The sequence below is a fragment of the Esox lucius genome, chromosome 6, assembly GCF_011004845.1.
Source record: "Esox lucius isolate fEsoLuc1 chromosome 6, fEsoLuc1.pri, whole genome shotgun sequence".
NCBI classification, from domain to species: Eukaryota; Metazoa; Chordata; class Actinopteri; order Esociformes; family Esocidae; genus Esox; species Esox lucius.
The window spans coordinates 21,114,179-21,182,433 of NC_047574.1; the positions used below are offsets into that span (position 1 = coordinate 21,114,179).

At 43.6% G+C, this 68,255-nt stretch overlaps 1 protein-coding gene across 19 annotated transcripts; it reads left to right on the top strand.

The window, feature by feature from the left end:
* The first annotated feature begins 730 nt into the window (after positions 1-730).
* LOC105010640 (regulating synaptic membrane exocytosis protein 3) lies at positions 731-60,448 on the top strand. Of its 19 annotated transcripts, none has more exons than XM_034292648.1 (34): positions 731-1,131; positions 6,545-6,619; positions 22,905-23,124; positions 23,895-23,906; positions 35,332-35,579; positions 37,542-38,242; positions 39,876-39,916; positions 40,368-40,478; positions 40,616-40,715; positions 40,878-41,001; positions 42,041-42,087; positions 42,229-42,347; positions 42,574-42,594; positions 42,739-42,869; positions 42,983-43,154; positions 43,280-43,433; positions 43,776-43,829; positions 44,829-45,000; positions 45,175-45,279; positions 46,119-46,181; positions 47,980-48,057; positions 51,560-51,658; positions 52,281-52,358; positions 52,915-52,980; positions 53,297-53,362; positions 54,981-55,093; positions 55,192-55,340; positions 55,586-55,749; positions 55,890-56,101; positions 56,209-56,377; positions 56,514-56,626; positions 57,133-57,234; positions 58,073-58,212; positions 58,423-60,448. In XM_034292648.1, the coding sequence occupies exons 1-34, from the start codon at positions 968-970 to the stop codon at positions 58,636-58,638; spliced, it is 4,599 nt and encodes a 1,532-aa protein (XP_034148539.1). In that variant the 5' UTR covers positions 731-967; the 3' UTR covers positions 58,639-60,448. The 19 variants fall into 19 exon arrangements, with proteins under 19 accessions (XP_034148539.1, XP_034148540.1, XP_034148544.1 ...); XM_034292649.1 differs by having other exon boundaries at positions 56,212-56,377; XM_034292653.1 differs by having other exon boundaries at positions 55,192-55,319.
* Positions 60,449-68,255: the final 7,807 nt, after the last annotated feature.

Sequence of the window (68,255 nt, forward strand, 5' to 3'; positions counted from 1 at the left end):
TTTGAATTGATGATTGAAGCCCTCCATTCCTATTTACATGCATTTATGTTGCAATATAAATAGACTACGATATTTGTTTTTGAGTTCTGGTTTTATGTGTTTTTATAACATATTTTGTGCCTGCCTATGCAATAGCTGGGTTATATTATTATGTTTTTTCTGTATTCAAATTACTAAGTTGGACCAACAAAGTTTCCAGAATTACTGAAAATGTTTTAAACCCAACAACCATGACGCTAGGGTTGTTTTGCCAGAGTTAGAACTCTAACAAGATTCACCTGCACTACAACCAGACACACGCACGCGTCCCCGAGGGAGAGGGAACAAGAGTAGGTTTGTGCCGGGCGATTGTGAAAGGAAATAATTGGAACGGAGAAATGAGCGCGTCACTAGCACACTACGATTGGTGAAGTGAGAGATAAAATTTAGCACGCGCCTCGTACGCTGAGCCCCCATTCTCAAATGAGAATGCGCGCTCCCGGCGTGAGAAGGTTCGCGCGCTTCAGGGGCTGCGGTCCCATTGAAGGTTCCACATCTCCCTGACAGCGGTAGCATCAGTAGTTGAGCACCGCAGCATTGGAAAACCAGGAGCCCAGCAGCCAGCAGACAAGCCTAAGTATTGGCAGAGAAACATCTCACCGCGGTGAACGAAGCGAAGCTTTCCGAATATAATTTTCCGCCGGAGATATGGGTTCCCCGTAACTGGAAGTGGAGGGGAGAGGCGGGCGGGCGGGGGGTGGGGGGGAGAAGAGAAAAGACCGAGAGAGCGAAAGAGAGGCAGAGGAAGAGGGAGAGAAAAGGCGACTTGGAACCAAAGAAGCACTACCACCGTGGGTGCTCGCCACCATGGGAGCCTTGCATCACTTGCCAGAGCCGTTGCTTCGTCCGTGGGCCATGTCGTGATCCGTGGGCTCCGCCAGCGGGATTTCTGTCCGTGATCCGAGCCGCGGAGGAGAGAGGGGAGAAGATGTCCGCCTCGGTGGGCCCTCGGGGCGGCCCGCGCCCACCCGTCGTGCCGGCGTCCATGCCCGAGCCGGACCTGAGCCATCTGACGGAGGAGGAGAGGAAGATCATCATGGCCGTGCTAGCTCGTCAAAAAGAGGAGGAGGAGAAGGAACAGGCCATGTTAAAGTAAGGGAGACACTGGGGCTATTTCCGCTCCGGAGATGCTGGGGAGATGTAGTGGAGAGATGGTACACATACCACCGCTCATCGGCCGCTATAGGCTACCAGTGGGCTATGCCACCTATAGCCTACATATCGACCTAACCTACTCAATGCACTTAAGTGTAGGATATTATAGCCTATGGTGTGAGTGTGTGTGTGCTGCTTCTCAATGTGTAGGGTAATCCCTCTGTGCATCATTGTTATATGAGCTACGATATCAGGTACTCTTGATTGTGATTATGACAGTGGGCATTCTCTCCATGCACGCGAGATTGCCCAGCTTAGTGTTCACTCATCGGATGCACTCCCCTATTAGGAGATGGTAGCGCCTATATTATATTCACAGCTCCACTCATGGCAGTGTAGCCTACTCGCGACCTCACTCTTAGCCATTTATAGTCCTATTATTTAGTTTGACAAGGATGACCAAACAAGATGCCCAAACATGCCGTGTACGTGTGTGTTTGTGTCTGTGTGTGTGAGAGTCTGCTGAGTAAGAGTGTGTTGGGTCAGCGCCGTCACAGGTGTAAGAGAGGGAGAGAGATAATGCGAGAGAAAGAGGTGTGTCGTCCCTGAGACACGCAGCAGCACACTCCACCGTCTTCTAATGCCAAATAACGGGAAATCTTACTCATTTCTCAACCGCACCCATTTCCCCCAATGCATTTCTGTGTACTCTCATTTCCGAACACTTCTAAACCGCGGGATATACATATATCATAGTCCAAGGCTGTAGTCAGGACCACTAGTCCAGGCTGTAGTCAGTCCTCAACCCCGGCATCTGGCTCTAGGCTTACCCCGGGCTGCAAGTGCACAACGTAATTCTACCGAGATAGGCTAGTGTGATTGGTGTTCGTAAAATCCGGGGAACAGGATATCTTCTTTCGCTGTGTATCCACCCCATATCTCAACAGCTGTCTGTGTGTTCTTTCGCTGCTTTGACAACGGGGTGCGGTTAAGTATCACAGCTAAATGTAGGCCAGCGCTAGCACTCACGAATCAAGCTACAACAGCCTGTTTCAACAGAAAGGCTAGCTGTATGCATGTATCTCTTGTCCATGCCCTGGTGCTGTTTTATATAGGCTTGTAGATGATGCTGATCATGCCTGTGCTATTTCAGTATTTTCACACAAGGAGCACGAGTCGTTGTGGAGGATGAGCTCGCCTGCTGTAGCCTTTTCGTCACGACGAAAATCCGGTTTATCATAGTGAACCCAAACTGAGTAGCGTTTTACTACCCCGATATTTTGAGAAACTGCAGCGAGGTTATATGACGTCAAACAACCGTCACCGCTATCGCATAGTCTTAGGCCCTATTCAGAGAATTAATAACAATGATCCTACGCGAATAATCCCTCCTCAGCATTCTATTTTAGGCGCATTGTGTAGTGTAGTGATAGCCCTGCACTGAAACACCAGATCGATTCATTGCATCTAAAGAAAGAACTGTCCATTGTGTAAGTGGTCATGTATCATTTTCATAATTGTTATATTAGTGTTGCAATGCATCAACACAATTTTTCAGCACAGGCTTAATTGACAGTGAGAGCATACATGCTACTGTAGTGTGTGTGCGCGTGCTTGCGCGACGCTTTTGGTGTCGTTTGGGATTTCACTGGCAACCTATGCTAAAGTAGTGTGCCCACACCAGCATTAAAGGGATATTTCAGTTTTTTTGCGTGTTAGACCTCATCTTCCACTTTTAGCGTTGCACTATCACTCAGACAGTTTTTATGTCAAAGGTTCTTAAGCTGGTTTAGTCACTTGCATGAGTCACACTTCTGGTAGTGTATGGAGGCACCAAAAAAAATTCCACACTGTGCACCAAAACCTCTTTATTTGAAACTCCACAGCCGTCTCATGTCTTTAAGCAAACATATCAATATCATGCCTTCACGTGTGCATTTAACCAAAACATATAATAGAAAAGAGCTGGCTGTAGAGTTTTGGGTAGATATGTTTTGAAGCACGCTGCTGTTTTTTGTTTTTGGTGAGTCTTTCCACTACCACAAGTCAAGTCAGCCAAAGAAGTCTGTGTATTTAAATTTGACTGTAAACTGTCTAAGGAATGCCACAGTAATGAAGCTAAGTAGAATATAAGGTGTAACATACAAAAAAATAACAATATTTTTAAGGTAAGGCTGAAAATAACTGTGTTTAAGTGAAACCTGGACAGAGCTCAGCTGTATCCTATAGTATCATATACTCCAATGACAACATCAGATTACTGAATTTGTATCTCATCTCATCAGCATAGTTTTTGCTGCATAGTTCAATAAACCCGCTGTTGTAATAAGCACTGATGTAGCCTGCGCACAGAAGTACCTGGCACTGACTTTGCCAACTAATGGCTTGAATGAAGGAAAGTGTACTTATTGTGATTGTCAGATGTTAGTTTTCCAAGACACCTTAAGAGGAATGCTCCTATTGAAAGTCACTTTGGATAAGAGCGTCTGCTAAATGACAAAAATCTAAATGTAAATAGTATAGTCACACAGTTATGCTGGAATTCAATCAAACTCGGCATGTTAATGTTCACAGAGTTGCATTTACAAAGTGTACACCTATGTTCTGTTTATACAAACACCTTTGCTAAGCTGATACATACACCTTGTATTCTGTTTATATGTACACCTTACCCTCTGTCTATACATACAACTTACATTCTGTTTGTACATACACCTTATGTTCTGTTTATACATACACTTTACATTCTGTTTGTACATACACCTTATTTTCTGTTTATACATACACTTTACATTCTGTTTGTACATACACCTTATGTTCTGTTTGTACATACACTTTACATTCTGTTTGTACATACACCTTATGTTCTGTTTATGCATATAATTTACATTGTGTTCATACATGCACCTTATGTAATGTTTATAAATGCAAGTTATTTTCTGTTTGTACATACACTTTACGTTCTGTTTATACATATACTTTATGTTCCTTTTAAAAATAAAACTTGTGATCTCTTTGTACATACTCTATGTTCTATTTTTACATGCACTTTATGTTTGGCTTAGAGATGCATGTCATGTTCTGTTTATACATTAATGTAAAATTCAGTTCATAATGTACATTCACTTCTTTCTGTTCATGCACTCACCTGCTGTCCTGGTTATAAATACACCTTTTCACACAATCAGTGTAATTTAAGTTGGGAGGTTTTCACAGAAGAAATACTTCAATATGACACACATTCATTTCTCAAGACCCATCCAATGACAGCTGAAACACAATGAGTTGTCAGAGATAAGTCACACCTTTCAGGTTTTGACGGAACATCTCCATGATTTGGGGTTTCTTTATCCTGTTTTTTTCTGTGATCAAAACAATCAGAGGGCCCACTGATGTTTATAGATTTATTTGGAGAAAAATTTTTACAAAACAATATACTTTTGAAAGTAAAAGTTCAAGACATGCTGTTGTTTAACCCTTTTATTAGTGATATATGAATTTTCTATGTCAAAGTGGTATTTTCCCGACCGTGTAAGTGGAGCTGGCCTAGAAGAGTGAATGTCTCTTACTGAGTCAGTCCCTGACTGACTGACTCACTGACTGACTGACTGTCTCTTATTAAATAGCATAATGGTTATAGACGCGGACTCCGGAACCATAGGTCCCCCGTTCGCTTCCTGTAACAATCTAAACGCATTATGCCTGAGGTTCAGGTGATACAACATTACGTAATAGGAAGCCTAAAATAAAATATTTCTGATGGATATTAGGATTTGTTCAGGATAGATAAACACTTCACTGGCTATACAATTCTCTTGTCTTTTCACTTGACAAAAAATTCAGTTATCGTTAGTGATGGCCATTCGAGGCTTAATTTCCATTCTTCTAGCAGCAGGATATTATGCTAGCAGTGCTAAATCAGATTTTCTTTTTCAAAATAAAAGCCATCATTGAACTATATAAGCTAATATAGTTACCAATCTTGTCTGTACATTTTATGTTTAATGTCCGTTCCAATGTTATTCTTGTCTGTTCTTTTTCACAGACTAGATTGTTAACTATATTGCCTTATACAATTCAATTATGGCTTTTATTGTGATAAAGAAAATCTGTGCTGCCAGCATATTATCCTGCTGCTAAAATAACGCTAATGAAGCCTCGAATAGCCATCACTAGTTATCGTCACCTATGTTGATAGTTCTATGTCATTCACAAATGGCTAAATAGCTGTTAAAATGGCCAGTGGCAAAAGAGGATTTGTTCAGGATAGACAAAAACCTCGCTGGCTACAACCTTGAGTAGATATGTTATGGGAAGCCTAAAATGAAACTGTTTACTATATTGACACTATTTCTGGTGGATTTTCGAATTATGTCTTGTAATTGTTCAGGATAGTCAAACACTTCGCTGGCTACACGATTGTCTTTTCTTTTCACTTGACGAAAAAGTCAGTTATCGTCACTTATATTGATAGTTATTGTATCAGTGTCATTCACGAATGGCTAATAATCTGTTAAAACAGCCAGTGGCAAAAGTTCAAAGATACTATTTGTGGTGGATGTAAACTTAATAAGAAACATTACTCAGTTTAACACTAGATAATTGTGTCTAACAAAATATTCAAACTTGGTGTGATGTTAATAAGTGAAAATAATATAATGTGAAGAGGATATACTAATGCCTGGCATGTGTGCAGTTCCATGGCATAGTGAAAAATGACAATTGCTTTCACTTGGGCGACCTGGGTTCGATTCCCGAGAGGGCATCCACAATTAACATGTTTTATTGCGGGCTGGCTGAACTAGGCTTGCCTGGTTTCTTGTTTCCTCAAATATGGTGAATATTTTTTTTATACCTGTTATTGTGTATTAATCAAAAATCTTGCTCTATTCTTACTGGTTAGGTGTAGGTACTGTTAGGTGAACAGGAAGTAGTGGAGTTGATTGTGGCATTTCCCTGCTCAGATGTTGCATGTGCCAACCAATGGTGGCAGGCCACATTATGTTTTATGCCATCAAAAGGCAGATCGTTATAATATATGTCATGCATAGCCTATCAGTAAAATGATGTGTCCATGCATTGTGAGATCCGTCAGGGATAAACAACGTCCAAGCAGAAGAATGTGCCCGATGTGTGGCTGTAAATGGCTATGTTTGTTTTGTGTGGCAAAGGTTGGCAGAGGATTCACATTTTAGACCATCATATTGGTTTTTTAGTGAATTCTTCACTCACCGGCAAACGAGGTCATGTTAAACGAACTTGCCCATAATAGACAGTTCCTTCATTGAGTGTTTGTCTAGAGAGTCATACATTTACCTTGTCAAGAAGCCAGAATCCACACCATTTTATTTCCTTTTACCTACATTTTCTGATGGCATTCCAGTAAAATGGTCCCTCTTTTTTGTTCCAGAGACGAGAAGCCCATCCAAGCCAGAATTGTGCACCTGGTTGGGCAGAAGAAGCCTCCCCAGCAAAATGATGTCAGGTAAAAAACCCCCACATACATTCTGTATTTTGCTGTCTGCTTCCTTTTCATGTTCAGTTGGTTGTTGCAAAACAGTACTGCGGTCAGAAAACCTGGGTCAAACTCAGCCGGTCTCATTGGTCCCTGAACGCGGATGGGTCTCAGAGGACACAGCTGTCAAAGGGGCGTGTAATGGATGTGGTTAGGTGAACTACGCTCGAGTGATGAGTACCCTTGCCTGAAACCTGAAGACGTATTAACAATTAAGATGGTATTTTAGTGGGCTAGCACTTTTGGTCAGACTGTAGAAACATAGGGAACCTTAGGAATCAGGACCTCCATTCCTATCTGTGTCTTCCATGTCCCAGTGAGATATTCGTCATGACCCGCCGATTAACTATTATGTGCTATGAGCCATCACTATATTTTGACAAGGGTTTGATTTCTGGATATGTGGTTTCTTCATATCACTCTGTCTCTGAAGAGAAAAAACAACCACTATGCCCCTGGCTGGATAAGTTTGTCGTATTTAAATACCAGTATGCTAACTATCAGTGAAGCATCCAGGCCCCTTTGACTAAAGCTAGTTTGAGGATGCAGTTGAGATTTATTTGTGTGACCGTTTTTAAACCTCCTTGGGATGGGAGAGGTGGTCAGAACTCAACACATTTGTCTGTCACGGAGATTGTCTCTGCAGTGCAAAAATCGTATGTATAAGTACTTACATCTGTGTGGTCATGCACGTCAACAGTTTCTATATGACGTGTGTGTATGTGTGTGTGTGAAAGAGAGAGGTTGTATCGGAGAGCTCTGGGATTAAGAGGTAAGTCAACTGAATCACTTCTGCTTCCCTGAGGAATCCCAAAATGTGGGCCAGCATGACATCGTATTGCGGAAACCCTGTCAGTATTGAGACACGATGCAATTCACAAATACAAAGTCAAGAAAACCTGACATAAAATAAAGCAAGATGCAAAGTGACCAGTGTTTTCAATGTGGGTTACACAACAGTGTGGAGGTATTTTATGTATGCGTTTGAGGGAATGTGTGTGTGCTTTGAGTGGGAGCAAGCTGAGCACAGATGTTATATGCTATTATTGTAGAGCTCAATAAATGCAAAGCAGATTTTTGTAAAGGTCAAGTGATGTGAACTCAGAATGCATTAATGATGGACCTAGTAATCCTTTTGATAAAGGGGAAGATACAAAATTATGTTAAATACCAGACCTCAAAATCTGACTCCTTCTGCCCACCTGGAAACATAGTCTATGTACATATGTCTAACTTGCCTTTCTCTAACTTTATAGTTTTATAGTCTGATGGAGCACTCTCCAAAGTATATGACAGTGATGTTCTCAATGCAACATATAATATATTATAGGGATGTATTGTATTTTACATGTATATGACAGAGACATTCTGTGTGTAACATAGTTTATAACAGGGAGGTATTGTACAGATATGTAACATGTATATGACAGAGATGTTCTATATGTAACATATAGCATATATCAGGAATGTGTTGTATGTAGCATGTGTATAACAGGATGTACTGTAAGTACCATACACATAAAAGGGATGTACTTTATTTCACGTACATAATAGGGATGCATTGTATGTCACATATATATAATAGTAATGTACTGTATGTCAGGTGTATATAACAGGAAAGTGCTGTATGTCACACCTAATAACAGGGGTGTACTTTATGTAACATATAATAAATAACAGGATGTTCCTTATGTCAAATCTTTATAACCGGACATATTTTATGTCATGTGTAGTGTATAACAGGGATGTAACATGAAACAGTATTTTTATAACATTCTTAAATGCTGCACTTCTCTTAGGCTCAGACTATTCCCCTTGGAGCAGGGAGACTCTAGGGATTACTAAGATAATATCCAATCACATAGTACAGGAAGGGACTGCCGGCCAATCCCAAGGCTCGGGAGGGGACTGCAGTGTTTCTGGGCCATTGCCATGGTGCCAGTATCAGGAGACTGCCATCCAAACACATGTAGGTGCATGGAGTTGCCGACTGCTCACTTGTCTTCACGGGGATGCGCATGGATATTACTCACATACTGGAGAAGCACAGCTAGCACACACAAATCTCAACCTAACTTGACTGGCAATGCTGCATCTGTAAAGTTATATTGCAGCCATGTATGGTTCAGGTCAGTGTGTGTGTGTGCATGTGTGTGTGTGTGTGTGATACCCGTCTTAGTGAAGATGGAGCTATGTGCAGCAATGTGTGTGTATGTGTGTGAGCGTGATTTTAGATGGTGCCCACCCTGTTGAAGGTAGGGCTGTGTAGGGCTGTGTAGGGCTGTGTAGGGCTGTGTAGGGCTGTGTAGGGCTGTGCCAAGCCATATGGATCTCTGTCTGGGGAGCACACAACCCACTTAGCTCTGCTGCTGGCTCTGCTGCTCTCTCCATCTGTCTTTCCCTACTCCTCTCTCTTGGCCTTCTCTCCCTTTATGTATCCCTCTGTCTTTATCTCTCCCTCTCTTTCCCCTTTCTTTCTCTCTTTCCCTCCCCTTACCTGTCTGTTTTTTATCTTACGAAGCCTAAAAATGAATGTGCGCATGTATGTGTGTTCGTGTGTGTGTGTGTGTGTGTGTGTGTGAATGACATTAGTACTGTTCAAGCCTGTGACAGTGTATAAGTAATGAGGTGTGTTATTGACAATTGAGTGTCTTCTCAAGTAGACTGTTCTCACAGTCTCTCTCTCTCTCCTTCTCCATCACTCCCTGGAACTGTCAGAAGTTGTCATCTGGACCTTGAGAAATGCTTTTGCACAGTGTGTGGCAAAATACTGTAGTGAATGAGCATCTTCAATGGTGGCCAAGGTTGCTGTCAGCCATGTACTCAGATCCTTGATTGTTAGGCTTTTGTATATTCCGTCTCCTAGTAAATGTCGTTTTCTTGAGGCTATAATCTTCTTTAAGTCCCAATCAGTTATTGAGGTTAGGTCTTCCAGACCTGGCCAGTTTAAAGACACCTGATTGCTGTTATTGAGGAGAGTGTTATATTATTACATGTAACCAATTAGAGTTTGTGTTGCAGAGCCAATCATCAATACAGTGCATGTATCTTGAGGTGTGGAGAGATGTGAAAGAGAGAGCAGCTGAACTGAATGGAGAGATGGCAGAGTGATCGTAGAACTTGAAGCTCACTGTAGTGGGTGAGTGTGTACACTGGATGGGAAAGATGGAGAGATGGCAGAGTGATGGTAGAACTTGAAGCTCACTGTAGTGGGTGAGTGTGTACACTGGATGGGAAAGATGGAGAGATGGCAGAGTGATCGTAGAACTTGAAGCTCACTGTAGTGGATGAGTGTGTACACTGGATGGGAAGGATGGAGAGATGGCAGAGTGATCGTAGAACTTGAAGCTCAATGTAGTGGATGAGTGTGTACACTGGATGGGAAGGATGGAGAGATGGGGAGAAAAGAAGAAAGGTTGATGATGGTTTTCACAGTTTTTCAGGTTGACGTTAGATGGTTTTTAACCTTGGACGTAGTTGACAGGACAAGAGAAAATGTAATCCAGGTTTAATATTTCTTTAAACAGACATCACAAGCTTTAATTACCTTTTGCCTATTGTAGCTAATTATTGGAAAATAATGTCCAAATCACCTTTAAATGATATCAAATATGGAGATGATTTCAATCTAGAGATTTTCTTTGTAAAATGTTCACATTTCCCGATTACCTCCATACATTTTTAGCTAGCGAGGGTTATTTAGTTACAAAAATAAATAAATAAATAAACATAGATTATAGGATGTTCTCGGTTCATTCACTTCTTTTTAACATCAAGCTGAAAAGAGGTTGGGATGAGTGAGAGCCTGAAAGAAAGAGATGGATGGAAGGAAGGAAGGATGTACAGTAGGAAAAGGATGAGCAATACACCGCCCAGGCCACACAGCGTGAAAACAGTTCCAGCAGGAGCGAGAGAGGAAGGGGAAAGAGCTGCCAACGCCAGAGAGGGAAAGGAGAAAACCAGGAAAAGAGCAGGAGAGAGGAAGGCATGGCATATGGTAGAGCAGGGCCACCCAGAGTGGGTACAGACCAGTGCATCTAGGCATTGTGGGCCGTGATGCACCTGAGTTGAGCTATTTGTTATTATGATGTAAAATCAGTTGTCATAAGCACACTCCTGTCTTTTAGTAGACTCAGTGTCTACAGGGTTAGTCACAAAGCTGGCACCCTTTGCTGCTTTCCAATTTTGCAAATAGCAGGTGGAGGAATAAAGTTTTTTTTTTTTTTTTTTTAAAGCTCATCTATTATAGGATTGTGAATTTACAGAAATCAATCAGGTGGATGACTCCCCCTGTTTGGAAAGAGAGAGAGAGCTTAATTTCGAAATGGCTGCGAAGTGATTTTCTCTCGCTCTTATTTGACACTCCCTCATTGTTATTTGATTCATGCCCGCTTGCCTTTTGAATATCGATCTAAAATGAGAGGTTGAGTCAGGAAGCGAGCCCTTAGTCACCGGAGCTCCGCGAGGCAGCTGGAGAGGGAGTTTATGAATGCTTATTACTGATACAGAGTAGCCTTACAGTCATTCTTATGGCTCAGTGGGCTGGCAACAACAAGGTTAGGCTCCTGCATGGTTTACATGCCTTGGTCACGTCTCTAAACAATGTCATGGGTTTTAGAAATTGCCCATTGAGTGTGTTTTTTCACTTCAGTGTTCAAGTGTTAAAATGTATTGGCCATCTGCAAAACATACTACAGGTATAAATTTGGCCATACAAACTTGACTGATACAAAGACAAACTGTGTGTGTATGTAGTCTATGTACAGTATATATATATACAGTTAAGGATGGAAATATTTGGACACTGACACAAGTTTTGTTATTTTGGCTGTTTGCCAAGTTACAGTTAAATAATCAATATAGGCTTAAAGTGTAGTCTCTCAGCATTCATTTGAGGGAATTCACATCCAAACTGGAGGAAGGGTTTAGGAATTATAGCTATTTAGTATGTAGCCCCCTCTTTTTCACGGGACCAAAATGAATTGGAAAATTGAACCGAAAGCTGTTTCATTGACAGTTGTGGGCTATTCCTTTATTATTGATTCCAGGTGTGGCATTCGTATTTGGAAGCTGTTGCTGTGAACCCACAACAAGTGGTCAAAGAAGCTCTCAATGGAAGTGATAAAAAAAATCCATACAAAAAATAATTCCATCAGAGAGATAGCAGGAACATGGAGTGGCCAAACCAACAGTTTGGTACATTTGGAGAAAAAAGAACACACTGGTGAGCTCTGCAACACAAAAAGGCCTGGATGTCCATGGATGACAACAGTGGTGGATGATCGTAGGATTCTTTCCATGGTAAAGAAAAACCCCTTCACAACATCCAGCCAAGTGAAGAACACTCTCCTGGAGGTAGGCATATCATTATCCAAGTGTACCATAAAGAGGAGACTTCATAAGAGCAAATACAGAGGGTTCACCACAAGGAGCAAACCATTCATAAGCCTCAAGAATGGAAAGGCCAGATTACACTTTGCCAAAAAACATCTAAAAAAGCCAGCCCAGTTCTGGAATAGCATTCTTTGGACATATGAAACTAAGATCAACCTGTACCAGAATGATGGGAAGAAAAAAGTATGGAGAAGGCTTGGAATGGCTCATGATCCAAAGCATACCATATCATGTGTAAAACACGGTGGAGGCAGTGGGATGGCATGGCACTGGGTCACTAATATTTATTGATGATGTGACAGAAGCAGATGGATGAATTCTGAAGTGTATAGGGATATATTGTCTGCTCAGATTCAGCCATATTCAGCGAAGTTGATTGGATGGCAATTCACTTTACAAATGGACAATGACCCAAAACATTCTGCGAAAGCAACCCAGGAGTTTTTTAAGGGAAAGAAGTGGAATATTCTGCAATGGCCGAGTCTAACTGGATATAAAATTCAGTTGAGCAGTGCATTCGTCTTCTGGTGTTCACTTAAGTGTTATCCTTAATGAACAAAGCTTTTATTCTCCATTTTCTAATGTCATACCATCATGTTAATCTGCAATGTTAACATATTGCATACTCTTTCAAAAAATTTTATACCAAATGATTTACTTAAAAGAAAAACATAAAAAACTAAAATAGAGATCCATTAAGCAAGTGTAGATGTGTGTGTGTTTGTGTGTGTGTGTTGTCCTTTTCCCTTAACAAGATCATTCCAATTATTGTGATTTTATTTTAAATATATTATTATAGTTATTTATTTAGTATAGATGGACCTGGGAAATCTGTGTTAACAAAATGCATGTTGGAAAGAGGACACTTCAACATATTTGTCCTTTTTAAATATACCCTTTAATTGAAAACTACATTGTAAAATGTTTCAGTAGATGAGTGTGAGAATGATCCAAACAAAGCAGTATGTTTTTAACCCAGCCAATTGAGAGTCTTCACTAATGAAAGCATGACCCCCCATATTAATGGTCATATACTGTAATATTAGTATGAAGTGTATATATAAGGTGAAAGGATTGACAGCAGGATGGATGGTAATGGTAATGGTAGCAATCAGTGATTAGCTGCGTAATGGTAATATTACATCTCATCAATAAAATCATTATTGCAGAGGTGGTATGAGTGTGTGTGTGTGTGTGTGCGTTTGTGTGTACTGTGTGAATGGCGTCCGTAATGACAGACTGACTGAGTGAGGGTTTATATGTGTGTTACAAAAAATGTGTGCCCTGCCCGACTCAAGACCTATTACCGGGAGCCCAGGCCCGGTCCAACATCACATGAATACATTGAGGCCAAACCCTAAAAAAGCCCTATAAATAAAATGAAAGAATCCACACAAAAATGACTTTTCTGTATAATATACTGTTCTGTTTACATGGCAGAGACGGGAGAAGTGTGGAGAGAGAGGGAACATAGCTTTAAATAAGTGAGGAAGGGAAGAAGGAGTAGAATATAACCAACAACTGTTGATTTGGGTTAAATATACCATAACATCCATAACCTGTATATATTGGTCTGTCTGACAGATGCTGCATCTTTGTTGCAGTCACCACTGTCCCAAACAAACTCTTGCAACCAGGAATAGTCTATTTCCAATTTATATATATTTTTTAATTTTGACAATGAAGACTACAAGAATAGGGTTTAATAACAACACATTATCTGTCATTTTTTATAAAATATTCCGCATTATTTACTCTTTTTAAAATGGTCCAGAAAATGTTAGAGTGCTCACTCATTCCTCTCCTAGACCTGTTTCTACCTTTCATTGATGATCATTATTGGAGCTGAAACTAAATGATTTGTGGGGAAAACATAATATTTCGAATAACTGCTCTGCTCAAAAAAATATAAAAAAACAACTGTAAATTAATGCTCAGAATTGTTTCTGTTAGAAGCAAGCTGGAACTTGTTAATAACTGTCATTAATAGAAACCTCAGCACCACACCTGTCATGGCAGCTGACACAGAGGGGAATTAGAGACAGTGCACCAGTAACACATCCGGCAAGCCCAAACCCAGCCCTTCTTGATTATATTCTTTAGAACACAGGCCGAGTCATCATGTACCCTCTGGGTTACTGTAATGCGTGGCTATAGCCCCCCCTAGCCCCGATGTAGTGCCGTGCCTGGGTATATGTCCGGTAACACCTGCCTGACGGAAGCAAACAGAACAGTCCATGGGTCAGGTGCCTGGAGTCTTTGACAAATGTGTTATGCCTTTCACAGAAACCACATTAATGTTGTGTATGGCTGGAAGCTTGACAACTATTGCCCAGGATTAGTTATGAAGTAGAGATGTTAAAGGACGTGCTCATTCAAATATGGTTTTATTAAACTGGATGCTATTTGGTTTAAATTAGGACGTAATAGGATGAATGACTTGTTCATACATTGATGAAGTTCGAAAGTAGCCTTGGTCCAAGGATTCAGATGGGCTGATCGTGTCATCACAAAAAGAAAACATTTAAAGGATCATTCTCTTTCCTAATTTCAATAATAGTTACAGCCTGGGAACCGATGTTGCACAACCCTTGTTTACAAAGGGGTGTTGTTTACTTAGCTTGGTAGCTTTCTGAAAGTGCCAATATTACACAGCAGTGTGTCACCATACATTATTACAGTTTTCTCCTAAGACAACTTACACTCACCTAAATGATTATTAGGAACACCATACTAATACTGTGTTTGACCCCCTTTCGCCTTCAGAACTGCCTTAATTCTATGTGGTATTGATTCAACAAGGTGCTGAAAGCATTCTTTAGAAATGTTGGCCCATATTGATAGGATAGCATCTTGCAGTTGATGGAGATTTGTGGGATGCACATCCAGGGCACGATGCTCCCGTTCCGCCACATCCCAAAGATGCTCTATTGGGTTGAGATCTTGTGACTGTGGGGGACATTTCAGTACAGTGAACTCATTGTCATGTTCAAGAAACCAATTTGAAATTATTCAAGCTTTGTGACATGCTGCATTATCCTGCTGGAAGTAGCCATCAGAGGATGGGTACATGGTGGTCATAAAGGGATGGACATGGTCAGAAACAATGCTCAGGTAGGCCGTGGCATTTAAACGATGCCCAATTGGCACTAAGGGGCCTAAAGTGTGCCAAGAAAACATCCCCCACACCATTACACCACCACCACCAGCCTGCAGAGTGGTAACAAGGCATGATGGATCCATGTTCTCATTCTGTTTACGCCAAATTCTGACTCTACCATCTGAATGTCTCAACAGAAATCGAGACTCATCAGACCAGGCAACATTCTTCCAGTCTTCAACTGTCCAATTTTGGTGAGCTCGTACAAATTGTAGCCTCTTTTTCCTATTTGTAGTGGAGATGAGTGGTACCCGGTGGGGCCCTGCTGTTGTAGCCCATCCGCCTCAAGGTTGTGCGTGTTGTGGCTTCACAAATGCTTTGCTGCATACCTCTGTTGTAACGAGTGGTTATTTCAGTCAAAGTTGCTCTTCTATCAGCTTGAATCAGTCGGCCCATTCTCCTCTGACCTCTAGCATCAACAAGGCATTTTCGCCCACAGGACTGCCGCATACTGGATGTTTTTCCCTTTTCACACCATTCTTTGTAAACTCTAGAAACGGTTGTGCATGAAAATCCCAGTAACTGAGCAGATTGTGAAATAGTCAGACCGGCCCGTCTGGCACCAACAACCATGCCACGCTCAAAATTGCTTAAATCAACTTTTTTCCCATTCTGACATTCAGTTTGGAGTTCAGGAGATTGTCTTGACCAGGACCACACCCCTAAATGCATTGAAGCAACTGCCATGTGATTGGTTGATTAGATCATTGCATTAATGAGAAATTGAACAGGTGTTCCTAATAATCCTTTAGGTGAGTGTATGTAGTAATTTCCATAGTATTTTGTCTGCTTGTTTTTGGCAAGCTACTGTAGGTACGTTGTCAAGCAAACATGTAACGACACGAAACCAGGAATGTATGAACTTTTAAGATCATAATAGACATGGTTTATAAATATTGTCGGGTAGTCTATCTCTCTTGTGAAAAATGCTAACATTGGTACCATCATTTTGTGTCACTGGTGAAACAAATCCTGTTCACCTTTAAACCATCTATAAGTGTCTCTGTTGAGGTTTCTAATCAATTTCAGATACATTAACATTGAAGTCATTTGCCAGACGCTCTAATCCAAAGTGACTTACAACAGTGAGTGCATACATTTTCATACCTGGTGGGTATGCTATTACTCTCACTATATTTACAAACTATTAAAGTCTCTCTGGACATGGGCTATTAAGGTCCCTGCTCTTTTCTTCTAATAGCTCGCCAACCACACAAAAGATGAAACATCCTCCTGACCAAGGGAACCATTCTGCTTACATAGACTCTCACAACCACCCCCTTAACCTACCACACACAGCTGGCAGCCAGGGCTGGGTTTGGAATTCCTTTCTAGTTCCCAGTTACTTGTCCAAACATATCAGTAATGTCACTGTTTAATCAACTTAATAAGATAATCTGACTACTTGAATCCAGGGACAGTTCTTCTGAATCATGTATTCTGTTACACCCCAACTTCGCTTGGTCCAGTAATATAGAAGGCAGTTTAGTGGCCACCAGACGCATTGACTCAAAGTTGCTTAGAATCCAAGCCTCTGATGAATGAATCTTTTTGTTGAGATTGGTAATAAGGAGAGACAAGGGAGCAAGGTCCAGAGCCAAATTTTTTAAAATATGCTCACAGTTCCCCTCAATGACAATATGTAACTGAATACCCAGAGTTGGGGAGTACCGGGTTACAAAAAAACAATAACCTGTTATGTTACCAACAAAAATATTGTAATTGGATTACTGATACTTTTGAAAACATTTAGGATTACTTTTGGATTACTTCAATTGAAAAAGAATAGGTGCACAAAATTATTATGACACGTATGTTTCAGTTAATTATTTAATGTTATAAAACATAGTTATTTGAACCAAAGTATGAATTCCGTGCCTCGGTTGTCATCATCATGCGCGTAAAGGTGGATGCGCATAACCAGTTTTGTGACGGAGGAAGAACTAATTTAAATTTCTTCGGTTTTGGTTGGTTGGATGGCTGGTTTTAAAACAGTATATCTTTGATAATATTAGCAGAGTCATATAACATTTGGTTTAGTTATCTACTCTACCCATAATTCTCAGAACAATGATAAGCGATTGGCCTACCTGGTGTTATTTCTTTTTCAGATTTCAAGGTTTATTTGTTAAAAGCACCAAAAACACAGCCAGGACGAGTTGAACCGAATATCTTTTACAGGAATTGTTTAATAGATTAGGCAACTATTTGTTAGAAAGCTGTAATATGGTGCTGCCTTTAAGATAAAACATTATATGGAATTTAGACATTTGAGGAGAAAAGATGTGTTGGGAAGCACTCTGCCAAAGGATGATTATTTGCATTTTGACGCGGCCACATCCACTCCGTCCATACAGGTAGGCTATGTGATTCTGCTTGCTTTGCATCTCTGAAAATAGCCTTTATTGGTTATCATTGGCTGCTGACGTCATTTACTTTAGGCTAAGAGTACAGGTTTATAATCACAGTTTATTTATTTCATTTGCGTTTTGAAAATCCATCACTGGTGGCCATAATAATCTGAGGTTACGTTCAGGCGGGTAAATCTTACTGTTCACGATTGCAAACGTGCATTCGCGTGCTGGGGGTTTCTGCAACATTTTGACAATGTTGAGCAAATCATCAGACTACTGCCGATTTAGTTTATGCGCGAAAAGCTATAGATATAACAATGTCAATACCCTTCGAGTAATTGCCATTTATTTTTCAATAATATTTTGAAGCAATTAAAAACATGAATTAAACACTAATAACAGAACAGGCTTAAGCATCATTAGATTCTGGGTATATTCAGATAAAAAGTCAGATTCTGGAAGATCAAGGTTTATTGGATTAATTGGAATGACTGAATATCTGACAGACCTTTAGCATGTAATGTAGAGATGTAGCCCAATCATACTGAAGTAAAAAGCAATGGTTTAGAAACCCATTTCCAAAGACACTGTAGCCTACACAACCCATAAGGTAAAATGCGAATTACGTTTTAGGCCAGCTATGTAAACTCTAACATTGATTGATCCTGCAAAAGTTGTTCAGTTGGCTATAGGCTATTGTTTTTCCAATGCCTCTTAATATGAAAGTAATCAGATTACGTTACTGACTTGGAGTAATCAAAAGGTTACGTTACTGATTACAGATGTGGACAGGTAACTTGTAACTGTAACGGATTACATTTAAAAAGTAACCTACCCAACCCTGTGCATTCCTCTATAACCAGATATGACATTCCATTACCCAGACTCCACTGTAATGTTGCCAGGACTAGTTAATCCATCCTTTGGTTTTGAGTGAAGGTATTCCGTGAGTAATGCACCCCCCATTCAGAAATGGAACCACAGCCTGTGGCCCCATGGCTCTTTCTATAGATCAGAAACAATTTGATGGGAATGAACATTAGTTTCACATTGCCCTTGTGACTGGCTTGGTTGTATGACTTTTCACCAAGCTGTTTACAGCTATCAAAATATTGACCATTTATGTGTTATGAGATGTTTCTGAACCAGCAATAGATTTAAGAGAGTTTAACATAAGCCATTGAGCAACACAACTCTTATCACATGAATGTCACACATTTGAGTCTGTGTGAGTTTATATGAGTCTTTGTGTGATTTTATATCAGTCTGTGTGTGTGTTTATATGAGTCTGTGCTGGATAATATACCGCCTGTATTGTATATGGGTACCAGGGCTATGCTGAAAAGGACTGATTCATAATGGAATTCATATACGTATGTTTGTTTGTGTGTGTTTGTGTGTGTGTGTCAGTCCGTCTGTTGACGTTTGTCCTTGTTAGGCAAAATCGGGGACCGTGGCTGAGATACGTCCGCATTTTAAAGTCTTTCAGTCACGTCAGCCATCCAGAGGTTCACTGTACAGGACTGTAAGAATACAGTGAAACAATTATTGTCCAGGTTGATAGCTAGATCTTCCCCAAACTTGATCAGCCCTCATCCCCGAAACCCATCTGAATCCTCAAATTCCAGCATGTTTATAATGCAAGCTATTTTTTCTTGGTGTGCATACGTTGCAGAGAAGGATGTGTTGGAGCTTGTTAGTGCTGTATGCTTGAATTATTACTGTATATCTGATGCTGTATGCTAATGTTGTTTTGGTAAATTGTTGGCCCAATTGTTAAAGTAAAAACAAACTTGGACACATTTGCATTTCACAAAGGGTTTATTTTTATTTCTTAAAAGAGAGGAAGTACTGAGCGGCGTGACTTTTAAAGGGAACTGTCTTTATGGATGTGTTTGTGCTGGGGAAAGTAAATCTTGGGCTTCCTTTGGTTGACTTCATTGATTAATCTCAGTGTTTTCTACCTTTTTGTTAATGAGCTCCTGGCTGTCTGACAGTCTCTCCTGAATCTTGAAAGCTGAGGACTCTCTCAGATCTCCTCATAAATACATCTCTCTCTATTTCTCTTCCTCTATCTGTTCACGCACAGAGATGTTTTCCATTCACCCGTCAGGAACATTCCACTACACTGGTGTTACACAATCAAAAAGCGATCTAAGTAAAAAGTTTCCCCACCTCAGTATATCGGTTTGCTAGAATTAATTCGACTGTGGCTCAGTGTTGAGTATCGCTTCCTTCCTTCATCTTACTTCCATTGATTCATCAGTGAAAGATTATCAACCCCTGCTCTCCTGTTCAGCTGTGTTTGAGCGGTGGCACGGACGGCCCAAACTTCGCAGTGGCCTCCCCGAGGCCCCTCCCCCAAACCCCCTCAAAATATGTCTCTGTCTATTATCTTATACCACTGCCCCCTACGTCAGTAGACTGATGGCTGTCTTCCTTTAACTATGCATATTCAGTAATGGAAAATAGAGGGGAAAAATGTAAACCACAAAAGCAAAATCGCATCAGCACAACAGACAGCGCAATATGGCCTATTGATCATTGTTCAACACCAAGGACATCGCTATATGGCCTATTGATCATTGTTCAACACCAAGGACAGCGCTATATAGCCTATTGATCATTGCTCAACACCAAGGACAGCGCTATACAGCCTATTGGTCATTGCTCAACACCAAGGACAGTGCTATATAGCCTATTGATCATTGCTCAACACCAAGGACAGTGCTATATAGCCTATTGATCATTGTTCAACACCAAGGACAGCGCTATACAGCCTATTGATCATTGTTCAACACCAAGGACAGTGCTATATAGCTCTGTGCTGTCCTTGGTGGACTGTTTAGGAGATTAGGAGAAGAAAGGCTACAATTAGGCTACTGCTAGACCCAGGCAGTGATGTCACGCAGCGTAAATTTTGGCACCCTTTCTTTATTTAGTCTAGTTGAAGTCATTTTAACTAAAATATCTTTCAGTCTTAGTCACATGTATTACATTATTTGAGTAATTATTTTGTCTAGTTATTGTCAAAATTATGAAAACAGTGAGCCATTTTAGTCAACAAAATGCCCTTATGTTTTGGTCACATTTTAGTCCAATCACAGTTATTCCCTCATTACCCTATAGTACCCTAAACATATCACCATAACAACTAAGGCTAATGGAACATATCATAATATTTCCCTTACATTGTTGATATTGCCTACTATTAATGTTGATTGAAATTTTAAGCGCAGCGTTGTGTACATTATGGAAGAGAGATTTCCAAAATGTAAATAGAAAACACGTATTGCACACGTGCTATTGTTTGTGCTGTTTAACTGATGGATGGAAATATCAGTTTGAAATGTAAGAACGAGGGTGAACAGAAGATTCAAAAATGTTTTGATAGTTAACAAATTAGGGTATACCCATGTCTCCAGGCACCACACCACGGTCTTTGACTTTGCGTATTGGGATGATGCACTTTCAGAAGTTTTTTGATGACAAATGAATGTGCATCATAAAAAAAAAAACACTGAGAACCTCTCTTTCCAAAATCCTGTTATCCAAATATGGTAGTTATATTTCACTATTGTTACAAAGATTATTTCGTCTTGTCTCGTTTTGGTCAACCAAAATTGAACACTGATGTCGTGTGGGGAAGGCTGGTTACTGGTGAAGACGTGATGCTGCTAGCCACTGGCGGCATCAGTGTTTTGTCTATTGAGGTGCTGGTGATAGCTGATCCTCTCTTTTTGGTGTAAATAAGAATGTAATGGGGTGTTTTACTCGAGCTTGTTCAGACAACACTATTGCTGCACTTTTGAACACCGCTTGTATATTTGTTTCACTCACATCTACCATAATAAAAAAAAGACATAATGATTAACCATTTTAAAAGTGCCATATTGGCTTAACACACGTAAGATACGCAAAGGCCATCATTGCCAGATTCAGGGATTTTGAAACTATTTAGCCCCTTTTTCGACTGGAAGGGGGAGGATGATCTGTTACAGTATGTAGCCTACTTCACAGGCTTCCTTTACCTGGCAGTCGAAACTCAGACTGCTCGATAGAGGAATGAGCAGAGATTTCTTGCCCTCAAAGTTTTTTGCTTTTTTATTTTTTATATAGGCCTTGCTTATTTTTTGCCATGCAGGGCGGGGCCCTGTTGGGGCCCCCCGCCTCACGGTGGCTGCAGGGGTTACCTCAGACGGTAGTAAGGAAGGATCCATTTTAAATGATTCAACTGGGTATTGAAGATTTATTGGAAAAGCCCCTGTCAGTCAGACTGACTCGGTGAGAGTCATATAATTGAGGTTATGAACCCTGAGGAGAGTTCGCAGCAGGTGACCCCTGTCTGACCTTTAGAGCCAATAAGCACCGGAGACGAGGCCGGGGGCACTGGTTGGCAGGTGCTGTGTTGTGTGTTTACAGGGATACAGGGATATCCTTGTGGGTGGCATGGGCCACTGGAAGGAGGAGGATGTATTTTTTAAGGGTATGATAAATTAACTTGTTTTTGAAAGAAACCAGGAGTACAGTGAAGATTCTGGATATTCTAAGTTGGTTTTTGATCTGTCATCATGGGAATTGTAGTTCTTAGATCGGGGAGGAGGCTTCGCCAATGACACTCTGTCTGTAAGTAAAGAGGATGGATCTCAATCTTTACCTCTATTTGGATGATACAATATTTTGGAAGTTATATGTGCTCTATTAGTTTGTTATGTAAATATAATATTTGATTCCTGTAACCTCCTGCTGTTACTGTGTACAATCTAGTACCATTCTATAATGCATTTAATAATAGATCATTAGAGTGACATTTACCAACGCCATACAGAACTGGTTTTACAGCATCTCAGGGGTTTGTGATATATTGCCAAAATACCACGGCTAAGCTCTGTATCCAGGCACTCGGTGATGCATTGTGCCTAAGAACACCTCTTGCCTGTGGTCTATTGACCGTTAACCACACCCCCTTGTGCCTTATGGCTGACTTATATGGCTGTTAATACTTTATGTATTACGAGATGTATTTTGGGCATTCTAAAAATATACTTTGTTAAATTCTGTTTGGTGGCTCATTGAGTTTAGGATGCCTGAAACTGTTCTCCAGCAGTTTTAGGTGGGTACAGCTGTGTGACAGTCTTGCAGTGTTTAAAAGACATGTGCCGACAGATTCGCATGCATTTTATATCCCTACAGTTGAATGTCATCTTTCAAATAATTTTTATGTGTAATGGTCAAAGACGTCAAACAAAAACACGTTCATTGACGGGGGAGAATGAATGCTTAGAGCGCCTTTGTCGTGGTCTCGTGTAACTTTTGTCGACCTCCTCCTGTCCCCTTCTCCCATCAGAGGTATCCAGCAACCGGTGTCCAGCTACATGGAGACGGTGCGCCGGGTGGGAGAGGAAACACGTCGGCAGACCGGCACGGGCCAGCACAGGGACGACGCGCCTACCTGCGGCATCTGCCACAAGACCAAGTTCGCCGACGGCTGTGGCAACCTATGCTCCTACTGCCAGACCAAGTTTTGTGCCCGGTGCGGGGGAAGGGTCACCCTGCGCTCCAACAACGTAAGAGACACGCAGACACGGGTCACGCTTTAGCAGTGTGCCGCTTTCAAACCCAACCCGTTGGCACATCGGGGGCGTCTGGAGAACACACTCGTCTACACAGAGAGTATGCTGATTTAAGAAGGGCAAATGGTGTTTGTGCCCGGGTGTAGAAAAGATGCAAGATTGGCTGTGCAGAGAGAGACAGAGAGGGAGAAGGAGAAAGTGTGTGTGTGTGTGTGTGTGTGTTGGGGGGTGGGCTCCAGCAGTTGGTGCCCCAGGTAGGGGATGGTAAAGGTTAATTGGGCGTTAGACAGAGACAGGGGGCAGGGGGTCTCTAGGTACCCCTCCTGGAGATTCAGGCCTTGGTTCCAGTTACTGCGGGGCTGACCCCATGCTGGAAAAACTGCCTGGCCACACACTGGGTGATATTTAACCACCATTCACACACACACAGACACACACACACACACACACACACACACGGTCATGCTCAATCACACCATGCATTCTAACTAGTTACCTTTAGCGAGCGCCATCACATGGAGAGGCGGGCGGGATTGAAAGAGGGGAGATGGGGAATGTTTGAACCGGGGATTATCTACCTGTTGATCCAGCCCCCCCCCCCCCCCCCCCCCCCACCCACCTTCCCCACCTGAGCTCCTAATCAGTCAGTGAGTCCTGTGCTGCCTGGAAGCTTGTGGGTGACCTCGTTTTGATTGGAATCAAGACATCTTTCCCTCCAACTCTGTTTCTTTTCCCTGATATGCTGCATGGATGCTGACCAACAGGAGGAAAAAGTGGTGAGTGTGTTCTCTTGCTGTGAAGACCTGTGTGGTTTAGTGGACTCCCTTTGCACCCGCTTAGTTCTACTCGCCCAGATTCAGATGTAAGACCTGGTAACTGGCGTTAGCGCAAGCTGGCTTTATCCACAGCGTAGACGACCAATCGTCGCGCCGGCGTCATTTAGGTGTGGTCAGAGACATTCAAAAGTTAACTGTGAGCAAATCTGAATCTGACGAAAAAGGGCTTACTTGACAAAATCTCCCCCTGTCTTGTTAAGGTACGTAGACAGCTAAAAGGTGTAACAACCTCCATTGTCAACTGGTAGTATACAAACTCTAACAGAAAGTGTTGCTAACACCATTAGTGCAGCTTCAAACCTGCCTTTACACCTTAAAGTACTCACTACTTGATGTTGAGTTTTCCAGCCTTCCGTAGCCTTGGCCCTGTTCCCTCAGATGAGCTGCCAAACCGTCACTTTGTTGGTCTTTTGGCTCCGTGTTTCCCTGGGCTTCCAACAGTGCTTTAGAGTAGTGATCACTATTATCCACCAGTCAGCTGGCCCGCAGCGACAAAAGCACTAACCGTGATGAGGCCTTGGCAGTAAGTCAGTCTGCCCCGTGTAGCTGTACCTGAATGGCGTGTGTGCGGTCCGTGTTGGGACGTATGTATGGTTTACATTAACCACACCGTCGACACCAAAATGTCCGCCCTCTGTGTCTGTGCCGTGTCTCTGCATTGAGATTACCAATCCCCTTATGGCCTACTTAGCCAGTGCGTCTGGCCAGCGTCTTCTGTATGAGTCATGTTTAATGATAAGCAGGGCTCCGGTGATGGCAGATCTCATGGTGATGTCTGTGTTTGTGCGGAAGCCAAGTTTTTCTCACAGACTAACTTGTTTTTGAAGTCTCAATCCCAACAGAGCAAGCCGCCCCACCCCCCCACCCACCCACACGCGCGCGCGCACGTCTTATTGTTGTAACCAAGGCTATGATTTTAGAAACAGTTTGTCATTAATAAAAAATGAAATTTCAGGTTCGGCCTATTTTGCTGCTGGGTGTTTTTGTCATGCACTTTAGTTTCATAGTTTTTATTCATTCATAGCCGCAGTGTTGCCATATCAGTGTTTCAGGGAGAGCAGTCTGTGTGTACGGCCAACGTGTCGGACTTCAGTAGTGGCTGAAACAGAAACGCACGGTGATGTGTCATTGCCACTGAACGCAACAACGCCTCATGATTAATATTGATCTCAGTCTGGCTTGGCTCTCTGCCATTCATTCACCTCATGGAAATGTCTCATTGACTGGAACTGAGACAGAGCTCTCTTTCTGCATACTGCCGTTGTTTCACACATACATATATATAGGTACAACACACACCATTACCTATCACTCACACACACCACATAGGTACAACATACTCCATGACCTACCACACGCACACAACATAGATATAGCATACACTATTACTATTACTATCACACACACGCAAACACACACACGCAAACACACACACTTGAGACACAACGCGCACCATTAACCTGTCGTTGCTCATCAAACGCGCACCGCATTTGATGTAGCCCACGTCTTTCACAGGTTATATAAACTGAGCGTCAAAGATGTAAATGAGTGTCTGGAAGAGCCTACTCCTAGTTTCTTAGGTGACAGCAACGCTGAGAGGCAGCCTGGGAGGGGGGTGGGGGGGGGGGGGGGGGGGGGGGGGGGGGGGGGGGGGGGGCGAAGAAGCTGGGCCCGAGGTGACACGCTGCTTCAGAGAGACATCTAGTGGAGACAGACATAACTACACTACTTACTGCCCTCCACAGCATTACAGTTGTACAGAGTTCCAGTGTGGAGTGTGTTTGTGTGTGTGTGTGTGTGTGTGTGTGTGAAACGTATAAACCAGGTGGATTTTGTGTGTGTGTGAGAAACATAAAGACATCTATTTTCATCCTTGTGGGGACCTAACCCTGTCCCTGTAGTCCTTAACCTAACCCTACCCTTGTGCTCGATGAAAACCCTAATCCTAACCCTCTGTCCTTAGAGGGAACCTGCCAAAAATGTGTGGGTTTGTGGATACATCATCTCACACTGTAGTCACAGGGCCCCTCTAAAAGTGTCATGTAAATGAGGACAGTAAGCTTTGGTAACATCCGCAGGGAGCCATTATTGTCCTGGTGTTAAACTGTCTGTTTGGTCCACTGTCTGTGGATTGATTTGTGTGTTTCAGAATTATGGATTTTTTAAACTGTGAGTGTGTTCCGGAATTTTGTGTGTGTGGCTCCATGTTTTGTGTCTATCTGGGTGTCTTGGTGTGTAATGTTACACATATGTGTCTGTGTCTGTGTGTGTCTGTATGTGTATGTGTTGCAGTATGTTTTGTGTCTATTTTGGTGTCTTGTTGTGTAATGTTACAAACGGCTTTGTGTGTTTGTGTGTTGCTGTACATTTTGTGCCTATCTGGGTGTCTTGGTGTGTAACATTATGTATGTATGTGTGTGTGTGTGTGGCTGTTTGTTTTGTGTCTACCCTGAGGTCTTTGTGTGTAATGTTACATACGTCTGTGTGTGTGCATGTTTTTGTGTGTGTGTGTGTGAGACTGTATGTCTTGTGCTTCCTATCTGGGTGGCTTGGTGTGTAATGTTACATACATCTGTGTGTGTTTGTGTGAGACTGTATGTCTTGTGCTTCCTATCTGGGTGGCTTGGTGTGTAATGTTACATACATCTGTGTGTGTGTTTGTGTGTGTGTGTGTGTGTGTGAGACTGTATGTCTTGTGCTTCCTATCTGGGTGTCTTGGTGTGTAATGTTACATACATCTGTGTGTGTTTGTGTGTGTGTGTGTGTGTGAGACTGTATGTCTTGTGCTTCCTATCTGGGTGGCTTGGTGTGTAATGTTACATACATCTGTGTGTGTTTGTGTGTGTGTGTGTGTGTGAGACTGTGTGTCTTGTGCCTCCTACCTGGGTGTCTTGGTGTGTAATGTTACATACATCTGTGTGTGTGTGTGTGTTTGTGTGTGTGTGTGTGTGTGTGTGTGTATGTGTCTGTGTGTGTGTGTGTGTATGTGTGTGTGTGTGTGTGTGTGTGTGAGACTGTGCGTCTTGTGCCTCCTACCTGGGTGTGTAATGTTACATACATCTGTGTGTGTGACAGCCGTGGGTTTCTGTGTGTGCTGATATACAGTCTCATTAGCCCCTATGGTCACTAATCTCCTTCGTGCCACTCTTTCATCCTTACCCAGGATTTATAGTCTGCTGAATTATGGGAAGTACATTGCTTGTTGCCACCTCCATACATCAAGCTGTCATTGTGAACGTGCCCTGGTTGTACCCCCCCTTTCCCGCCCCCCGCCCCTGAAGGGAAACCCCATCCATCTCACCTGTGAGGAGACACTGACAACAGTGACTCACTGCTCCTGGTGTGGGCTTGTCCAATTCACACTGGTCTACTGACACCAGATCAAAGCCCATCAGATGAAACGCCACTATATCACGATGAGCCAGGGGCCTGCTGGGTAGGTAAGACCACGTATTTATCAATCCGGGGGGTGTGCACATTTTCTAACTCTACACCAATAGACCCGATTCAACTATTTGAGGGGCTTGGTGGGTAGTCAATTAATAACATGTTTCCGTGGTGAACAAATCGTGCCATGCCCCACCCAGACGTCAGTGATTGTTGGCTGACTGGGTGATACTACTCCAGGGCAGGAGACACTTCTGCCCCAGCCTCCACACCAGACTCCAATAATCAACTAATCACAATGTTCAGTTCAGAATGCCCTTACTGTAACCGGCTTTGCTCGCTAGTAGAAATGAAACCATCCCTGGTTGATAATAGCATGATAACAAACAGGTCGTCGAATATTTTACCCCACCGGACAGTCTGACCACCCACTTGAAGGAACCCATTCGCCAGGATGTTAACCTTTCACCTTTTTTTCAGCCCATATGCATCCAATCAGCCAGCGGCTCTACATATGTTTCCCTTCTGCCCTCTGTAGACAGAATTGCTCCAGGATCAGTATGGATGACATAGAAATAATGCTTTTTGGCCATTGAACAGAAGATTCCCATAACTTCTGTAAAACATGTTAATGGCAATTATTTGGGGCTATTTTGCTTTCTCTGGTCCTGGGTCCTTGTTAATGTCAATGGCATCATGAACTTAACCAGTACCAGGATATTCCTTCCAAAAACCTGGTTGCTGAAACTTGGCTGGAATTAGACCTTCCAGTTAGACAGTAACACCACAAAGAACTGGTTAAAGAACTATAACATATCTGAGTGGGAGGTGTGGCTTACCCAACGCAATGAATCTCTTCACTGTTTTCTTTTTGTTTTACTCTCACTCACACAAAGTCTGCCAAAAGATGCCCTCCGTGAACTCAAAACATAGATTTTTAAGCTTTTATAATGTGACTCTCTTCCCCCTCACTCTTTCTTTCTCTCTGTCTCTCTCTCTCTGTCTCTCTCTCTCTCTCTCTCTCTCACTCACACACACACACACACACATAGTTGTATAGGATTTAGAGTGCCTCTCTAATCCTGCAGTGCAAAGGTTCACCCACATCTGACAGTTGTGGATTGTGAGTCTGATTCGGTGTAGATTAGTGTTTGTGTGTGTGTGTGTGCATGTGTGTGTGGATGTATGTGTTTGTGTGTGTGTGTGTGTGTGTGTGCGTGTATGTGTGTGGATGTGTGTGTGTGCATCTCGGTCAGTAGTAGTAAACATTTGTGAGGGTGTCAGATGTTCAGTGTCACTTTCTGTGTCAGATTGGTGTTTGGAATGAGAACTCTTTGTTTGGTATTGAAGTGGTTGTTTATACTGGAAGAAAATGGAAAGAAGAGAGGGAGCTTGAGAGAGAGAGAGATACAGAGGGAGGGAAAACAACTAATAGGAGAAAACACAGGCACTTTCACATGAATTTATTCTAAGTAGGCATAAACACTTAGGAATGCTTTTCTAGGAATGGTTTATAGACAGTAGGTAAATGTAGGTTTGGTTGGTGCCAATAAAGGATTGTCATCATATTTGTAGTATTTCTTCTAGGATATTCATGTATGAAAAATGTGCCTTTTATACATTCATTTTATAAAATGTTCTATCTTGTTAGGCTATTTGAGACATTAGCTGATGAAATTTAAAATCGTACCCATGACCAAAATAACAGGCACTGTCTGCATTTACACACCCAACCCAAATCTGACCTTTGGATTTTATTATTGGGAAAGAATCGTATCAGATTTTTCTAAATACTGATTAGTGGATCAAAGCAATTGTGGTAACAAATTTGAAGCATATAAAGTAACTGGTCTTTAATGGCTCTAGCCCCTAGAATGGTGCTGTTCATTGCAAGGCCCACAGGCCTTGTGTCCATCATTGCCATGGTGGACACAAAGTGGCCCCCATTGGAAGATTTGTGAAGAACACTGTTCTAGAACAGCATGGAAGAAATAGGTGAGTCTGCCTAAACAATGACACCAGCTTTCCCAGTCATAGTGCTACTGTATTTATTACTACTGGTAATTTATTACTACGTGTTATGCTAAATTCACAATATGTCATATGTTTTACAAAATTAATAAAATGTTGTAGGTTTTGCTAAATTCATAGCATCATATGTTTTGCTAAATTTGTAAAATCACATGTTTTGCAAATTCTTATGTAACAATGCATTATGTTACATTAATTAATAATGTAACAACATAATGGACCACAATGTAATGGGAAAATATGACCTGGAGGCAATCATGTTAAATCGTTGTTTAAAATGCCAATATTCTTTTTATTTTATTTTTTATTTTCATATTCTTTTGATATATGTATTTTTATGATACACTGAAGATTCATGGCTAAGGCCTATTTCAGCCCTTTGAATATTGCAACTCAACAATGCATTTAATAAGCTGCTGCTTGTGATTTAGCCCTACCTTTTTCACCTACTACGTGATAATGAGGAAAAGGGAAAGAATAGTCATTAAAATACTCAACATTTCCGTAGATGACTTGATTAAAATATTATTTTAGGCCATAGATATTTCTGGCCTGACTTCAGTGCCAGGGGCCCAATATGATACTGAACACTATAAAGGCTAACAACTCAAGCCCACGTGAACATATCCATTTTCCAGAGAATGATCAGGGCCACTACAGCTCACCAGTAAAGTTGCTGTTGCGTGATGAACTAGGACAGGAACATTGGCGGTGGGCATATGTGACTGTCCTCTCATGGAGAGTTTGTTCTGTTGGAGAGCTGCCTTGTCAGGGATTGTCTGTGTGTGTTTGTGTGTGTGTGTGGGGAGGGGGTTCTGGCACAAGAGGACAGCAGCCGGCAGGCAGGGCGTGTTGGCACAGACCTGCTGCTTTGGTCTGGCAGTATGGACGGGTGGATGTCTTGGGCAAACGACTGCTGGTTGATTTGTCCTGTATGTATATTAGATTTGTGTATGTATGTATTTGAGTGTGCGTATAGTATTTTTGTGTGTGAGTGTTTATTTTATTTGTGTGCGTGTGTCTATGTGAGTGTGTATTGTATTTGTGTGTGTGTGTGTTTGTACAAAACCAGTCAAACGTTTGGACACACTGAGCCGTCCAAGGGAATGGGTAAGTGTGTCCAAACTTTTGTGTATATTGTTTTATTTGTGTATGTATAGTATGTGAGTGTGTATATTGTATTCATGTGCATGTCTGTGTGAGGGTGTGTGTGTATGTGTATATTGTATTTTTGTGTGTGTGTGTGTGTGGATGTGTATATTGTATTTGTGTGTGGGTAGTATTTGAGTGTGTACGCCTGCCTGCCGGTCCCCTTCCCTGATGGTAATGGGTGGATGGTAGGATAAATATAGCAGCGTTGGTGTGTGGATGTTTTCTACTCAGCCATTGTGGCTTTAATCAAAAACAATCTGGAGGAGGAGGGAGGGAGAGAGTGATAGGGGGAAGACAGAAGGAGAGTGGGGAGGCAGCGATGTGGAAGAGAGGGGGAGAGAGCGATTGGGAGTAGTGGGAGAGGGGTGTATTGGCGAGGGAGGGTGAGAAAGTGGGAGGGAGTAACTGGGACAGAGGGGAGAGGAAGGGGGAGTGAGTGATGGGGAGGAGAGGAGGAGAGGGGAGGTGTTTAGGGAGAGAGAGGCAGAAAGGGGAATAGAATAATGGGGAAAGAGTGGAACAGTGATTGGGAGAGGACAAGGAGAGGGGGAGAGAGGGGAAAATATGGAACATGTCACAGTGTTTTATTTTAGTTCCCTTTAAGGAGCCATGAGGGACTCTTTCAGAATAATGAGAACTCTAATGTCTCTATCCTCCCCCTGCTGCACCTTCCCTCTCTCCCCTCTGTCCTCCCCTCTGTCCTCTCTCCCCTCTGTCCTCTCCTCTGTCCTCTCTCCCCTCTGTCCTCTCTTCTGTCCTCTCCTCTGTCCTCTCTCCCCTCTGTCCTCTCTCCCCTCTGTCCTCCCCTCTGTCCTCCCCTCTGTCCTCTCTCCCCTCTGTCCTCTCTCCCCTCTGTCCTCTCTTCTGTCCTCTCCTCTGTCCTCTCTCCCCTCTGTCCTCTCTCCCCTCTGTCCTCCCCTCTGTCCTCCCCTCTGTCCTCTCTCCCCTCTGTCCTCTCTGTCCTCTGTCCTCTCTTCTGTCCTCTCTTCTGTCCTCTCTGTCCTCTGTCCTCTCTTCTGTCCTCTCTTCTGTCCTCTCCTCTGTCCTCTCTCCCCTCTGTCCTCTCTTCTGTCCTCTCTCCCCTCTGTCCTCTCTTCTGTCCTCTCTCCCCTCTGTCCTCTCTTCTGTCCTCTCCTCTGTCCTCTCTCCCCTCTGTCCTCTCTCCCCTCTGTCCTGTCTCCCCTCTGTCCTCTCCTCTGTCCTCTCTCCCCTCTGTCCTCTCTTCTGTCCTCTCTCCCCTCTGTCCTCTCTTCTGTCCTCTCTCCCCTCTGTCCTCTCCTCTGTCCTCTCTCCCCTCTGTCCTCTCTTCTGTCCTCTCTCCCCTCTGTCCTCTCTTCTGTCCTCTCTCCCCTCTGTCCTCTCTTCTGTCCTCTCTTCTGTCCTCTCTCCCCTCTGTCCTCTCTTCTGTCCTCTCTTCTGTCCTCTCTTCTGTCCTCTCTTCTGTCCTCTCTTCTGTCCTCTCTCCCCTCTGTCCTCTCTTCTGTCCTCTCTCCCCTCTGTCCTCTCCTCTGTCCTCTCCCAGCAGTGATTGTACCATTTTGCCTGTTACTGGGGCTAACCCAACCTCAAAGGCCTAATGTACTGAACCTATACGTTGTGTTTTACAATCAACCAATCACAGAAATGTTTCTAAGTTAGGATCAGTTTATAGTACATTTCCTATATAAAGCACTCTGAAATAATAGTTTCCCCATGTGTATATTTGTGTCTCTGGATTTATTAAAATATTCAACTAAATCTTCAGAACCAATGATGTCCAAAAACATCCACCCATTTTTCCCTAGGTATTGTTCCACAGCTTTGTCCCCCTATCAGAGGTCAAGCACGATAGCTGTAGTGTGATTTTCTAGCAAGGCTTTGCTGCATGAATACCTGGAAAACAGCTCTGTGAGTGGTTTTCCAGGTGCACAGAAGTGCACCAGGGTCATGCAGCAAGACAGTCATCAGAATCACATGGTGGAATGGGATTTTGACCCGTTTCATACATGATTCCAAATAATCGACAAATTAATGTAACAGATTAATTAAATAGATAAAGAGCGCATACAAATGAATTACACGTACCAAAGATAGCACTTCAATGGAGATTTGGGATTTTGCAAGAGATAAGATGTACGCAGAGATGAGGAAATACAAGAGAGACTGTTCCCACAACCCGCTCTGGCTTATATACTAAAAACTGAAGTTGTGGGGGTTGGTTAGCTAACCCAAGGACCACAAGACTTGTTCTAAAGAATAGTCCCCCTAATCAACTAGGGACATATTTCAATTTATGCTTCTTGGCACCATACTATAAGACAGAGGGATTTACTCATGGGAGAAGGATCTGATGATTAAGGCATGACCTTTGCTTCTGTATTCAGACCGAGAAAAAATATGCCTATGAATCAAATGGTAGCAACTGAAATGGAAACGTTTGGAGATTATGGGAAAATTATTTCCTTTTGCCGAATTTGCCGATGACGGAAGCTGAAGATTCTCTGAATACATTTATTCACATGATTTGAACGGTCCTGGAAAGTGTGGGTTAGGTGTGGCATGGGATTGAAAAATGACAGGGTATGAGTGAAAGGAGTTCCTGATGCCTTCAAGTGTCCACATTCCTCTCCGTGCCTGGCACAGCAATTTAAATGGACTTTTATGACTCCAATAAGAGTCTTCAACTAGGGGGTGATTTTCTTTTTCTCTCCTAGCTGTGCTGTTGAGGAAGGGCACATGTAGTTAATTTTGAACACAACCCTTTATCCTCCATCACACAAAGACTGTTGTTGTTCACGCCGCCAAAAAACGGGCCATTATAAATCGCAATCTGGTGGGCATCATTTGAAAGCTTGTGTTAGTGCCAACACAACTAAATAAGTTACCAAATGTGGTCTTATGGTGTTAGGAATTAACAAGGCATTTCCGTCTAAACAGATGGTCATTTTAGTGAGCATAGAACGGAGTCATGAGGTCATTCAGGTGTGTGTTCTGTGGCCACCCCACCCCCTGCCTCCAAAGAAATAGTCTTGGAACAACCCAGTTATAAAAATGGAAGGTACCTTGGAAATTATTCAGACTTTCTCACTTTCTCCATATTTTGATGTGCTATAGAATTAATTTGTATTTGATAAAGGAAATCAATTTTTTTTTAAATACCCAAACAATACCCAATTTTGACAAAGCCAAATAAAAGGGAGGGAAGACCATGATGGTGTATATCAGACAGCAGCTAGCAGTGAGGCCTTGTAACTGCAGGTACAAATGTCTGTGGTCTGACACAAGCCTCTTTTCATCTGGGTACAATGAAAAAGAATGGTATTAAATGGCCTATATATTTGACATTAGAAATCAGGTAGCGATATTTAAGATTTTATACACAGGGGAGGGTATGCCTCAAGCCTACGGGAGTGAAAACTAAGTTCTGCCCCAAACAAGGGGCATGGCACCATGTTAACTGGACATGAAACATAGTGATCATAAACATTTCCCCGTTTTATGACACCCCTGTTTTTGAGTTTTATGATATGGAAATGTGAAGTGGTCTTTTAGATGGGTGTTTGGCATGCTGGTTGGACATTAGAGCAGCATTTATTATGATTCTCAATGTCTCATCATTGTAAATACACAGTGCCCCTTAAAATATACAGCATTTATCAGTCAGACAACAAAACTTCAGCAAAACTCACTCAATTAGCTGGAGTGGGTGAAACCTTCTTGTAGCAGGCTGTGCTCAAATTCAAAATGGCTGCCGGTCAAACCCACATAGTGTGCAGAGCAAGAGTTACCACATCACCATTTTCATCCTGAATGTAGGCTCTAGTGGAATTGATGAGGCACTGTGGTATCTTAAGGACACCAAATGTATATATTCTTTCTGAAGTTGATTTTTTGACATCAAGTTCTTCTGAGTGGATGGGTCATTTCTAATGTATATCTGTATCATCATGCATGGATTTTGAAGCTGCTTTGAGCTCACAGGCCGCGTTGCTGTTGCGCACTGTTCTGATTCATTCCCTAAACCTTCTGAACTTTTGAGCCCTCAGCGCACAACCAGAGGAAATCAGCAGAGAGAGCCACGTGGCTTTCCCTTCAGCACATTAAAACTGCTGCATTGGGGAGCTTACCTTAATCAACGGAAACTTACCAAATCCACTATGGGGAAGAATCAGTCTCACATTGTTTTATAGGAATAAAATGTTTGGTAACTGATGTGATGTCACATGAATGAAAGAATGGTATGAAAAACTGAGCCCCTATCCAAGTCACAGGGCTCCCTCTTGACAAATATATCCCCTATCTCTCTTGTTTTCCCCTTTTTCTGCTGCCACCTATTTCATTTCCCAGCTTTCCTAATCTCCTTGGTTTTCATCATCACCTCTCCACTCTCCTCTCAAAAACAAGCAGCTTGGTGTGTGTGTTTTTGTTTGGATCCTCGAGTTATAGATATATAAATTTTTGGGTTGGGACATCTGTGGTTTTTTGTTGTAAGAATGTAAGCCAAACTGGTCATTAGAATAGATGCCATACTATTTGAATCACAAAAGCCCTCTCATCCACACTGTTCTGTTGGCATATGGGGTTCCGTTGTACGCTGGTGACGCAAAACTTCAAATTTGTTCTGACAGAGTTGAAAAAAGTGATAGCTACTTATAATACACAACCAAATGCTGTTCTAATGATTTGCCCTCCAGGTGTATTTGTGTCTGTTTTAGCTCAACAGCACCACTGTTACAACTGGTGGCCAAACATGCAGGAAGCATCTTTAGGTTGGTGTACAGTTTGTTTTAACTCTACATGTTTTGTGTTCCTCCAGGTGATGTGGGTGTGTAATAACTGCCGTAAGCAGCAGGAAATCCTCACTAAGCCAGGGGAGTGGTTCTCAGGTCCAGGGAAGCCCGGTTTAGGCTCAGGCATCAGTGACCCGGCCATGTGTGGCCAGAATCCTGGTGACAAGAAGCTCCGTTCCCGCTCCCAGGTCCCCCTGGGGCCCCCCGAACCCAATCGCCTAACTGAACCAGGACTGGCACCCGGAATGGATCAGCGGTCACGTAGCGAGCCGCCGTAAGCCCCTGCCACAAACACACACACGGTTAACCTGTAAACCTACTTAACCCTTTGTTTAAATCAGTGGTCTCCAAAGGGTTGACGCGAGCTGACAGTAGGCTACGAGTAGCTCCCCAAAATGTTCTGAAAGTACATATAATGTTCACACATTCCACTGCAAGCTGTTCTAGACAAACTACTGAGATGCATTAAGCAGCCAGCTACCATGTGTGCATTGCCACAGTGGGTTATGCCACCACTGTTATCATTAAACCTTTTCAAAACCGCAAACTATGCTTTCCTGGCAGATGTATGTCATGAGTAAGTATATCATTTGTATTTATTATTCGTATATGTTTGTGTTACGTGTATTAAGGGGGAATTCCTGTAACACACATATTCCCCTAATGTTATGATTTCCTTCCAGACAGGGAACATTTCTGATGTAATTGAATCCTCCAAATTGTTTCTTAATTAATTCTGAGAGAAAAAAATCTGTATAATCCTAAACCATGAAAAATACAACTCAGGAAAACAGAACTTTAAGAACTTTAAGAAGAAGTAAAAAAAAAAATCTGATGCTCAAGTGACCCTCTTAGAGTAGTTGATTAGACCATATTTTACAATGAATAATGATAGAACACGGAGTGCTTTATGTTGTACACTAAGGACCAGGAGAGGATGCAGGTGACAGGACAAATGAAGAGGGTATCAATAGCTACAAACAAAACATGCCGCTTGGGAAATGTATTTGTTTTGAAAAGGTGACTCGCATACTAGAAAAGTACTAGACCCTTAGTTTAAACTGACCAACATACTTGACCCCTGGTTTAAACTGACCAACATACTAGACCCCTGCTTTAAACTGACCAACATACTAGACCCCTGCTTTAAACTGACCAACATACTTGACCCCTGGTTTAAACTGACCAACATACTAGACCCCTGCTTTAAACTGACCAACATACTAGACCCCTGCTTTAAACTGACCAACATACTTGACCCCTGGTTTAAACTGACCAACATACTAGACCCCTGCTTTAAACTGACCAACATACTAGACCCCTGGTTTAAACTGACCAACATACTTGACCCCTGGTTTAAACTGACCAACATACTAGACCCCTGGTTGAAACTGACCAACATACTAGACCCCTGGTTGAAACTGACCAACATACTAGACCCCTGCTTTTTAACTGACCAACATACTAGAGCCCTGGTTGAAACTGACCAACATACTAGACCCCTGCTTTAAACTGACCAACATACTAGACCCCTGCTTTAAACTGACCAACATACTTGACCCCTGGTTTAAACTGACCAACATACTAGACCCCTGGTTTAAACTGACCAACATACTAGACCCCTGGTTGAAACTGACCAACATACTAGACCCCTGCTTTAAACTGACCAACATACTTGACCCCTGGTTTAAACTGACCAACATACTAGACCCCTGCTTTAAACTGACCAACATACTTGACCCCTGGTTTAAACTGACCAACATACTAGACCCCTGGTTGAAACTGACCAACATACTAGACCCCTGCTTTAAACTGACCAACATACTTGACCCCTGGTTTAAACTGACCAACATACTAGACCCCTGGTTTAAACTGACCAACATACTAGACCCCTGGTTGAAACTGACCAACATACTAGACCCCTGCTTTAAACTGACCAACATACTTGACCCCTGGTTTAAACTGACCAACATACTAGACCCCTGCTTTAAACTGACCAACATACTTGACCCCTGGTTTAAACTGACCAACATACTAGACCCCTGGTTGAAACTGACCAACATACTAGACCCCTGCTTTAAACTGACCAACATACTTGACCCCTGGTTTAAACTGACCAACATACTAGACCCCTGGTTTAAACTGACCAACATACTAGACCCCTGCTTTAAACTGACTGACTAATGGTAACAGTCATTAGTTATCTGTCTCTCTGTCTCTCTCTCTAACCCGTCAGGAGAAAGCCTGGGGATCAGAACGGTAAAGGTCGAGTGGAGCGACGGCCGGGTCGTCCCAGACTCCACACCCAGGTGTCAGTGGACCGGGACCAAAGGGAGCGGGAACGGAGGGAAGGCCGACGGCTGAGTAAGGGCCGCTCTCTGGACCACGACCCTGTGGGAGGGGGGGTCCCCAGATGGACAGAGGGCTACCATATAGACCCCAACACCCCCCGGCATTTAGGCCAGCCCCAGCCAGGGGAGACTCTGGGGGGCAGGTACCCTCTACAGCCCCAGGGGCGAGGCAGGGGGCTTGGGATCGGGTTTGAGGGTGTTGGGGGCGTTGTTGGCCAGCCTGAGGCTATGCTGGGCCAGAGGACGGTACTGGGGGGTGTTGGGGGGCCACCGGACCTTGGTCCTCCACTGCTCCAGCCCCCAGAACTCAGGGAGCCCCCTGGGTCAGGCCTGGGCCCGAGACCTGGTCAAGACCCACTCCTGCGCCGATCCAAACGGGAGAAGGCTGAGAGCATGCTGCGTAATGATTCACTCAGCTCGGACCAGTCGGAGTCTTTGCGGCCGCCCCCGCCACGGCCCTACAAGTCCAAACGGGCCGGTGCCGGCAAGAGACAGACGTCCGTCAGCAGCTCAGAGGAAGAGGGAGGTACCACGCCAGAGTACAGCAGCTGTGAAGACGCAGAGATCGAGAGCGTCAGTGAGAGAGGTGAGAGAAGGGAAAAGGGAGGGGTGATTGAGGGGGTGTGTAGGTCCATCATCCCACCCTTATATCTTGACCAAACCAGGACTGCAACACTGACTCACTAGTCGAGGGCCAGCGTTGTTTTGGCCTGTGAAAGAGCTTGTCGATAATGTCTACGTCCCACACTGCAACTGGAGACCTGAGAGCCTGGCAGGAGCTGGTGCTTCTCTTGTTTTAGAAGACATGCCGGGGCACTGTTTAAAACCAGCGCGCTCTCTCATTGGGCGAGAAGGAAGTGTGTTTCAGTTTGTGAGTGTGTGTGCGTGCGTGCCCGCGCATGTGTGTGTGGTCCCGACACCCTTTTAACAAAGTCTCACGGGGGAGGTGGTCGTTAATACGAGCTAGCACCTATCGAGAGCTGCTTGGTCTGAGGCAGCTGTGTTCACCGGAGCAATCTGAAGTCCAGGTGTTGCTTCGCCTCATAACAGGTCGGTAATGAGATCAGATGGCTGTTTTGGATCAGTTGACTGAACACGGGAGGTTGTTCTTGCTGCGTTTGTACTGTCGATAATGTACGGTATTTTAACATACGGTGGATTACACTTCAGCTTGTTGTGTGTTTAAATATTTACTATTCTGGTGACTGGGTTTTGGTTGCTGGGTGTATGCCCTGCGGGATGTTTATGTGCGCGTCTATGCACTTTTTTGTATGAGTTTTGATAGTTTGGTCATGACTCGGCCTTGAAAGATAGGAAAGATGTCCTGAATAGGATCACCCTGGGGTACAGAGCTCTTGGACTCAGGCTGGAGCCACAGGCAGGATGCCTCTGTAACACAGTCATGTCTCCATGCTATGAGACTGACAATGCTAACCATGATTTAGTTCCTTTCTTAAGAGTTTTAACCATCACCCTGCACCTACCATTGACGTTATCCATTAGCATGCCCCGCAGTTCTACCTTCTGAGACCTTGTTAGGCTTTGCGTGTCTTAGCTAGATACATCGCTATTTGCTAGCAGTAGTTGTTGATAATGGTGTACACCAGAAATACCATTGATTCCACAAGCCAAACTGGATTAAAACCAGACAAAGCTACCTGATAACATGACAGGCAGAGGACATTGATCAAAACTAGTTTCTAAACATATCAATGCAGTAGCGAGCAATGTTTCCTTTTTTAGCTCTGAGCTTGACATGTTAAGATGCGTTTATTGGCAGCAGAATACTGTTCAGGCATCTCCGTCCTTCTCCGGGAGGGGGGGAGTGCTCACACTTACTGACTTTGTCGATGCGCCACAATGCGCACTGGGACAGTAGCTCTTAAATCGACACAGTCAAGACACAATTGCTTTCTTTTACCTAGACTTCCTTGAAGAGGTCCACAAACAAACATCACGCCGAGATTTCGGCTTGTTTCCCTGTCTCTAAGTGGAGTGTGCGTGTTTTGCTCTGGGTGATTCTGGTGAAGTGTCCCGTCTCCATGCTAAATAAACAGAGTTGCCCTAAGAAGGTCCAGATGTGGCTCAGTTGTGTATAGTGGAAGCTCAGCTGGTATGTCCTGTGTATACACCTCCTCTACCATTGCTGCTACTCTGGGGTGTTTTTGTGTGTGCACGTTGTCTCCTTCTGTTTGAGTTGGTCTTTGTTTCTCCTTTAGGAGACTGGGAGTGTTACCCACTGGACCCCACTGTGTGGCACGTAAGTGACCGATTTTCCTTTCCATCTACAGATGCTTGGGGGGTGGGTGGGTGGCGGGGGTTGATTGTGTGTATGCATGCATGTGTATGTATGGGTGAGAAAGAGAGACAGACAGACAGACACAGAGACTGACTGAGAGCGAAAGCAGAGAGATACAGACAGAAAGAACAAAAAAAAGAGACAAACAGACCGACAGACAGACACAGAGAGAGATAGAGAACCAATGTTTCCCATGCCAATAAATCCCTTATAATCGTGTCATTTAAATTGAATTGAGAGACAGACAGACACACAGAAAAAGAGAAAAAGACACAGAGAGATGGACGAAGAGGGGAAGAACGAGAGAAGTAGAGACTCATACACAGGGGGCGGAGACAGGGAGAGAGGCAGTAGGTTAAGTGTAATGTAATTTCCCACAGTCTGTTAGCCTGAATCAGTGTGTGGTTTTCAGCATCCAGTGACATGGCAGCCATCCAAAGAGGGTGACCATCTAATCGGACGAATCACCCTGAGCAAGAGGAGCGCTATGCCCAAAGAGGCTGGGGCACTGTTAGGCCTGAAGGTCAGAGGTCACACCACACAGAAGTTACACTTTGGCTGGACTGGGTCTTTGAGCGGGGGTGGTCTTGTGCGTCCTGTGCCCACTGTTGTACGTGACTGTGTGTGTGTGTGTGTGTGTGTGTGTGTGTGTGTCTTTAGGTGGTCGGGGGAAGGATCACAGAGGGGGGTAGACTAGGAGCCTTCATTACTGTAGTCAAGAAGGGCAGTCTGGCAGACATCGTGGGACACCTACGAGCTGGTATGCAAAGTGTGTGTGTGTACATACTGTACATGTGCATATCTATGCGTGTGTGTATGTGTGCACTTACTGTGTATCTGTGCGTGTGTGGGTGCGTGTGTGTGTGTGTGTGTGTTTGTGCTGGTCGTTGTTGAAGAATGACAGGTCATTGTGTTTTTTCAGGGGATGAGGTTCTGCAGTGGAACGGCAAGATGTTGCCCGGAGCAACCCAGAAAGAAGTTTACAATATCATTGTGAATTCCCAAGCAGAACCTCAAGTGGACCTTGTGGTGTCCCGGCCCATCGGGTGAGTCAGGAAGATGGACTCTTTGAACCCAGGAGATGGAGAATCTCAGATTATGGTTGCGTTTTTAGTTTGGATGCAAGTGTATTCTGTCTGTTTCAGTAGCACTGGTGAGATGAGGTCCATAATATCCTAGATTTATAAAGAAAGGACTGGTGAAAGTAATCGGATGGGAACTCTTGAAGTTCCTAATGAATCGGATTATTTTTCCGTGAAAGGACGGTTGAACCAGTGAACTGTCACGAGAAGTTGCAAGAGAATTTGTGTAATTTCTGTGGGGTTTTTTTTATTTATTTTTTATTTATGACGGTTTGGTGTGACTTTTCTTCTCCTTTGTGAAAGCAAAGCTACATTATTCAGACCCCTTCCCCTTTTATCCATAATGAAACAAACACCCACCTGTTGACCATAGCGTACAGTAGAGTGAACCCCTGGGGGTTTCAACGGTATGCTTAACCTAAGGTGCGTATTGCATAGTGTGGGTCACGGTGTGGTAGTGTTGCGCTACAGTGCAGAAATACATACGAAATACATACTAAATACGTACTAAATGCATACTAAATGCATACTAAATGCATACTAAATGCATACTAAATACATACTAAATGCATACTAAATGCATACTAAATGCATACGAGGACATGTACCATTACAGCTCTAAAGACCAGGGATTTTGTTGTATACAAAGATAATAAATACACTCTCTCTTCTATGTCTGTTTGACTGATATCCCTCTGACTGATATCTCTCTTACTGATATCTCTCTTACTGATATCTCTCTGACTGATATCTCTCTTACTGATATCTCTCTTACTGATATCTCTCTGACTGATAACCCTCTGACTGATAACCCTCTGACTGATATCTCTCTGACTGATATCTCTCTGACTGATATCTCTCTGACTGATATCTCTGACTGACACCTTTCTGATTAATATCTCTCTGACAGATATATCACTGATTGATACCTTTCTGACTGACCTCTCTGACTGGTCTCTCTGACAGACATGTCTCTCTAACTAATACCTCTGATTGATTCCAGTGACATCCCAAGAATCCCAGACACATCGCACCCTCCATTAGAATCCAGTAGGTATCCCCTCTGGTCTTGTTCTCTTTTCTGCCCCCCACTCTTCCTCTGCCTGTGTGACAGTCTGTATCAGTCTGTGTGTCTGTCTTTCCTAGCCATCGGGGGTTTAACTGGGTAAGATGTATGTTGTCCTATTTCTGCCCTCACAGCAGGTTCCAGTTCGTTCGAGTCCCAGAAGATGGAGCGGCCATCTATATCAGTCATGTCCCCCACTAGCCCTCCCAGAGACAATCCACAGCTGTTGCCTGGACAGCTAGCAGTAAGTACACGCAGCTGTGTGTGTGTTAGGGTGTTGTTGTTTTTTTTGGTGGTGTGTGCGTGACTGTGTGTGTTTTTTGTGTGTGTGACTGTGCCACTGTGTGCGAGGGTGCTTGCGTTTTTTTTTGTGTGTGTGCGTGTGTACACTTTCAAATTCTGGGATTATTATGCGTTTGTATATGGTGTACTCTGGTTCATAGGTCCATTGTGTGCGTGTGTGTTTTCAGGTACTGCCCGGACAACTTTCAGTGAGTCCACACCGAGGGATTGTCTCGAGTCCCGTCATGTAACATGATGTTTGGGTTAGCCTGTAGTCCACATTGTAACATTCACCTGGATATGTTGGCTGCTAGTCATCGTGTGTGTGTGTGTGTGTGTGTGTGTGTGTACAGGTGAAACTGTGGTATGATAAGGTGGGACACCAGCTGATAGTGAACGTGCTCCAGGCCACAGAACTGCCTCCACGCTCAGACGGGCGACCCAGGAACCCTTACGTCAAAATGTACTTTCTGCCGGACCGCAGGTACCTCAGCAGAGAACATCACCGGCGTACTGGACGATATAAATAAATACTGGATGTTGACTCATCTCTGTGTGTGTGTGTGTGTGTTTGTGTGCGCGCGTGTGCGTGCGTAGTGATAAGAGCAAGCGGAGGACTAAGACAGTAAAGAAGAGCGGTGAGCCCAAGTGGAACCAGACATTTGTCTACTCCCACGTCCACCGCAAAGACTTCCGCCAACACATGCTGGAGTTGACCATCTGGGATCAACCTCGCCTTCCTGACGAGGATAGCGTGTTCTTGGGCGAGGTGCGCGCACACCGCCGCGCACACGCGCGCGCACACACGTCAGAGGAGCAGAGACACAGGCACGCGTGGGAGCTGCTGTCTTTGGTCTGACCGCGCCGTTTTGCGTTCCGAATGTTCCTCCGCAGGTCCTGATAGAACTTGAGACAGCCCCGCTGGACGATAAGCCTCATTGGTACAAGCTGCAGACCCACGACCAGTCGTCCATCCCCCTTCCACGACCCTCCCCTTACCTGCCCCGAAGGCAAACCCACGGCGACACTCCCAACAAGAAGTTGCAGCGTAAGTCCCAGATGGGAAATGTGTGTTTGGGATAAACTCTGTGTTATAAATATGACGTGTCTGTGTTGTATGTGGTCCGCGCAGTTCTCTGTAGTCTTTAGCATGCATAATGTGTGTTGTAATGTTTGTGTGTGATTATGAGGAGTTTATGTGTGTGTGAAAAATAGTTGGACCACGGTTTAGCATGAAAGTGACTGTCAGTGAGTTGGTGAGTCGGTTTGTGCGTGTGTGTGTTTGGCTTACGTGTGTGTCTGTTCTGTCTGAGCTCCATTGTCTATATCACTGTGGTCTGCTCATCCTGTTCCTTGGCCTGTGTGTTTCTATGTGTTCATTATTGTGCAGGTTCTCAGCGCATCACAGAGGCTGAGTATGATCATGCTGGACTGGTGTCTAAAGGTGGGTGGGGCTTGAGACCGCTGGGTTTCTGGCAGAGTGACATTCCATCGACAGCCTACCGTTTTATATGTCACTCAGCCCCCTTCAGAACACTGGGCCAATGGAAAATGTGTGTTTTTTGAAAGACAGAAATAAATATATAATTGAATACCTCCACATTGAAGCTGCTAACCGCAAACAGAAACAAATCCATTATTAGCTTTTATGAACTTTTCCTTTCTTTTAGAAATTAAAAAAAGTAGTCATACCAACATTCAGACTATATTTGCAGTACCTTAAGATAATACTTGTTCAGTGTGAATGCATTATAGTTTCTGTTGTTTCGTCACCTTGGCAGTTTATTTCTTAATTGAAGCTAAACAATAATAATCTCCTGGGGGAGGAGTCATGGGTTAGCAGGAACCATGTGCATCCTTGACTTCAACTGGCATGTGTGGTTTGGATGAGTATGGTCATATTAAAACATGAGGAGTTTGGATAAGTATGATCATATTAAAACGTGTAGTTTGGATGAGTATGGTCATATTAAAACATGAGGAGTTTGGATGAGTATGATCATATTAAAACACGAGGAGTTTGGATGGGTATGATCATATTAAAACATGAGGAGTTTGGATGAGTATGATCATATTAAAACATGAGTAGTTTGGATGAGTATGGTCATATTAAAACCTTGAGTTTGGATGAGTATGGTCATATTAAACATGAGGAGGTTGGATGAGTATGGTCATATTAAACATGAGGAGGTTGGATGAGAATGGTCATATTAAACATGAGGAGGTTGGATGAGTATGGTCATATTAAACATGAGGAGGTTGGATGAGTATGGTCATATTAAACATGAGGAGGTTGAATAAGTATGGTCGTATTAAAACATGAAGGCTGTGATCGGGAAAGTCTATGTTCACTAACACTGCTTTCGGCCTGTATGGTGTGTGTGGACGTGTGTGTGGACGTGTGTGTGCGCGTGTGTGTGTGCGTGTGTGTGTGTGTGTATAGATGTGGAGAGGGGCTCGCGAGAGAGGGAGAGGCAGCCGAGGGATCCCAACGCCACCACTCTGGAGGTGCCGGAGCAACAGAGGACACCCCAGCATCGTTCTCGATCTGTCTCCCCTCACAGAGAGGACAAGGGCAGGGGCCGATCCCGCCCTGCCAATGTCCCCACTCAGAGGTGAGAGGGGAACAGAGAGGGGTAGAACCAGCTTTTGGTTATTGTGACCCTAAACGAGCGACTGCTGCCAGTATGACTGTTACTGTCACTGCCAACACCTCCACTGTTACCACTACTGAAATAATGCCCTCCTCCAACATGTCCACATCTGACCTCACCCTTTCTCTGTGTCAGGAGTCTGGATGATGAAGTACACCACAGTCGCAGGTCTCGTTCTCCCACCCGCTTCTACGACTCTACCAGAGGACACAACCAGGAGCATAACTATGTAGATGACAGGTGTGTGTGTGTGTGTGTTTTAGGTCTAACTATACTCATGAGGCAAAAGTACATTTCCGGCTCGGGGTTTAGGTTTAGGGTCAAACTTACAATTAATTTTAGAGTTAGAATTGGGGTTTCTTTAAGGTCCAGGTGTTGTTGGTTAAGTTTAGGGTTAAGGTTAGGCATTACATCTAGATAAAATGTAGGCATACATGTTACTTTATTGAGGTTAAGGTTAGGGTTAGGTTTGGGATTAAGATTAGGGCAAGGGAGCATGCAATTTCTCTTTTCTGGTCCCCATGAGGATAGCCATACAAACATGTGTGTGTGTGTGGTGTGGTGAGTTTGTGTGTTCTTGCAAATGAGTGGCCCTGGATTCCATCTCCCTCATATATGTCCCTGTTAAACTATCTTCAGGTGTATTTCTTCCATTTGGTCATTTCTGTGATTCACAACATTGAGAATCACTGAAGAGCCATCTGGCCTTTTCTGTGACCTCACTACACCTTTGAGGTGTTTTTAGGTGTATTTGGTTTCAGTTGTTTGTTAATTCACACTTGCAGAAGACTTCATTAAGTGTTAAAAGGCACTGTAGCATCTCTTGTGGCCATATGTTTACTTGTCGGAGTGGGTACTGCTCCTAACCACCGATAAGAGGACAGATGAAACCCCCCCTCTAATGGTCAAGATATGGGGCAGAAGTGTCTGAGCCTCCTCTGTGGTTAGAGGCAGACGTACCAGTGTGATTGTTTCCCGCTGGCTCAGCTTCCTATCCACATGTATGTTCTTTCCTTGTCTTTGGTTGGGCTACCGTTGTTTATTTCCTCATGTGTCATCCATCGCCATGTTAACTACAGTGAGGTCATCATGATCTACCAGTCAATGCGGGGAAAAAGTGCAGAGTGCCTACAAATGAAAAGGTAAACAGGAGTCAAGACCTTTCTTTACATTTCAATCATATCATTTTAATCGTATCAAACCTTTGCCTTGGTCCGTCACGTTTTTCTCTGGCGTAATACATTCTGTAGATATTTTAGCTGACTTCACTCAGTTAATCTCCCGAACACAACTTATCCTGTCGCTGTGTGAAAAAGTTACGGATGTGCCATTTCTGTCCGTCCATCCTATCCAACAAGACAAGAACATAATGTGCTCACACAGATGCCCAAACTAGGACAGTACACCACTGAGTTCTCTTAACACTGGCCAATGCCGGAGAGGAAGCCAATTCCTCAGAGTTAGTGTCACGTAGCTTTACCACCGCCGCCTATGGTAATAATGGGCTGAAAACATTAGAGAACACTTTTTTTATAAGTTTGGCGCATTACTACTTCCAATACACCGATCAGCCATAACATTATGACCACTGATAGGTATAGTGAGTAACACTGATAATCGCATTATCATGGCACCGTGGGTGGGATATATTAGGCAGCAAGTGAACATTCTGTCCTCAAAGTTGATGTGTTAGAAGCAGGAAAATCGCCAAGTGTAAGGATCTCAGCGAATTTGACAAAGGCCAAATTGTGATGGCTAGGCTGGGTCAGTGCATCTCCAAAACTATAGCCCTTGATGGGTGTTCTCGGTCAGCAGTGGTCCAAGGAAGGAAAAGGGTCATGGGTGGCCAAGGCTCACTGATGCACGTGGGGAGCGAAGGCTGGCCTTTGTGATCCGATCCAACAGACGAGCTACTGTATCTCAAATTACTGAAAAAGTTAATGGTGGTACTGATTAAAAGGTGTCAAAACACACAGTGCAACGCAGTTTGTTGTATATGGGGCTGCATAGCTGAAGACCAGTCAGGGTGCCCATGCTGAGCCATGTCCACTGCCGAAAGCGCCTACAATGGGCATGTGAGCATCAGAACTGGACCACGGAGCAATGGAAGAAGATGGCCATTTACATCAGGTGGATGGTCGGCTATGTGTGTCACTTACCTGGAGAACACACCAGGATGCACTATGGGAAGGAGGCAAGCCGGCAGAGGCAGTGTGATGCATTGGGCAATGTTCTGCTGGGATACCCTGGGTCCTGCCATTCATGTGGATGTTACTTTGACATGTACCACCTACCTAAGCATTGTTGCAGACCATGTGCACCCTTTCATGGCAACGGTATTCCCTGATGGCATTGGCCTCTTTCAGCAGGATAATGCGCCCTGCCACAAAGCAAAAATGGTTCAGGAATGGTTTCAGGAATACAACAAGGTGTTCAAGGTGTAGACTTGGCCTCCAAATTCCCCAGATTTCAATCCAATCGAGCATCTGTGGTATGTGCTGGACAAACAGGTCAGATCCATGGAGGCCCCGCCTCGCAACTTACAGGACTTGAAGGATCTGCTGCTAACGTCTTGGTGCCAGATACCATAGCACACCTTCAGAGGTCTGGTGGAGTCCATGCCTCGACGGGTCAGGGCAGTTTTGGTGGCAAAAGGGGGACCTACACAATATTAGGCAGGTGGTCAAAATGTTATGGCTGATCTGTGTATTTTGGATAAAGGTTCAACACTGCCCTGATGAGAACACCCACAGAGGTAAGTGGTCATGCCTGGTTGGCACACGGCTTTTAGAGACTCCCAGAGGCTGGCCTATATGCTTCCCCATAGCTGGCATGCGGCTCTTCTATCTGTAACCGTGGTTTGGGAATGATGTTTCCACTGTGTTCACCCATGTCTCCTCTCCGCCTCCTGCATGCACACTGTCACTCCAACGATGTCAGGAGGCCTTCCAGAAACAGTAGCACACTTCCCCCAAAGATACCCCTGTTAGTCAACGGTATCCGCAGGGACTTGTACAGGTATGTGGACATTAAAAAACAGGGAGGTTATTTTAGAAAAATGCCCCCCCCCCCCTCCCGTCTCTAGCCCACTGCGTTAGCAGTAATTATTTACAAAAGATTACTTATATGAGTAAGTTAACAAAAGTTACAGAATTGGCTATCGACCCCTTAAGTTCCTTTTTCAACTAAGATATGCGTTATCTTAAGGGAGTATTTAGACTATTAAGACTATTTATGCACTGCGCATAATGTTTCCATGATCTGATCTCCGGTCGTTTAGTCCTCGGTTGGCGGAGCCGTTGGGGAGAATTGTCATGACAGTTGACCATAACAGTGTGTAGAGGATGCACCTTGGATGGCTTTTGTGATAACCAAGCCCACTGAAAGCTTTCACCGTATAGGGGCAAGTGTGTGCCTGGAGATCCATATCAACTTTTACATTATGTAATACAGCAGTCTTCAACTAACATAGCTTTGGCGATATAGTCTTCATTGCCAGTACCAGGAAACAAGTCTCTGGTTGAATGTTTTGGGTCAGCTAGAGCTTTGATAACTTGACAGTTTTCTCTGGGGGGTTTTTACTACCTGCAATTGAAGAATGAAGACTGTATCATTTAACCTTGGTTAGAGGAAGAATACACTCCTATTATTAATAGCATAAATTAGAAGTATACTCAACTTACAAATGAAAACGGCAGATTATGCTATTTGCCTTGGTGTTTCCACATTATTTGTTACATATCATGTCAAAGCTGGCCATATCTGCTATTTCATGTTTAAAGGTCTGATCAGATGTCAGGGTCACTATGAAAAAGTTATTTATACTGAGACAAAAAATCCCCACGTCTCTAATGATCTGCCGAAAATGTATTTGGACAGATAAAAATGGGGGAAAAAACACTGAACCCATTTTTCTGAATTCAGTTACTGCCTCTTTGCTTGGTGAGGCAGAGTTAACAGGGTCATAACTATTTTTGACTGACTTTGCTCACTCATGACAACATTGCCATCTGTCCAAAGTAAATTTGAATACATGATGATGATAGCAAGTAATTTTCTCCTAAATATTTTCCAACAGTTTCACGGTATTTCCAAGCCTCCATAGTGTACAGTATATTTGATTACCTTGGCTTTCGACAGAACAGTAATTAGCCTCAGTTTAAAGGAAACATTACTGTACATACAGAACCTAATGTATGTTTAAAGAATATTGTCTTTTTTTAATCCAGTTTGCCCCACAAATATTTTCATGTTTCAAAAATGTATAGTAACCTTTGTTGCTTATAAAGTTTGGAAATTCATTTAATATATTAATTTCATTATAAATGTGTTATAAACCACTGGTGTAAACCTTGATTGCATTGGTTACCAGTTTACCACAGGGGTTAGTCTAAATCCAGCCACTCTCCATCTAGGCTTTGTGCCCCTTACCCACAACCCCCTTACCCAGGTACACTGATGATATACAACACCCCCTGGTAACTTCTTGATTAAATACAACACTGTACTCTGAAGTTATATTGTCAAGTCCCTTTTAATTTACAACCCCTTTTCAAAAATGTTGGGATGCTGTGTACAATGGAAATAAAAACAGAATGCAAAGACGTGCAAAGTTGTAAAAGTGGAATGACGTGGAAAGGTTGTGTAATGCTAAAAAAACTAAACCCGGTGGAATATCACACAACTAATCACACAACTAACAAGGCCGAAAACCAATATTGGATGGATGTGATGTTAGGGCCATCAGGCGTCACTGCATTAAAAACAGACACGATTCTGTAGTGGAAATCACTGCATGGGCTCAGGAACACTTCCAAAAACCACTGTCTGTGAACACAGTATGTCACTGCATTCACAAATGCAAGTTAAAACTCAATTATGCAAAGATGAAACCATACATTAACAAAATCCAAAAACATCCTTCTCTGGATCCAAGCTCATTTAAGATTGAGGCCAAGTGGAAAGCTGTCTTATTGGGAATTCTTATTCTTATTGGGAATCATGGACGCCGCATCTTTGGGGCTAAAGAGGAGAGGGACCATCCAGCTTGTTATCAGCATACAATTGAGAAGCCAGCATCCGTGATGGTATGGGGGTGCATTAGTGCACATGGCATGGGTGACTTGCACTTCTGTGAAGGCACCATAAATGCTGAACAATATATACAGGTTTTGGAGCAACATATGCTGCTATTCTGACGTTGTCTTTTCCAGGGAAGGCCTTGCTTATTTCAGCAGGACAATGCCAAACCACATTCTGCATGTTTCACAATAGCATGGCTCCTTAGTAGAAGAGTCTGGATGCTAAACCGGCCTACCTGGAGTCCAGACCTGTCACCCACTGAAAACATTTGGCACATAATAAAATGACAATAACAGCAAAGGAGCCCCCAAACTGTTGAGCGGCCGAAATCCTATATCAAGTAAGAATGAGAATACATTTCACCTACAAAATTGGTCTCCTCATTTCCCAAATGTTTACAGAGTATTGTTTAAAAAAGAGGTGATGCAACACAGTGGTAAACATGCCCCAGTCTCAATTTTTTTTTGACATGTGTTGCTGACATCAAATTCTATATAATCAAGTTCCTATATCGTTTGACTACAACCCAAAAAATCTCCATTTCAACATTTGATATGGTTGTCTTGGTGCTTTATTCTATCGAATATGGTTTTACATGACTCACACGTCATTGCATTCTGTTTTTATTTAATTTTACCCAGCGTGCCAACCTTTTTGGAAACGAGGTTGTAGAGCCTATTAACCCTCCTACTGATTGTAAGTCAGTATTTAATTAGTTCATACTTCAGTAGTTCTCTGTTCAGGATGTAATGTTACTTAGTATATCAGTTATAAAACTACATCATCATATGGACCAATGTTACAGTTTAGATACTGTATCCAGGACTGTTTTGGCAGAATACCATCCGTTCTCTTATTGGCACTGATCCAGTTTGTGCTCCAGTCCAGTTTGTGGCCATGTGAGTATTGCAGAGATGTAGGCAACCACACACATCCTTTCCCAACCTTGGCCTTTGTTTGACAATCAGTTTGTTTTTTTGGTTCTCTTTTAATTGCATGCTTTTATTTTGGAGTTTGGGTTGTTGCCTTTCATGCAGTTCTACGCCGCCTGCATGCCTAAAGACTAGCTCAACCGTGCGCTCAAGTGTTGTCACAGCGACGAGCCGCTCTTTCACGCAACATGTTCTCAGGTTCACAGACGAGATCACCATTAGGTAAGACACACACACACTCAGACACATGAATGCACGCACGCAGACCTTCATCCCTCAGTGATTCTTCATAACATAGACAAGGACTCTCTTGACAAGCAAAAAACGGGGCTCCTTGACCGTCTGACTTCCTCGATATGGGACGTCTTTAACCAATCAGTAACCCCCCTTTAGACTAGCATGACCTTTTTGATTTGGATGTCTAATATTTTTTTATTTTCCATTTTGTTTCTGTATCTCTTCCTGTCCTCTCCTCTCCTGCATTGGATGGCATGTTATTGTGCTAGTGATCTCCAGCCTCTGGACAGGGTTAGGACTAGGAGTGCTAGCACCAACTGTCTGACCCCAGAGAGGAACCATAGTGTTCTTTCAACAGAGGCCCAAAGGTACCAGCTCCCTGATTCCTACCCTGCACCCCACTGTTTACACTCGACCACCTATTTTGGTGTGTGTGTGTGTGTGTGTGTCTGCGAGCACGGTTGTGAGTGTGTGTTGAGGCTGGGGGTGGTGAATGTAGTACACTATTCAAATGTTTAAAATAACTGACAGATCTAGTGCAAAATTTTGAGCAGTGATTGGTAAGGTTCTGTCTCTTAGTAGCCTCATGAAGTGAGTGTTTGTACATTGTTATGTTGTCAGATGCCTTAAAACAGGGATTTCCCATTCTGTTCTTGGAGAACTACCCTCCTGTAGGTTTTAACTCCAGTTCTGTTCCTGAAGAGCTAGCCTCCTGTAAGGTTTTGCCAGATGCAACTATCCGGATTGAGCCTATCAGTCAGCTCATAATTATCACCAGTCTGTATATTAGGATTGAAGAGAGCCTATAGGACTTTAGCTCTTCAGGAACATGTATGACATCTCTTTTTTGATTTGTGCATTTTTGTGCTAGCAGCCTTAAACTGAGAGCCGGGTAATGGGACATGCTAGAGTCATGAACTCTGTAGTAGTGTGCAGGTGATACAGTGTCCATTTGTTTCTCTTTGTCTGCCGGGGTGCTGCGGGTCTCAGCTGCTCTCAGTCTCTGCCCCGCAGGCGCCCCACCAGCCCCCGGATTCTAATCCAACACGCCTCCCCAGAAGATGACAGGTACCCCGTCCCCCACCCCCGTGTTAGCAGCTTTCCCCTGAACCCTAACCCTGTACGAAACCCTGTCAAAAACGCTGAGAACCAGCTAACTTCTTACCTTAAACACAGAGGGTCGATTGGCTTATTGTTTGTTGGTGGTCTTGCGTCCAGTGGTTGATTGTTCTTAGAATCACTGTGGCTTGTTGTTTTTATTGTAGAACCTAGAAGTCTGTAGTTTTGGCTCTAAAATGCTCTAGTACTTTGTGTTCTTTGTCTCAGTTTGTTTTAACATTCCGCTGTGCTTACTTGGTGTACACCCCAAATCGCTTGTATGTGTAGGCTTTTATCTGGAGTTGTTGCATTTTTTTATTATTAATAAGGATTTCACGAGCTTTTGTCTGCTTGTTGATTTGCAAACTTCTCTTTTATTATAATAGCGTATTAATGTCTATCATATTCATAAGAAAATAAGTTGTAAGTGGTGTGTGTGTGTGTGGGTGTCTGTTGTGAATGTGTGTGTTTCTCATCCTGTCATCTCATCACCTTATGTTTGTGGTGTGTGTGTGTGTGTGTGAAGCAGCTGGAGGATGGAGCCTCTAATTCCTAGACAGGAGACAGTATACCGCCTCAGTGCAAAGACGAGGTACACACATATACAGACACAAACACCCACGCGCAGTACTTTCTTCGACGAATGCATGAGTGCGTGACGCTTCATGATCATTGTTCCATACTCCATATTTCACTGTTGTGTATCGATGAAACACGGAGTCAAAGCTCAACTAAACCCATCTGTTCACTGGCTTGTCTTATGCACAGCGCTGAGCAATTAAATCAACTACAAACAGACAGTCGTATTTCTGCTGTTACCCCCACCTCTTTACACCTCTCCCATACCCATTCCATTATTCAACCCTCCACGGCATTCTTTCTGTGTTCCACTCAACCCCATCTCTCAGGCAACCTAGGACCCTGGACTCATCCCTTCGTCAGAATCCGGCCCAGAAGCTCCCTGACAATGACAGGTAAGAGGGCCAACCATAACATGTCACATACTCTGATGTTTCTTTCATTTGTCATCACTTTCGGCCCCGTCCAAACTTTCATAAAAATCCCCCATTCTCATCTGTGAAAGATGGAACTGAAAGTTTGTGTCTGTTGGAGCGAACCTCATCGTGATATCTGTCCTGCCATTGTCCAGCAAGTTCCCGAAGTAAGTTCCGCTTAGAAACGCATCGGCTTATTGAAAACTTGTTTTGGGGTGAACTGTCCTGGACCTGGATCTCTGTTACCGGTTCGGTTTACCAGTTCTTCTGCAGGATCAGCGTTTTAAACACTGATCACCTGCTTGTGTCCTGTACTGTTCTGCAGTACTGTGAAACTGATGTTAGCACATTAGCTTGGGCGAGGATTCACTGAGGTGTTGTCATACAGGCTTCCTCTTGTAATGCACTTTTCCGACTTCCCTGTTTTAGAAGACTCTCACACTCTCTGATTTCAACATGTCTTTTTCGTATCTTTTCCGTTTTTCCTTTCTTTTGTTGTCTTTTTGTCTGTGTTCTGTTTTTTCTGCATGCTGCTTTGCACTGTGCCACGGTGTGTGTGGTGTGTGTGTGTGGGCCCCAGAATAAAGCCCACCTCCATCCTGAGAGGGTCCCGTGGACGGCTTCCTCCCCTGCGGCCGCTTGGTAAGGGGATCCGGGTGGGTGGGTGTAGGGGGGGGGTGGGGGCTGGTCCCCGACCACACAGCTGCTGACCTCTGACCCCTCACCCCTGTCCCCGGAGGAGAAGGGACCCAACAGGAAGCTGTGTCCTCCCTCCTCTGTGAACCCACTGCTTCTAGTGCAGACATGTCAGACATTGTAGAGGATGGTGAGATGGGTTACGTGTATTTCTGTGTGTGTGTGTGTGTGTGTGTATGTGTGTGTGTAGGCCTATGTGTTATGTGTGGTGTGCTCACTACTTCTAAATGTCTGCGTTTTCCAATTTTTTTTAAACCCAAAGGTACAAGATCGCGGTTCGTCAGGGAACACTTGATGAACCGCTAAGCAGCACACTTTACATCAGACGGGATTTGGGGTTTTTCCAGTTAATGGGGGTAGTGAAAAGTGTCTTTACCTCAATATTAGACTGACCTCTTTTTACATTTGTCAACAACAAAAAGCAGTGTCATATAAAATGATTCTTGATAATCGGTCAGTGATTCTTGATAATCAGAACTTTTTTTACTAAAAAGTTTCTCTTGATTTGTTGTGTAAGATGAAACTCTGGGCTATCCAAATACAATAAATCAAATTTTATTAATGTTCAAGGAAAAATACTTTTTTTGGCAGGGGGATTGTTTTGATGTTCTTACAAGGTTGATCAGGGACGTCCATTTAAAAGGATTTTTGTTTGTGCAGTTCTTCTGCTGCCAGCCCCACTGGAATGAGCTGCATGTTCACTGGAGTCCACTTTTGGTCACTGTAAATACTTAGCCTCTTTGAGTTTTAACTCCTGTTGAAGTCTTAGTCGGTATGTGTCAAACCAGGCCAGTGTCAGACCCTCGTGTCCAGCCGTCAAACTAGTAGTGGGTTTTGTTGCATCTGTCAAACCTGTCATCCTCTCTTTTTCCATCTCTTTCTCTCTCTGTCTCACCCAAAGGGTCCCTCTCCAAGGTGGTGCGTCTCTGTCCTCCTCAGTGACCTCATCTGCAGCTCGCCGGGTCAGACAGCTCCCGCAGGTCCCTGCCAAGAGCAGCAGTCCAGTAGAGCAAGGTGTGTTTTGGTTGAATTTGGGAGAGAGAGGGTGTTTGAGTGTTATGTGTGTGCTGTGTAAATATATAATATATGTGTGCGTGTGTGTGTGTGTGTAGCTTTAGCAGCTACAGAGGAGCGTGTTCATCAGCTTCGGAGACAGGTGCAGCAAAGGGACTCCAGGAGATCCGCTCCACCCTCCACTTCCAACCAGGACCTGGAGAGGGCGCTGAAGAGTAAACGCGAGGTCAGTCACCTGTCACTACAGGTCAGCCACTAACCTTAACTCCCCTCTCGCTATAACCCTCTCTTTCTGTCTCTCTTTCTCTGTGTTCGTGTGTGTCCCTCTCTCCATCTTAAAGTTTCTAGCCTCCCCTTAATTGAAAACAATGAAATTCAGTAAGTTCTATTGGAATGAAATGTGTTTGAAAACATTTTCTCATCCCTCCCTCACTGTCTCCCTCCCTTTCTCTCTCGGTCTCGTTCCCCGCTTCTCACTCTCTGTCATTGCAGCTGTACAAGGATCAGCGCAGAACCAGCTGTGAGAATGTATCGCGCAAGTCTTCAGACAGTGATGTCAGCGACGTGTCAGCCATCTCTCGCACCAGCAGTGCCTCCCGAATCAGTAGTACAAGCTACATGTCCATCCAATCAGAAAGACCCAGAGGACGCTTCAAGTAAAGAACCACACGCACACACCCAGTCACACACACACACGTACACACACACAAACACAACGTAAAGACCTGGTAAAGACTGCAGCATGCTTTCGTGTGTGCGTGTGTGTGTGCGTGTGTGTGTGTGTGCGCGCGCGCAGCAAGGCGATGCGGGCGTCGGGCCGCAGCATGTTGAAGAGCACCAGCGTGAGCGGAGAGATCTACGGAGTGGAGCACACGGACGGCAGCCAATCAGACACAGCGTTGGGCGGCGGCAAGAAGCGGCGGTCCAGCCTCAGCCAACGGGTGGTGGCCATCGTGGGCCTTCCCTCCAGACGCAGCTGCAGCACCTCACAACTCACCTCACAGAAAGGTAACGCACTCACACCATTACGCCTGCAGCCAGTTAACGTCTGACAAGCTGGCGGTATAGTTTATTCCTTGTTGCGTGTGCGTGTGTGTGTGTGTGTGTGTGATAAGAAGCTGTGGTGGTGGACACTAAGAAGAAGGGCAAGAAGAAGAACAAGATCCAGATCCAGAGGAGTACGGAGGTGGGCATGGCTGTGGAGTTCCCCCGTTCAGCCATGAATCGGCAGGCCAGCAGAGACTCCACTGATGGCAGCATGAACAGCTACAGCTCTGAGGGGAAGTCAGTATCTCCAGCCTCTCTGTAATGTCGTGCTCAACTATCCAGTCTAAACTCATCTTAACCTTAGTCTTTTAGTCAGCTGGCTTACCCCAGTGTGTGTGTGTGTGTGTGTGCGCGCGTGCATGCTGTGTTCCAGTCTAATCTTCTCTGGGATGAGGCTGGGTGCTGACAGTCAGTTCAGTGACTTCCTGGATGGCCTTGGGCCCGCCCAACTTGTTGGCCGGCAAACATTAGCCACACCTGCCATGGGTGAGTGTCACAGAAGACTTGACGTCATATCCCAAACGCATTATAATATGTTTCAAATAAATAGATACTGCACAGGCCCAGCTCCAGGGCAAAATTACTGAGGGGGTAATTTTATAAATGAGGGGGCATATCCAATGCCAGTTCTAGCCTATTGGGGGCCCTAAGCAAAATTTCATTTGGGGCCCCCTCGCCCCTGTCAGTCGGAGGCTCCCAAGCAGTCAGAGGCCCCCTAGCGGTTGGGTGCCCTAAGCGACCACTTATGTCACTTATGCCTGGAGCCTGCCCTGGGCATATCTAATTCATATACCATGTGCAGTGTTTATGGGGAAACAAAACTGGGGGAGCACAGATTCTATCTGGAGAGGAAATGTCCGGCTTTGCCGTCTTGTGGATCCGGGCCTGATACTGTATAATATAATTCAGTATATCGCAGGATAATACTGTATAATATAATTCAATATAATGCTGTATGTTTCTTGAACATGATATCCTGTGTCTTTAACCAGGAGATGTTCAAATTGGAATGATGGACAAAAAAGGCCAGCTGGAGGTGGAGGTGATCAGAGCACGTGGCCTTACCCCCAAACCAGGGTCCAAATCACTCCCAGGTACCACACAAACACACACGCACCCAAACCAGGGTCCAAATCATTCCCAGGTACCATGCAAACACACACACACGCAAACCAGGGTCCAAATCACTCCCAGGTACCACACAAACACACACACACGCAAACCAAGGTCCAAATCACTCCCAGGTCCCCCAGACACACACACGCAAACCAGGGTCCAAATCACTCCCAGGTACCACACAAACACACACACACGCAAACCAGGGTCCAAATCACTCCCAGGTACCATGCAAACACACACACATGCAAACCAGGGTCTAAATCACTCCCAGGTAGCACACAAACACACACACACCCAAACCAGGGTCTAAATCACTCCCAGGTACCACACAAACACACACACACCCAAACCAGGGTCTAAATCACTCCCAGGTACCACGCAAACACACACACACACCCAAACCAGGATCCAAATCACTCTCAGGTCCCCCAGACATACACCCAAACCAGGGTCCAAATCACTCTCAGGTCCCCCAGACATACACCCAAACCAGGGTCCAAATCACTCTCAGGTCCCCCAGACATACACTAAAATCAGGGTCCAAATCACTCTCAGGTCCCCCAGACACACACCCAAACCGGGGTCCAAATCACTCTCAGGTCCCCCAGACAAACACCCAAACCGGGGTCCAAATCACTCTCAGGTCCCCCAGACACACACCCAAACCGGGGTCCAAATCACTCTCAGGTCCCCCAGACACACACCCAAACCGGGGTCCAAATCACTCTCAGGTACCACACAGACTCTAAAAAGTGTATTTTGTTCCCCATCCCCTCATCATTTCCCCTTACATCTGCGTCTGTCTTTCTGAAGCTCCCTATGTCAAAGTGTACCTGCTGGATAATGGAACCTGTAAAGCCAAAAAGAAAACCAAGATTGCACGTAAAACCCTGGAGCCTCTCTACCAGCAGGCCCTGCTCTTTGACGAGAGCCCACAGGGGAAGGTCCTCCAGGTAATAACACCATGGCCATGTACTGTGTGTGTGCACGTGTGCATGCGTGTGTTTCAGCGAGTAATGCTTAGGGGGTCAGGTTTAGTGAAAGACTTGGTGTTGGTGTTGGGGTTACTTTTAGGTTTAGGCATTATGGGTTAGTGTGTGTGTGTGTGTGTGTGTGTGTGTGTACCTCAGCCTTACATAAAGTATCTCTGTCCCTCTCCACAGGTTATAGTCTGGGGTGACTACGGGCGACTGGATCACAAATGCTTCATGGGAGTTGCACAGATCCTATTGGAGGAGCTGGACCTCTCCAGCACAGTTATTGGCTGGTACAAACTGTTTCCCCCTTCCTCATTGGTGGACCCTACGTTAGCCTCACTAACGCGGCGGGCGTCTCAGACATCCCTGGACAGCTCAGGACCAGCTGGTATGCGCTCTTAGTGACCGCAACGCAACCACGACCCTAATATGGACCTCAGCCAATGGACCACAACTGACCAGAGTGCATGACCACATACCTAAGGCCAATAGAGACCTTAGGGAAAGCAAATCAAAGCCAGACTGAGAGAGATGAAGAGACAGAGAGAGATAGAGACAGAAAGGGAGAGAGAGCACTAGCCAATCAGAGCTTGGCTGGAGTCTGACAATCACTTCCCATCCTCCTTCTCATCCCTCCTCCCTTCTTCCTCTGGGCTGCCGAGCCTGTCCATTCTTCCTCTCTCTTTTGCCAACCCTCCTCTCCCTCTTCGTCCATTCGTCCTCTGAGTCCATTCAGTGTTATGGCCTGTACCCCCAGCGAGTGAAGGGACTCCCTCGGGCCCCTCGTTTAGGCGGCACAAGGGATGTTAGTCCAGGTTTGGAGCCAATCAGTGAGAAGGTTATTGAGTGGCCATAGAGAGCGTGCAGGTGGGGAAAAGAACAGCTGCCCATCAAAAAATGTGTTTCAGCATTGATGTTGCCATTGCATCTCTGCAGCGTCGCCGTGGAAATCCACGAGGGTCAGCATGATTGCACAGCCTGTGAAGGGAGGGGGCTTGCACTGGTGGAAGGGTAAAAAAAAACACTTGTTCGGAGATCAAAGCAAGCACAAATGCTTGATTCTTTTTCGGACAACGGGAGGTTGCGTTAAAGTATAAAAACAGAGGCCAAATTATGGTTGGATATGTTTTATTCCATATTCTATTTGCCTAGATTTAAAACCGTGGCGCCGCGAGGTGCAGACTCCCTGTGTGTGTGCCGCGTGTGTATTCGGTTTCCAGTGACGGTGGTCGGCAGACCTGCAGAGGTCTTGCGATGCCCCCTCTCGTCCCCGCCCCTGCAAGTGTGGCGGGCGCAGCATGACTCGGGAACACAGCCCAAGCTGCATGCACATTTTTTTTGTAAAACAAAAGCCAGATTAATTACTTTAAAAAAGAGACTAGACTAAATGTGTGTTAGTTCCACATACTTTAGGCCAGCTTGTATGTTGCATGTACTTGTACAGTTTGCTCGTACTGAATATGAATACAAACAGAAAAGCCAAGCCATCTGCCTTCCGCCTTCAACGGGCGGACACCGGCGGCGAATACGTTCCGCCAAGGCCACACCTCCCACTCTGGGTACGAATGACCATATTAGGAAGTGTCCAAAAGCCTTTTTTCTTTTTTTTCTCGTGTTCCTTTTGAACATTTTTGGAGAACAGTGCTGTATCGTAGCACTGAACAAACAGGAGCCCCCTGACTCTCTGAGGATCTAGGTGTTTTAACAAACAGGAGCCCCCTGACTCTCTGAGGATCTAGGTGTTTTAACAAACAGAAGCCCCCTGACTCTCTGAGGATCTAGGTGTTTTAACTGGAGTCTATGGCAGTGGGGCTAAAAACATGGCTAGAGAATGTGTGTATAAAAACAGAGCTTAATGTATATGAAGTATAATTATGACTCTACTGAAATTATAAAGTTAGAGATATATAATTATCCAATGGGTGTATCTGACTATACCCATCACCTACATGCGCACTCACACACACACAAACACACACAAAAAACACACACGCACACATTGTAAATATAAGTCGAGGGAGCAGTATGATGATATTGACACAGACAAATCGATCCAAACATTCCTCGTCCTATAGAAACAGACCAGAGCCCTCTGCCCTGTGCTGTGAGCCGCTGAGCGGTGCCCAAACACAAAGAGGAGCCAACAGTCATTTCTCCTAATAGCAACCAAAACCGACATGACTATTTAAAACACGCCATATTGTTTTTTCGACGTAAAAAAAACAAAAAAAAACTTTAAGCCTTGCTTTTCCCCCCTCATGGTTCGGACTGAACTTAAAAGCCCATGAAAACCTTGTTTGCTGCCGTTTCAGTTTAACCCTTTGCGGTGCGGCCCACTGCAATATTCTTTGTCAGTATGGCTCCACCATACCGATTGTTTACAGTCCATGGAATTCCATTCCGACCACGATATCTAGGAAATAAGTATTCACTGCAACGTTTCCTGTTTGTATAACAGATGTGGCTCTACTGATGTGTATGTTTTATATTCAAGAGTTCATTTTTATTATTTACAAATAAAAGATTGTGGAAGAAAACAGTGGTTAATTCATTGCAAGGTATTGCCTCACTCTTCATATGTAATGCGCCACAGATCAAATGATCAAATTACTATTTTCTGTATAAAGGCATCCAATATGGTGTGAAAACCGTTAGTACAAGTATCTAGACAATCACATTGACATCTTCATCACGTTTCAGAGACAAATGCAGAAGTAAAAAGTGGGAGAGTGGTGGAAGTGAATAAATATTGAAATAAGAAGATAGAACACAGCAGTGACAGTGATAAGAGTTAAAAGGATACACAATTCTGCAAATTCCAAGGATCCATGTATTCATGTCCGTGTATGATTCCTTCAAACTGTATCCTTATCAAGCAACGAATACGGACAATCATTCCCACTGCCTGAGTTCACCTTTCTAATTGTGTCCACTGGGTAGAATAACGTACACAACTCCGTGTGTGCGGAGAGGAAAGGCTACACCTGGCTACGTGAACGCGTGGTTTTCCGAATATAAGGTATGATACGCCTGCCAAAGCCACGCGGCCAGCTCCCATTCATTTCAAACAGAAATGTAACGTCCGCAAGCGACTTTTGCAGCAAAGCTCAAGATGGGCAATTCAGGCTTGGGGAGCAGTTAAAAAGTTCGACAACGCCATTATTGTTACCCATTTAATGGCTGGGGTACAAGTTGCATTTGGAGACTAAATGGAGTCAATCTGGAATCCATCTGGCTCTGTGGTCTTGTGGGAACATCACTGACATTAATGCTTATAGTTCACGTTTTGACCCTGGTTCAATTCCCCTTTCTGACTTTCCAATGTTTGTTTTTCAGAAATATTTATCCACTCTGTTAAACCATGAATCTCATAATATATTTAAGAGAATAATGGTATTAGGTCACCCTTTTATATACATGGACTTGCCCTACACAAAACAATAAATAAAAACACAACACGCAAAATGGACACAACTGATTCTATAGACAAGTGCTTCAACCACTACACCACCAAGTGATGACAATTGCAGTGGTACAATGGTGGTTTCAATATATAAGGGAAACATTGTTCTTTTGTCAACTAGTTTAATACACTGCTCAAAATCATTGAGGGAACACGTAATCATCACAGTATAACACCAAGTCAATTAAACTTCAGGGATATCAATCTGTCCAGTTAGGAAGCATGAATGATTGTGAATCAATGTCACCTGTTTTGGTGCAAATGAAAGTGACAACAGGTGCACTGGAGAGGAAACGGTAAGACCCAAAAAGTGAATGGATTTGCGGGTGGTGGCCACAGACCATTGCTTTCTCTTTATCCTTACTGACTGATTCTTCTCTAGTTTTGTGTTAGCTAGTGTCCTTGTCACTAGTGGTAGAATAAGGCGGTACCTGCAGCCCATTCAGGTTGCACAGGGAGTCCAGCTCCTCCAGGATGGCACATCCATGCTGTCGCAAAAAGGTTTGCTGTGTCTCCCTGTACAATCTCAAGAGCATGGAGGAGATACCAGGAGACGGGCCGTTACACGAGGAGAGCTGGACAGGGCCGTAGAAGGGCATCAACCCACCAGCATGACCGGTATCTGCTCCTGTGTGTGAGGAGGAACAGGCGGAGCACTGCCAGAGCCCTACAAAATGACCTCCAGTGGGCTACTGATGTGCATGTTTCTGACCAAACTGTGAGAAAAAGACTCCATGAGGGTGGCATGAGGGTCTGACCTCCTCCAGTGGGACCTATGCTCACAGCCCAGCACCGTGCAGCTCGATTGCCATTTGCCAGAGAACACCAGAATTAGTAGGTCCGCCATTGACACCCTGTTCTCTTCACAGATGAGAGCAGGTTCACACTGAGGACAGCCATGAAAGAGTCTGGAAACACCGTGGTTAACATTATGCTGCCTGCAACATCATCCAGCATGACCAGTTTGGCTGTGGGTCAGTGATGGTCTGGGGAGGCACATCCTTGGAGGGTTGCACAGATTTCCAAGAGCAAGCAAACAGTACCCTGACTGCGGTTAAGTACCGGGATGAAATCCTCAGACCCATCGTCAGACCTTACACTGGTGCGGTGGGCCCTGGGTTCCTCCTGGTGCAGGACAATGCCCGGTCTCATGTGGCCAGAATGTGTAGGCAGTTCCTGGACGACGAAGGCATTGATTCCATTGACTGGCCCTCACATTCCCCAGACCTGAATCCAGTGGGGAACCTCTGGGACATAATGTATCGGTGCACCCGACGCCGCCAAATAGCGCCACAGACAAGGAGCTCACTGAGTCCCCTGATCCAGGTCTCGGAAGATATCTCCCAGGACACCATCAGCCATCTCGTCGGGAGCATGCCCAGACGTTGTCTGGAGTGCATACAGGCACGTGGGGGGCCAACACGCGGTGAAGCATCCCCTTCCGAGCTGCGGAGGCGTTATGCAGCTTAGGTGTAGATTGGGCTTTAGTCTCTCTCTACCAGCTAACGTTCCCTACTTAATCTAGCTAGCCTTTGCGCTAGTTAGTTCATTCTTTGGTTAATTAATTAATTGTCTACAGATATTAATTATACTCACAAATTACCATTGAGCCTCAACTATGAAGACGGATACAAATAGGGACTTAGTTATGTTATTGAACTATAACAAAATGCATGTTAAACGTTACATTCACTGCCAGGAAAGTTATTCCAATGTCAGGCCTTTATGTGGGAATAAAAAATGCATTTTCTAAAATATACAGTACCAGTCTAAAGAGTTTGGACTCACCTGTCCATTCAAGGGTTTTTCTTTAGTTTCACTATTTTCCACATTGTATAATAAAAGTGAAGACATGAAAACTAAGAAACAACACATACGAAATCTTGTAGAACCCAAAAAAGTGTTAAACAAATCAAAGTGATATTGTAGATTATTCAAAGTAGCCACCCTTTGCCTTGGTGACAGCTTTGCACACTGTACATTCTCTTATGAGGCTTCAGCTTCATGAGGTAGTCACCTGGAATGCATTTTAATAAACAGTTTTATTTGAAAGTTAATTTGTGGAATGTCTTTCCTTAATAGATTGAGACAATCAGTTGTGTTGTGACAAGGTAGGGTTGGTATACAGAAGACCATCTCTATGTCCTGTAATAGTCCATATTATGACAAGAACATCTCAAATAAGCAAAGAGAGTCCATCATTACTTCAAAACATAAAGGTCAGTCTATCTGCGAAGTATCTGGAAAGTCTATCTGGAAAGAAGATCTTTGTAGTTTGTGCGTTTGCAAAAACCATTAAGCGCTGTAATGAAACTGGCTTTCATGAGGCCCGTCACTGGACGGAAGACCCAGAGTTAGCTCTGCTACAAGGGATATGTTTATTTGACTCACCAGCCTCAAAAATGGACAGTTAAATGCACCTCTGAGGTGGAAGGCACACACAACCAGCATGACTACCAGAAAATGTTGCAGTGTTACACCATCCCATCTGGTTTACGCTTAGTGGGACTATCATTTGTTTTTCAACGGGTCAATGACCCAAACCACACCTCTAGGCTGTGTAAGGACTATTTGTAGATGATGCAGGACTCCGACCTCAACCCAGTTGAGATGGCTCCGGATAACTTGGACGACAGAGTGAAGGAAAAGCAGCCAACAAGTGCTCAGCATTGGTGGGAACTCCTTCAAGGCTGTGGGAAAAGTATTATTCATCTTTGTTGCTTAATCAGGGTATAGTTTGAACAAACCATACATGTATCAAGAAGAACTCAATCCAATTTATATGTTACTGTATTTTCTACAAGTACCAGTACAGGGTCAATGCAGGGAGTTTCAGGGAGTTTCAGGTAATTTGGGTAGCAATAGTAAAAGCTATGTAACAAACAGTACACATATGTGATATCATCAAACCCTACTGTTATGAAGGTAGGTGCTGCCCTTTAGTGGTATAGGTGGATGTGGACTGGTCCCTAACAACAAATATGTTAATCCCATAATTGTTTAGTATTGTTCTCTATCAAGTATTTCAGGATGCCATAACAATGTCCTAATGCATGTAAACACCTGCTTCTGGGAAGATCATTAACTCCCTTATTTATTATGACTGATTCATTTTCAGTATAATAATTGAACTTAAAATGTGTATATTTTCGCTTCCTGACTGTAACAAAGCCTGTCCAATACTTCCACCTAGTGGTATCAGTGGATATCTCACTAGTGGGCGATAACTTGCATGACCGCATGTCAGGATGACTAAGCACTAGCCTAGATTTTGTAACAGGCTCCTCGCCTGTCCTCTCCTGTCTTGCAAGACTATTAGACCATGATGTTGTTTGTTTTGTTCTACTCATAAGCTCTAATCCAGCAGGGGAGTTTAGCATGGTCTGTTACCACCTGTTTATAAAACGTAGTGGGGAGAGAGGGGTTAAAAATGACCGTTGTAAGATGAAGTACTGGACACTTGATATGGGGACATAATACTATAATGGAACAAATGGGTTCAATTATGCTTTTCCAAAGTAAATTGGCATTTGGTTATTTAAATTTGTGCTAATGTAATAACATAACGTATTAGTCGTATATGACATTTTGCTGTTTTGTCACTTCATTAACAGTGGAGGAAATCTTAGAACTGTGCCAAGGAGAGGCGTTCCCTGGCCATAAACGCTCCAACACCTCTTCTGGCAGCATCTTGGTCTTCCATCCAAATCCTAACAGTGGTTAGTTTGGAGGAAAAAAAACGTAGTGCCTTGATGTCAGCATTAATGGTAAATGGTAAAGTTCTCAAAAACCACTGACCAAAGGAATAATATACTTTTGAAGATACATGTACCTTGGTAAATGTATGAATAGATATGGATTTGGCGCCATCGTCTGGTACAAAATAATAGTTTTAACAGAAATTATGTGTCTGGGGCTGCAATAATCTGTCTTTGTTCTCATGTCTCTGTTCTGGCAGCATAATTAGTCTTGATGCACTTGTCAGTTTTTATTCAGTAGGCCTAAGCCTGTCAATTTTCTCAACGCCCTGCTGTTCTCAGGCAAGAAAAACAAACAGGAGGTACTGGATTATGAAGACATTTAATGAGTCTTCTATCAGCCTACTGGTAGGCTATTGATGCTTCAACTCACCTTCTGTTTTTCTCGTTAGGAGATTTTTATTCACATAGCTGTTTATGCAAAAAAAATATATATGGTTTTGTTGTAGATCTCCTCTCTTACACACAGGAAAATAACCGTTCTCCGACACTTTCAGCGGGCCCGCTTTTGGTCATTTGGCAGTTAAGGCACATTTTCTGAAACACAATATTTACCAACACAGCATTGAACAGGAGACAGTTGACAGAAAAAATGCACTTTATTACAAACGCACATATGACACAAATACACTGGTTGACTTTATAACGTTGGTACATTTAATTTCTTATTTAAAAGTTTGCGTATTGTGCTGATTGGTATTCATAACTAGGTAGGAATACTGTGGCACAGAGTACTAATACACCCGAATCTTATTTCTAATAATACCAATTTCCGGAAAGCAGGAGCACATTCGAGCGAGTAGTTCTGTAGCCTTGACGTGGATGCAGCTTCTACCCTTCACCTTTACCTCCATCAGGTCTTTTCGAGTTTCACAAATGTGGCATTGTTGAAGTTCATGCTAATGATAAACCAACACAATGAATCCAACGTTCATACTGTACTATATATTATTTTTGGTTTTAAACGTGTCTTTCTTTGGTGGGTTACTTGTTGCACGACGTCACTTAGCAGACCAACCTCCAGAAACAATACAATAAAATTCAGTTCTATTGTATTTTAGAATTAATAGGCAGAAAAGTTAGGCTGTGGTTTGTAGGGCCCCTTGTAGTTACGATAGCCTTTTGTTTCGTATTTAGCCATGTTTCTTGTCTAAGATTCATGTCACAACGTACACATATTATTGTAGCCTGTAGGTTTAGATAAACCACAATAACCATTATTTGTATTTGTCAACTATATCTCACGTATACAACATTATAATATTAGGCAATATCATGAACGTCAATGTAAGGGAAATGTGTCAGTGGCACACAGAGAAGGCCAGTTCAGGAAATTTTTATGTTATAAATGTTATTCATGTAGGCTTTGTCGACCGCAAAGATTGGCCATTTAGCCTACCGTGCCCTACATATATCAAGCTACAAACTCGTATTTGTTTTCTGAAAGGTTTGTAAAAAAACGAAACAAAAATTAAATTATGCTTTCGGTGGTGCTGAAATAAAAAATATCGCATATTGCAACTGGACGAATTGGCTACACACACACTTAAAGTTAGCCTACATAAATTACAAGAAATATATTTCAGATTAGCTTAGAATGAATATTTATTGGCCGTTTGTTTTATCTTTACGAAATACTTTTCTCTTCAGCTTTCTCTCCTTTTCCATTAGATTTGGTTACTATTTTCGTTAAACAGATCTTTCGTAAGTGCGCTCCGACCTTCTGCTTGATAGGTACTAAATGCTAATTATCGACAAGGTGCTTAGATGCACCTGCACAGGATCCAAACAGATATCATTGTCACTGCATATGCGTGCGGCTCAGCCGTAGGACTGATGACAGAGGACGGATATTATAGAGTATGTCAGAACGAATGTTATTAGTCGGTGCTAATCATCTGAACCGCGCGGAGTTAAACGCACAGGCAGTCCATTAGATCATTGAAATAGGCTGGTGTAACACCCGCCGAGTCATTACTACGCTATTCCCCCGTCAGAGACTTCCAGCCGCCCTAAGCACAGTTTAATCAAATTAGATAGCGGGCTATGTCTTGGGGTTTATTCTATTGATATTCATTAAAAATACATGATTTATCACTAAGCTCTCCGAGGTACGTCCAATTCATCCGTCTGAAGGTAATAAACGCTACACATAAAAGGATAAACAGTTTGAATTAATTTAGGCCTACTTTGAGAGGAATAGACAATAAACACTTTTATAGCGTGTGATACTAGTACTAGCCTACTATTACTTCTTCAAATATTATTAATACTACTTCCTAATACTTGTAATTCTAGCCTATTATTAATACGCAATTAAAATAATACAATAAGTATGGTCTATATATTGATAAATACATACAAATAATATAATAGAGCAGCCTAACATATGACACGGTAATCCGCTCTTTTGGGTGGGGAGCCCCTTATGGCAGGCCTACAGATTGTCTTCATAGCTGCAACACTAATAGAACATGTCTTATCCCGCAGGTTTTGTTTCGGAGAATCTGAGTTTTATCCGTTGATCAAATAACTATCAAATATGTTTTTCATGTCTTTCAAGAATTGAGGCTTAACTTTTTTATCGGTCTGACCACGCAGCTCTAGCAAATTCAGAAACAAACTGAACAATACAATAAAACTGCGGATTATATGAGGCTTTCCCTCAAATCAATTAATTAACGGAAATTCAATTCAGTAATCGCTTTTGTACCAATTCAATTGTAATTAATTTGGCAATAGATTGTTGGCTATTATTGACTTATTCTTCAAACATTATATTTTCGAAGTTTGTCTAA

What these genes read in the sequence shown, in the direction of transcription:
- LOC105010640 (XM_034292648.1), top strand. Translation starts at nt 968, where the DNA reads ATGTCCGCCTCGGTGGGCCCTCGGGGCGGCCCGCGCCCACCCGTCGTG. An exon ending in GAGTGCCTACAAATGAAAAG is followed by an intron (nt 46,182 to 47,979) that starts GTAAACAGGAGT and finishes CAACGATGTCAG; the next exon opens with GAGGCCTTCCAGAAACAGTA. An exon ending in ACAACTCACCTCACAGAAAG is followed by an intron (nt 56,102 to 56,208) that starts GTAACGCACTCA and finishes GTGTGTGATAAG; the next exon opens with AAGCTGTGGTGGTGGACACT.